The 72,089-nt window shown below is 36.3% G+C and overlaps 3 protein-coding genes, 1 non-coding gene and 1 pseudogene across 17 annotated transcripts in view; 3 read left to right on the top strand and 2 right to left on the bottom strand.

The window, feature by feature from the left end:
- The first annotated feature begins 33,028 nt into the window (after positions 1 to 33,028).
- Positions 33,029 to 33,135, top strand: LOC141688596 (small nucleolar RNA R71). Its single transcript, XR_012562030.1, has one exon. It is a non-coding gene; the product is annotated as a small nucleolar RNA R71 (small nucleolar RNA).
- An 8,840-nt stretch (positions 33,136 to 41,975) lies between these two features.
- LOC141683470 (protein NETWORKED 4A) lies at positions 41,976 to 46,939 on the top strand. Of its 6 annotated transcripts, none has more exons than XM_074488204.1 (5): positions 41,976 to 42,131; positions 42,775 to 42,884; positions 43,764 to 43,811; positions 44,540 to 44,648; positions 45,082 to 46,939. In XM_074488204.1, exons 3-5 carry the CDS (start codon positions 43,800 to 43,802, stop codon positions 46,773 to 46,775), a joined length of 1,815 nt encoding a protein of 604 aa, XP_074344305.1. In that variant the 5' UTR covers positions 41,976 to 42,131; positions 42,775 to 42,884; positions 43,764 to 43,799; the 3' UTR covers positions 46,776 to 46,939. The 6 variants fall into 6 exon arrangements, with proteins under 6 accessions (XP_074344305.1, XP_074344304.1, XP_074344303.1 ...); XM_074488203.1 differs by having other exon boundaries at positions 41,981 to 42,134; XM_074488202.1 differs by lacking the exon at positions 41,976 to 42,131 and having other exon boundaries at positions 42,211 to 42,884.
- A 456-nt stretch (positions 46,940 to 47,395) lies between these two features.
- LOC141684059 (UDP-glycosyltransferase 74G1-like) lies at positions 47,396 to 49,306 on the top strand (annotated as a pseudogene).
- Positions 49,307 to 49,429: 123 nt separating this feature from the next.
- LOC141684058 (uncharacterized) lies at positions 49,430 to 53,462 on the bottom strand. 4 transcript variants are annotated; one of them, XM_074488890.1, is made up of 9 exons: positions 53,006 to 53,461; positions 52,723 to 52,872; positions 52,399 to 52,613; positions 52,221 to 52,291; positions 51,381 to 51,543; positions 50,505 to 50,694; positions 50,114 to 50,272; positions 49,915 to 50,003; positions 49,430 to 49,763 (listed from the first exon to the last, which is right to left on the bottom strand). In XM_074488890.1, the coding sequence occupies exons 1-9, from the start codon at positions 53,337 to 53,339 to the stop codon at positions 49,677 to 49,679; spliced, it is 1,458 nt and encodes a 485-aa protein (XP_074344991.1). In that variant the 5' UTR covers positions 53,340 to 53,461; the 3' UTR covers positions 49,430 to 49,676. The 4 variants fall into 4 exon arrangements, with proteins under 4 accessions (XP_074344991.1, XP_074344993.1, XP_074344994.1 ...); XM_074488892.1 differs by having other exon boundaries at positions 52,723 to 52,867; positions 53,006 to 53,142; XM_074488893.1 differs by having other exon boundaries at positions 52,723 to 52,931; positions 53,006 to 53,123.
- A 15,097-nt stretch (positions 53,463 to 68,559) lies between these two features.
- The window catches only part of LOC141686900 (uncharacterized), a 6,201-nt gene continuing 2,671 nt past the window's right edge, over positions 68,560 to 72,089 (bottom strand). For 3 of the 6 annotated variants that reach the window (XM_074491993.1, XM_074491994.1, XM_074491995.1), the window contains exons 3-5: positions 70,743 to 70,895; positions 69,885 to 70,052; positions 68,560 to 69,225 (exon numbers count right to left, since the gene is read on the bottom strand). In XM_074491993.1, the coding sequence (XP_074348094.1) occupies positions 68,770 to 69,225; positions 69,885 to 70,052; positions 70,743 to 70,895 (777 nt within the window). In that variant the 3' untranslated portion in view covers positions 68,560 to 68,769. The remainder of the gene's footprint in view (positions 69,226 to 69,884; positions 70,053 to 70,742; positions 70,896 to 72,089) is intronic. The other 3 variants (XM_074491996.1, XM_074491997.1, XM_074492000.1) reach the window with 1 other exon arrangement.

Raw genomic sequence — 72,089 nt, 5'->3', positions numbered from 1 at the left:
TGGCTAGAAGAACAAAAAGGAAACTGGATGTTGTTGATAAGGAATTGGAAAATCAATTTCCTAAGGAATCCGCTCAAACTATAACTCAAGCATCAAAGCCCTCTGTGGTATTTGAAGACATAAGGGTGGTGGATCCCTACAGGAACATACATGGTGAACCTATTATGCCAAAGGATGAGCCAATAGAGTGGGATAAAATACCAATTCCTGACTTCAACTTACCAATCCTTAGCAAGCCAAGAAGGACAAAGTCAAGGGTAGTCAAGAAAGTGAAGCTGTCACCTCTCAAATCCAAGTCAGTAGTTAAAGCTCAACCCAAGGTCAACAGGGGAGACTACTTGTACTTGTATGACATCAAAGAATTTTTAGATCTAAATCTTTATCTGGATGAACTGGATGAAGTAAGGGCAATTGATGCATACAGAAACCTACCTGAAAGGTTGGTGTTCAAGTACAAAGGAGGAAGGGAGATTCAGTGGCCACTTCACAGGATTCTTCAAGAAAGCCAAGCTGTGCTGATTAAAGTCTATTCATCCTTCAAGAAAAACTTTGGGTTCAATGTATCTGCAAGAAGACTAGTATTGAAGAAGATTGAAGAGCTGAGGAGTGTTAGAGCTAAAGATGCACTCCCAAAGACACTAATCATCCCATATACAGGGAGAAGAGTGCATCTAAGGCCCTACTGGCTGATGGAATTCATGGATGATAAGGGTGTGAGAAGATTCTTCAGATTAGAAGACCAACTGAGTATCTCTAGCAATAAGACTCTCTTGGAAATGCAAGAAAAGCTAGATCTCTCAGAATCTGATGAACTGGAATTCCACAGGCAGCTCTAGAATCAAATTGAGGAAAATAACAGAAAGCTTGGAAGAAGATCCAGACCTTCAAGGAACTAGAAAAATCTGCTCAGGCTAGAGGAGCATCTTGAATTGACTGTGAGCCAAACCTTGTACATCTTGTTTAATTGAAGCACTTTCAGTTTATCTACTTATCTTTAAGATGTATGTTCAGGATGTTTTGTTATTATCAAGTATCTCTTAATTTATGGCTATAATTCCAGTAGACATAAATTGGGGGAGATTGTTGTGCATATGTTGTGTACTTGATGATTTCATAAACAAAACATCTAAGTAGATTTTACTTAGTGAAATTATGTAGCACTCGACGGATAAGAATTTTAGTCCCGACGGACAACTCATTATAGTCCCGACGGATGATTAACTTATTATCCATCGAGTGAGTAGCTTATGTAATAATAAGTTTGTAGCACAGTTATGTATGCACCTTTGTATAGAATCTGTAGTAGCATATAAGTCATGTTGACTTTAACTAGATATGCAGAATAGGTTGATTAATTGTACATAAATGACGTCTTGTAATTCTGCATAAGTGAAATAGAGTCAAGTGCCAAAATAGCTACCGACGGATGATTAACAAAGCCATCGACGGATGATCAAATGACTATCAACGGATGTTTAATATAGCAGTCGACAGATGATCAATTAAACCATCAACGGATGTTCTGAAAGTCGACGGGTGATCATATGAAGAATTCAAACAGCAGTTGAATAGTGAAAGCTGACACACAGCCGTCGAGATGTATACAAACACACTGTGGAAGCCCATTAACTGGGTAATAGAGGACAAAAAGCAGCAAAGCTTAAGACTGTTAGATTTTATATTTGTTCAGTCTTTTTGACTTTGTAATCTTGGTATTATATAAACCAAGAGAGTAGCAAATAGAAATATAACTGAAATAGCTGAGAAACACAAAAATAGAGAAATCTTTGTAAGCGGAATCTTTAGCATTTCCTGTATTCTCAGTAGTTCCATTTGTAAGCAGCTGTGAGCATTTCTGCACACAGAGTCCTCTCGATATATTATATATATCTCTGGTGGAATTGTTTAAATCCACCAGAAAGTTTTTAAAGACTCTTGTTTTTAATTACTTATGTTTTGATTCAATTAAGTTTACATTCCGCATTGTGCTAATCAAAACAAATATATCTATAATCGAGTTGAACATTTTTATTTCAAGAAAAAGGTTCAAGAATTCCATTCAACCCCCCTTCTGTAATTCTTGATACATTGTTAAGGGACTAACAATGTTATACTTTATGAAAGATGGGAGGGTATTCCAGATTAGGGAGAATGCAATTTCATTGAAGTATTTTGAAGAACTGGAACATGTTCTATTTCTGCTTCAATTTAAAAACAGATCAACAGATGGTGCTACAGGGTGTTTAAAGTCAAATATTCAGAAACATAAGAAGCTTTATTCTGTAAAGTTTGACAGCCCATACTGTCCCAAGTACAGATCTCACAGTGGAGAAATTGTTGAAATGAAGCCTAATACTGCTAAAATCATCACTACATTTTCTGGTATTAAGGGACTTGAATTCAATCTTGAGTCTGATAAAGCCTATATCATCAGACTAGATCAGGATATAAGGAAAGCTAAAATAAATGATCTCAGGGCTGCTATCTTTCAAACTGGTGAAGATACAGTTGAATTGAAGAATGCTAAAAGGAGGATGGTTAATGAACTTGAATATACTGAGAGATGTTTGTTAAAGAACTATCTCAGAACAACTCCTGATATCAAAGAGATCAGAAATTGAAGCCAAGTCAAAGATCTACAACTGCTTAAATTCTGAAGTGTATACAGACTGAAGCTGTTATCAGACCTTGAGGATAGTAAAGCTATAAGGACTGTAAGTTGTAGTTATCTAGTCAAATTCTCATGCATGTGTACTTAATGTTTTTGACATCATCAAATATCTGTGGAACTTGTATATTATGCTAATTTACAAGTTGGGGGAGATTGTTAGATATATTTGTGATGTCATGTCTAATATGATTTGTGTTTAGTTTTCAGATCTTACTTAACGGGACACATCAGTACTTAACTGGAAATCAGGACTTATACTGAAGTCAGGACTTAAGATATCAGAACTTAAGTTGTCAGAACTTAAGTTATCAGGAGATATTTATCAGGAGATAATATCAGGACTTAAGGAGATGTTCAGATAAGGAAGGCGGCTGATTGAAAGGAAAGAAGATCAAGACAAACATAAGAAGAGATATGCATGGAGAAGAATTCTATGAGAAATAGAATACTTGGAAGAAAAGATAACTGATTGATATATATTAGGAAGCAGAATTGTATTCGATATCAATTAGAAGATTATCTTGTAACTGTGTAGTATATAAACACAGACATAGGGTTTACACTATATGTGTTATCATAATTGAGATTATTATTCATTGTAACCCTAACAGCTCTCGTGATAATTTGTTCATCACTGAGAGAGGACAGTTCTTTGTAACAGAGTTTATTGTGTTGAATAAAATCTGTTTTCTGTTACTTGAATTCTTATATTCGATTTGATTGTAGTATACACTGTATTCAACCCCCTTCTATAGTGTGAGTGACAGAGAGAGTAAAAAACCATTTTCAAGTAAAAAATCAGAGAGAGTGTCATACCATGTCCTTGGAGCTTGCTTAAGACCATAGAGAGCTTTAAATAGAAGACTAATTTGCACTTTGCATCCCAAAACTTTGGCTGAAACTCACTTCAGATTTAATATTTTAAACTAAAACAGTTTGCACCCCCGAACTTTAGAAACGCCGTCAATAAGCATCCCTTTAACGTTTCTGACGTTAAGTCAGACGTTAACGTTATTGTCAGAGGGGTATTTCTGGTAATGTATATTTTCAAAAAAATTATGCAAACGTAAATTACAGTCTGCATCTCTTATTTTATCTTGAATCTCATTTTAAGTCTATAACTTTAAACTATTACAGTTTGCATCCCACAATTATTTTAAATAAATAAATAAATTTATCTAAAATAATTCAATTTTCTTTTTCATCCCACAATTATTTTAAATAAATAAATAAATTTATCTAAAATAATTCAATTTTCTTTTTCCAAATTTATATTATTTAAAATAAAATATAATAAGTCGAAGTATAATATTCTCTCTATCCCACTCAATTCTTTACATTGGAATATGAGGGCTCGACACGCATTTTAAAACTCTTATGAAATATAGTTGCCTCATTTTTTTTAAATCTTTTCTTCCAAATAAAAATTTAATGTTAAATTTTTTATACAAAAAAGAAAATTTTAAAAATCAATTATGGTTCTATAATTTGTAATAGCCTCAATTATGAGACATATGGAGTATTAAATTAAGAAAAAATAGTAAATAATCATTAGCTAAATAAAATAAGCGTAACTTAAATAAAATAGTAAATTAATTTAAACGGATAAGATTATATAATATTATATGATATCTACCTGTACAATACCTAAAATATATACTTAAATTCATAAATAACTTATGCTTTTATAATTTGTAAATTTTATAAATAAAGTAATATCGTATTATAAAATTCTTAATCATCTTTCTCTCTATTTTCTTTCTGATTTCAGTTATATTATAATTGTGAAAATAACACTGAATTAATTATTATTTTATGAGTTTTGTGTAAGTCATAAAATTTTATAAATTGACTTTTAGACCTTAATATACAACAAATATAGTAAAGATTCTGCATTAAACAATTATATAAACTAGACCAAATTAACTAATGGTACAGTTTTAAAATCCTAATGTGAACATAAAAAAAAATATAACTCGATTTATTTTTTGATAATTTGAAATTACCATTATTTTTTGATAACTGAATTACAAAACTCTAGGATGCAAAGTAAGATTTGAGGAAAATTCTAGGATGCAAACTGAAATATAAAAATATTACCAAAAATGCCCTTCTGACAATTAACGTTAACGTCTGACTTAACAGCAAAACTACCAAAGGGATGCAAAAAGTCACCGTTTTTTAAGTTTAGGATGCAAACTGTTAAGGTTAAAAGTAATAGTACCAAAGTGAGATTCAGCCAAAGTTTTGGGATTCAAAGTGCTAATTAGTCTAAATAGAAAGTATACAAAATTAGCCAGATTTGAATCTTCAAAACCTGGTGGTTGTTCCACATACACTTCTTCTTCTAGCTCCCCATTCAGGAATGCACTCTTCACATCCATTTGATAAACTTTGAATTCTGAATGTGTTGTGAATGCCAGAAACATCCTGATTGCCTCAAGTCTAGCCACTGGTGCATAGGTTTCATCATAATCTATACCCTCTTCTTGAAAGTAGCCTTTAGCTACCGGTCTGACTTTGTTTCTTGTTACAATGCCATCTTCATCTAGCTTGTTCCTGAATACCCATTTAGTGCCTATCACTGACTTGTCCTTTGGTCGGGGTACTAGCTTCCATACCTTCTGCCTCTCAAACTGATTGAGTTCTTCTTGCATAACAATAACCCACTCTGGATCTTCCAGTGCCTCATCCACTTTCTTAGGTTCCATTTCTGAAAGAAACCCTGAAAAGTGACATTCATTCTGATTGGCATGTCTAGTTAATACTCCTGTGTCAGGATCACCAATGATAAATTCAAAGGGATGGTCTCTGTTTCAAACTCTTTGATGAGGCAGATATGATCTTGATGTTTCCCCTTGTTCAGTCTGATGTTCAGTGTGAACTGTTGATCCTCTTCTTGCTCCCCCTGAGTTGTTGTCACCATGACTGGATGATTCTGATATGTTTGTAGTGGTTCTTGATGGGGTTCCTGAATGATTATCATGATCATTGTTTCCACCATTATCACCACTTGATCCTGAATCATGAACTACATGCACAGTTCTAGCAATCTCAGGTTCTATAATATCCAAAGGATCATCTGATAGATTTTCAAATTCCAGAGATTCTGAATCCTTTTCTCTCTGCAGGTTTGCCAATTTGGTGTCGTCGAATGTTACATTAAGGCTTTCAATCACCTTCTGATCAGCAATTATATAAACCCTGTAAGCTTTAGATTCCAGAGAATAGCCAAGAAATATGCCTTCTTCTGCTTTAGCATCAAATTTTTCTAGATGTTCATTTCCTTCCTTCAGCACAAAGCATTTAGCACCAAACACATGAAAGTATTTCAGTATTGGTTTCTTGTCAGCCATTATCTCATAAGGAGTCTTGTCATGATCTTTATTAATCAGGGTATAATTTTGAGTGTAACATGCTGTGTTGACAGCTTCAACCTAGAAGGAGGTAGGAAGTCTTGATTCACTTAACATAGTCCTTGCTGCTTCAACCAATGTACGATTCTTCCTTTCTACTACCCCGTTTTGTTGTGGAGTCCTTGGAGCTGAATACTGTCTCAAAATACCTTTCTCCGTACAAAATTCATTTAGAAATGCATTCTTGAATTCTGTACCATTATCTGATCTGATCTGATCTTTCTAACAGGTAATTTCGCTTCCAACTCAATCTTCTTTATATGATCCACTATCAGCTGAGGTGCTTCATCCTTGGATTGTAAATACAACACCCATGTGTACTTGGAAAAATCATCGACCATCACTAAAGCATATCTTTTCCTTGATAGTGACAATACGTTCACTAGACCAAATAAATCCATATGAATCAACTGAAGAGGTTCAGTTATACTTGTCATTTCCTTGCTTTTGTGTGATGCTTTCTTTGATTTCCCTTTTTCACATGCTTCACAGAGTCCTTCTTGACATAATTCCATCTGTGGTAGTCCTCTCACTAGTTCTCTCTTGATCAGAGAGTTCATTGTCTTGAAGTTCAAGTGCGAGAGCATCTTATGCCATAGCCAACTTAGTTCTGATGAAGCTTTGTTGTAGAAACATCTGCTTACTCCATCACAGGTAGACTTCAAGTCAGCTACGTACAGATTACCTTTCCTTACCCCATGTAAGGCAAGCTTCTCAACTTTCCTGTGAGAGATCAAACATCTTTCTGTTCTGAAATCAACATTGTATCCCCTGTCACAAAACTGACTTTTGCTCAGAAGATTATGCTTTAATCCTTCCACAAGAGAGATGTTTTCAATGATGACATTGCCAATTTTCAAATTGCCATATCCCTTAGTAAATCCTTTGCTGTCATCTCCAAAGGTAACTATAGGGCCGGCTTTCTCAACCACACTTGTGAGCAGGGACTTTTCTCCTGTCATGTGCCTAGAACACCCACTGTCCAGAATCCACATGATCTTTTCTTTTCTTACCTTACCCTGCAAACACAGATTGATTAAGAAGACTTTGGTACCCAAGCTTTCTTGGGTCTTGAAGGTTTAGGAGTACAAACAGAATCAACAATTGAAACCTTAACAGGCTTAGCTTTCACTTTGACTGGCACCTTCTTAGTGTTAGTCTCAACAGAGTTGTCAGACTTAGAAATAGGAGTAACAGTCTTATTTTGTGTGTGCTTATTACTCATGCTTGTCTTAGTGTTGATGCAAGTGCTAGTAGTTGCATGAAAAGCTTTAAAGTATTCAGACATGGTAACAAATGCACATGGCATACATCCAACTATACCACAAGGTTCATGAAAACTAGGCATGTTAAGCATGGCAGCATACTGGAAGTTGCAATAGATTCTACTTTACCTTTAGTACATGCATGTGTAAGATGTGCAGCAGAATTACAATTATTACAAAGCTTTCTAGATGCAGATGAGGAAGATGCAGAATCAGATTTCTTATTAACACTTACCTTTCCATTCCTATTCTTCTTAGTCTTAACCTTAGCACTCTCACCAGTCTTAGGGTTGACTATTGGTTCTGGTTTCTTAAGTGTTTCAGGTTCCTTTCTATCCACCTTAGTACCTAGGTCAGTTATGGGTTTGGATTTACTAACTGGAGCCTTAGGAGTCTTAGAGGATTCCTCTACCTTCTCTCTATCTTCAGCAATCGATTTCTCATTGATTAACAAACTTACTTCATCCAAAGGTTCTGAAACAGACTCATTGAATAACGGAGATACAGAATCCTTAATAACATATGGAACCTTTTTCTGAGACAAACATGTTTATCTCAGATGTACCACTATGTTTCTTACTGTTCAACTTAGAATAGTCAAGTCCTATTGAAGTCTTAGATTTAAATCTTTGACTATCTATTATCTCCTCCTGAGTCAAAGTTGCATTCTTAAACGCCCGTAACTTCTTCTCTAGGTCAGCAATTTGGGTTCTAAGAATGGCTTCTATGTCTGCATTGCACTTAACCTTATTCTCTAGATATTCATTCTTTTGTTTAAGGTCTTCTAGTCCAACTACCAGTAATTCTAGTTCTTCATTTCTAGAGGTTATACTCTCAGATTTAAGAACTAACTTATCATTTTCCATTTTATATGCAAGCATGCTAGTATGAACATTATACAATTCTAAAGTAAGTTCATGCACAATAGATTTGTATTCAGATACAGACATATCTATGGTGGTAAGTTCAGGAACCTGAGATGATTGCGGTGATTCCTCTGCAGAGTCTGCCATAAGAGCCAGATTTACATACTCTTCCTCTTCATCCGAATCAGTATCATCCCATCTTTTTCCTTCAGCAATGTACGCTCTTCCCTTTTCCTTTACCACATAAACATTCAGATTCTGTTTCAGCTTCTCATTCTTCCTTTTCAGATCTTCATAAGTTTCCTTCTTTTCATAAGAATCATTTGATTTAACTGCCTTGGGCTTTCTACAATCAGATGCAAAGTGCCCTAACTCATTGCAGTTGTAGCCTCTGGTTTTGCTCTTGTCTATCCAACTTGACTTTTAGCCTCCTCTGGAGCTTGACCCTGACGAGTAGCTTCCTTTTTGAAATCTCCTTGATGAATCCCTTGGTTTGTAGTTGGGCTTTCTTCTGAATCTAACATGACTAAATTTTGCAGCCATGTATGCCATATATTTATCCTCCAACTGTTCAAGTTCCTCTTGAGTATAAAACTCACTTTCATCTTCTGGCTCACCATGAACAATTTCAGCTACAATAATTTCTTTAATTGTTGAGGAGGGTGCAACCTTATTTTCTTGAGATTCAGGTTCACGAACTATAAGTGCAGTGGTTTTTGCAAGTGTCGTACTCTTACTATCAATAGAACCAGGTCCATAGATAATAGCTCTCTGCTCTTGCTCCAGCTCATGTGATCTTAACTTACCATAGATCACATCCAGGGACATAGTAATAAAATCTGCTATTTCCCTGATTGATCTGTTCTTTTGTTCCAGGTGAACTGGGAGCGTCAACATAAACTTTTTGTTAGACTCTCGTATAGGATAAACTTTCCCATGCAGCTTTAATTCACTTAACAGTCTTGTATATCTCTCAAAGAGTGAAGACAGTGCTTCTCCGGGTTAAAGTTTGAATGCCTCATACTGAGTCGTCAGAATATCCATCCTGTTTTCTTTGACTTCTTCTGTTCCTTCCATCAAAAGCTCAATGGTATCCCACATATCTTTTGCACTGTTATATCCTAGAAGTTGATGGCTCATATCATTATCAGTCGATTCCACAATTATGAGTTGAAGGCTTGTGTCCAGATTTATCAACTCCTTATCGGTTTCCGTATATTTAGACGGATCCCTGGGAGTGGATGAGGAAGGAATTCTCACACCAGTTGTGGTTTTGGATTTAGCAACTACTTCTATCGGAACATAGGGTCCATTCAGTAATATCCCAATGTAAAGTGAATTCGAAGCTTTCATAAACAACATCATATTTTTCTTCCATAGGTTATAATTATCTCTATCGAATGGGGGAACCTTTATACTTCCAATTCTTTGGTTGTTCATCATCTTGGCGGAATTATTATTTAAAGTTCGAAAATTTAAGAAATGAGAGTTTTTGAAAATTAAAAAATTCAAGAAATTTTTCAAGAACTTGTTTCTTTCTCTGGATCTTAATTTGTATGTCAATCAACAAGCTCTGATACCAATTGTTAGTCCCAAAGTATCATAGAAGGGGGGGTTGAATACGATACCTACAATCTTTTTCGATTAGTTTCAAGTTCTTCGTAAAAGTACGGAATCAAAAACAACACAAAATAATTCAAGGAATATATTGTTTTATTAATATAAACCTTGAGGTTGCTACAATCTAATCAATGTATTGATTAACTACAATAAATTCAGCAGCATAACAGTACGTTTACAAAGATAATAAATGTGAAGCTTTAATAGATCTCTTATAAACATTCTGTATTTGCTGAAGAAGATAACTAACTGAATGAAAATTCATTCAATTTTGCTTCTGTAGACTTTTCAAATTCAATGGACAGGTGGCCAATTCTTGTCCACTCATTTCATTAAATTTGCTGCACTTTAAATCAGTGAACAACACATCTATGGTGACAGCTCTATGGCGACAACATCCCCTGTGCCTTCTTTGTGGCGACAGCTCTTTGGCGACAGAGTTGTCTTGTGCATATCTCTGTGGTGACAGGTCTGTGGAGACAGCTCTATGGCGATAGAGTTGTGCATAACTCTGTGGTGACATCTCTGTGGCGACAGCTCTATGGCGATAGAGTTGTCTTGTGCATAACTTTGTGGTGACAGCTCTGTGGCGATAGCTCTATGGAGACAGTTATCTTGTGCATTTCTCTGATAACAGCTCTATGGCGACAAGTAAACATGTGGCGACTAGATAGAGAGAGCCGTTATGACTTAGAGTATTTTAGCTCTTTGTCAAACCATTCTTCAATGTATCAATCATTATTCTTCTATAATTGAATCAAAATACTTTCTTGAATACGGATGTTTGGTGCACTGGTCTGGTTCACAAATAACTAGCATTGAGAGTATCCTAATTCAATTTATCTTGTGTTTCTGAGTTGATACAGACTGATGTTTATCCATTGCTTCTATCACTGAACCCTTGATCTGTAACACTTGAAATCATTACATGCAACTGATGCTTAAAGTCCCTTGATGTCTTATTCTTCATGGCTGCTTGAACATGACAATGAACTTCTTCCCATGATCTGTTGGAGGACTTAATGAGTCAATAACATCATTTGGTTCTTTGTGTTTATCCTGTCTTCATCTATAGGGTTCATGTGCTTCACAGTTTAAAATTGTTTATCTATTTCTGTTTTCATGTTGCGTTATAAATCCTCGATTACATGTTACATTACATTATGCTTTACACCCTTGAAGGGCCAAATGACAATTTTCCTACAAAAGAACAGTGATGTGTTTGCTTGGACAGTAGCTGATATGTCTGGGATTGACCCGAACCTTATAACTCATAGGTTGAATGTTGACCAGACCCGAAAGGTTGTGAAGCAGAAGAAGAGAACATATGCCCCTGATAGGCTGGAAGCCATTAAACAGGAGGTCGAGAAGCTTTTTGAAGCTGGTTTCATTGAGGAAGTACCATTCCCTGAATGGTTGGCCAACCCCGTAATAGTGAAAAAGGCCAATGAGAAGTGGAGGATGTGCATTGACTTCACTGACTTGAATGATGCTTGTCCCAAGGACTATTACCCCTACCAAGGATTGATACCCTGATCGATGCCACTGCTGGACACGAGATGCTAAGCTTTATGGATGGCTTCAGTGGTTACAATCAGATTAGAATGCATAAAAAATAACACCCCCAAGGTATCTTTCATAACTGACTTTGGTGTATTTTGTTATCTTGTTATGGCTTTTGGACTTAAAAAATGCAGGAGCTACTTACCAAAGATTGGTAAATAAGATGTTTGCCCATCTAATTGGGAAGACCATGGAGGTTTATGTTGATGATATGTTAGTCAAAAGCCTAGGCAAGGCCGATCATATTAGTCACCTTAGAGAGACATTTGAAGTGCTGAGGCACCACAAGATGATGTTAAACCCATCCAAGTGTGCTTTTGGTGTTGGGTCTGGAATTTTTTTGGGTCACATGGTCTCAAAGAGGGGAATAGAGGCCAACCCCGACAAGATCAAATCCATCCTAGACATGGAGCTACCACGCTCCACTGAGGAAGATTGAGGCATCAAGAGTAGGGGAGAGAGGAAAGCTAGCCCCTAACTGGGAAGGACCTTATAAGGTCAGAAAGATATTGGGACGAGGATCCTCTAAGTTGGAAACCCTGAACGGTGATGAAGTGCCTCGCACTTAGCACGCTTCTAACCTGAAGGTTTATTATGTTTAGGAAATTTGAGATATGTTCCTAGAATTAGTATTGAGCTGATAAATAAGGTCGACGAAACCATCTTATGTAAGGGTTGAACCCATTTATTAGAGATATATCTATATATGCAAGTTTATTTCTATCATCTTATCTACCAATTTATTTAAGTACGAGCATCTTAAGATTGCAAGTCCCGAAGGACCAAATTCCGAAAATAAAAGACAAGTATTAAATGAAACTAAACGAATTGCATAGATAGGGATCCAGAAGGATTGTAAGTCATATGTCATAGTCTATTTGTATATTCGAGGATTCAACTCAACTCAAATAAGAATGTAATAAGTAAATAGTGGATCGACCGTCAGAGAGATCTCGCAAAGTAATATCTGTCAAAGGATTCAGAAACAAGGTTCATCTACAAACTTGAGGAGTTAATTCACTGGAAGAAGTTCAAGAAGTTGATCATGCCTCAGTGATATAAATCAAGATCGTGGATTTAATCAAGTGACAGAGATCTTGTCAGAGTATCATTAATAACAAGGATTTAATCTGAAGAAAATCAAAGTGTCAAAGTCAAGACATGAAGAAACGTCACGGAAGTTAGTCACTCATGAACCAGACAGTACATCGAGTGTCAATGTTGAAGTGGTGGAATTGATTCATAATTTTCAGTGATTTTCAGAAGATCTGCAGAAGGATGGGTGCTGTTGAAGACTAGAATTAATTCTCTATTAATTAATTAAGTCATCTAATTTAATTAAGAAAATAAATTATATCTGCGAAGAATAATTTATTTATTAATTAAATTAATTGATTAATTAATTCTGAATTAATTTTAGGAATTTTCAGAATTTAAATTGGATTAAAATCTGCATTAAATCAACAAGACAATTGAAAATGAACTAGCATGACAATCAGGATTGTCATACCGATTGTCATGCTAGGCCATTTTCAATAGTCTCACCGAAAGTTACACTAGGAGGAGGATTGTCTTGCTAGTTCATTCTGATTGTCATGCTAGTTCATTCTGATTGTCATGCTAGTTCATTCTGATTGTCATGCTAGTTCATTCAGATTGTCTTGCTAGTTCAATCCATTGTCCTACCGATTGTCTTGCTGAGCTCAGGATTGTCTTGCCAGTTCAATTCTATTCTGTTGATTAAAAAGAAGCAGACAAGCAGCAGTTCAAAAATCCAACACAGAACACAAAACAAGAACACAGAAAGCAAAAGCAGCCGCCTCTGAAACATTCCATTTTTCATCTGCTTAATTCAAGATCACATTTCTAGTTTGTAAAGTTAAATCCAAACCACTAGAATTATTTATCTTGTTCTTGTGTAACAATCTAGCGGATCAAAATCCCTAGAACTTAATCTCAAATTTCGTTTAGCATTTGAATCTTTTTATTACAAAAATAGAAAAAGTTCATGTCGAATTTATTCTAGATTTGTGATAATTAATTTGAGATTAATTCCTTGTAATCGATACAGTTGTTGTAACACCTTTCAAGTTTAATAATATTTTTATTTAACTTGAATTTTGTTTCACATTTTTTATTCCGCATTTAATTCGATTATTCGGTACTGTTTGTATTCAACCCCCCTTCTACAAACAAATTGGGACCTAACAATTGGTATCAGAGCCTTCTGATTAACGAACAAATCAAGATCCTAGACTTTTGTGATTTTTCAACTCCTTGAATTTTTATTTATTCAAAAATTCATAATGACTTTAAATAAAGTTGGAACCGTTAAAATTCCACAATTTGATAAAGAGAATTATATCATGTGGAAGAAGAAGATGCTATTATTTTTACAAGTTGCAAATCCCAAATATTCAAACTTGTTAAAGAAGGGTATAAAAACTCCGATGGTTATTGAACCGGAGGTAATAATAGATGGTGTGGTGACTACTGAAGCTAGAACCTATCCAAAAGAGCCTGAAGATTTTACTCCTGCTGAGAAGGAAGAAGCCTCCTTGGATGCCAGCCTTCAATTAATATTAATTGATTCCCTTGATCCCTTGATGAACAGACATGTGATGAACTGTAAAAATTCCAAACACATGTGGGAAACTATTGAGGTGATTAATGAAGGCACAGAGGAAGTTAGGGAGAACAAGTTGGAAATCCTAACCTCTGAATATGAACATTTCAAATCAAATCCAGGAGAAGGAATTACTGAAGTGTTTGAGAGGTACAATGCATTGATCAACAACCTGAATATCAATGGAAAGTATTATTCAATCAGGGAGGTCAACAAAAAGTTCCTTTTAACACTGCCAGCTCATCTAGAACATAGAATCACTGCCATTAGAGAAGCTAGAGATCTGAGTGAGATTTCTTTGGACAGGCTCTATGGAGTGTTAAAAACTTATGAGTTGGAGCAGATTCAACAGAAGGAAGTCTACGGGAAGGATAGAATGGTCAGCACATCTAATGCACTTGTAGCTGAAGGTCAACAACAACAACAATCTCAACAGTTAGAAAGAATGGTACAGTTTTCCAAGGGTGAGGAAAATGAGTTAGTAGCAGAATATGATCCTCCTACTACAAATCAATCAAGTGATGATTTTTATTCCTTGGAAGAGCTGGAGCAATTGGAAGATGAATCAATGGCCCAAATTGTCAAGAGATTCTCCCATGTCAGATTCAGGAGGAATCCCAAGCTTAAGTACAAGTCCAACTACAACAAATTCCAGAAAGGTGGATCTTAATCCTCTAACACCAGCAGTGGTGGGTACAAAACAGGGATGGTTGATCGAAGCACCATTAGATGCTATAACTGCAATGAGTTGGGACACTTTGCCACAGAATGTAGGAAGCCAAAGCAAGTAAGAAAGTACTCTGAAAGGGCTTATCTGGCAAAGGGAAGAAGCTGGGATGATACTGACAGTGAAGATGAAGATGAAGGAAATCTTGCTCTTATGGCTATTGATGGAAAAGCTTCATCATCAAGAATAGAGGTAAAACTTTCTGATGCTGAAATGGTTTATCATCTAAGAGGTAACTTAGATTGTGCACGTCGTGATAATGAACTGTTAAGTTTACAGATCACAGACCTTGAGAAAGAGGTCAATGAATTAAGACTTGTGCACATTAATCAAGACAAATTAAAAGAACAGGTATCTTTTCTAGAGAATAGAGTTGACTGTTATAGAAAACTCGAAACTATTCTCAAAGACAAGATCACCGGTCTTGAGACTAAGGTTAGAGCCTACTTCAATTCTTGTTCGAAGGCTAAAGAGTTCTACAGTAAGCAAGCTGTTAATCAAACATCTGGAATAGGTTATGATTACAATGCTGCTATTGGAGAATTAGGCATAAACTCCCCTCCTCATGTCTGTGCTAAAGGGAGGGAAGTACCACATGTGCTTAAGGGTGTTGATGAACCCCTCTATAAAGCATCAATTGCTGAACCATTTGATGCGACCTCTTCTGTTATTCAAGAAGAAATACGTGCTGAGGATCATGCTTATGAGAAGATCGTTTCCAAGTCAAGTGAGTCGAAAGTTCCAGTCAAAGTTGTGAAAGCAACTGAGACTAACTCAGACACACATGAGTTGGATAACAATAATGCCATGTCTACCATGCATAAATTGCCTGCTGTTAATCACTCTCATAAAGCATATGGTGTTGCTAATTGTATGTCTTGTGCTTTTAATATGATGTATACTTATTTTAATGGTAAGCATGTGTCTAATGATAAGACTACTCCTCGTCAGCATGTGAATAACAAGAAGCATGATAGGTCTAAGACTGCTAGTCCTTCTAAGGCTAGAAAGGAGACATTTGTGCCTAAGCTTAAACAGAAATTTATTAAGGCTGTTTACAAGGTCAAATGTTCAGTCATTGAGGATGTTGAGACCATTAAAATTAAAAATGTTGTTTTGTCTGACAAAGGACAGTTCTACAAGTATGCCGGGCCCAACCAAGTTTGGGTTCCGAAGAAGGTCTAATCCATTTGAAGTGCAGGGCAGTATACAGGTGTAACCGGTAGTGTGGATTCTTGACAAGTGGATCAGCAAGACATATGACCGGAGATAGAGCCCTGCTATCAAATGTGGTTGAGAAAGCTGGCCCCCTGGTTACCTTTGGAGATAACAGCAAAGGTTTATCTGAGGGATATGGCTGTTTACAAGCTGGGAATGTTATCATTGTAATTTTGTATATTGTGCTAGGTTATTATCAGGAAGCAGTATCTAACATATAGCACCAGTGACGAGACTTGAGAATATTACGACATATCAGACACCTGCTGCACATTACACTTGGAATTGTACTCTAGTAAGATGTGTACAAGTGTACTCCTGGTTGGTAAGTCAAAAGAGGAAGTCAATGCACCACAGTTCATGGACTTTGCAGCTGCAGATCTATTGGACTATGCAATTTCTTCTTCACAATCTCACTTCAGGTTGGTATGAACTAGTATACTGCTCAAGCAATCGTCAAGGACATGGTATGGCACTCTAACAGAAGTTATAATTTTATATGAATAAGTAGAGTCGTCATATTAATAACTATCTTATCACTAAGCACAATCATATTGTTTTATATGTGCAGTGGTATATTGATTATGCAACATAACAATTAGTATCTAAAGTACTTGACAAGTATCGGTCAATGATATCTTGTTAACATTATGTTGCAGATATTTGTAAGCTTTTGACATGAATGAGAATTACTTAGACTTTACCCTAAGTGATCAATGTTTTATCAAAAACTCATTCATATTGAAAAACAAAATCAAACTTCTTTCTACATTAGTGATTTCTTATTTCATGTAAAATCTTTTGAAATCACTATTGTAAATCATTTTCTCTCTATTACCATATATTCTGTGTTACAGGTTTAGTCTCCAATGACTTTCTTTCATTGACAGTCATGAGGTTGAAAACCCACAACGTCTATCCCAGACTGTAAAGACAAACACAAAAACAGAACCAACCAACACTCTCTTACCACTAAATGTAGTATGAATGAGTGTGAGGGAGATAGTGCCTAGTGCACCACATAAGGAAGGTTCTGTAGTCAACCCAGTAGCTCTGTCTCATACATAGATGAGTAGTATTTAAACCGAGACAATTGCTAGCCCCCAGACATCTTCTCAAAAAGATGTAATGGCTGAAAAGGCACAAAAACAGTTACTAGATTCATTCTCTCAACAGGGTGAGTCTATTGAATTTTGCCTGTCGGCCAAGGTATCCGATGTAGTGTCACCACTTCAAACATAATCAATTCTTGATGCACAAGGAGAGATTACACACACAAAGGATGAGTTGACAGAAACAAGAGTTTCGACCATTTTAAGGTCAGATTCGATTGTTCAAGGTTCGTTAATGGACCAATTGCCTTTACAGGTGTTAGGAGAGGATACTGATCCAAAAGCCATATGTCAGTGGTCAGTGTCTACCTCCCCAGGCTTAAATCCCCTGGATGCATCTGCGGATAGTGGATCTGACATAGGTGGAGATCGATAACTTGTTGACAATGATTCAGATATTACCTGATGAGTCACAAGGAAGTGTCTTCACAGACATTAGAAGGGAACTTTGATCTTTATGCTAAATTCTTTGGATCATTGTTTACCTTCCCAGAATTCAAATCTGGAACCCTAAAAGGGAAACTAGCAACTTGTAAATTATGACTCAGATTCATCTGACGAGTTTAACAAGGATGGGGATTTGTGAACTCCCATTGCACCACCTGTGACCTCCTTAAGGATGGCTAAGGTGATTTTCCTTGCAGGTACAGCTGGATTATGGAGCTATGAGAGAAGAGTGATACACTTGTGAGAATGAGTGTAAACACGAGTGGAGAGAAGAGTGAAACACATGTGAGGTACACTAAAACACAATCGCACACTCACAGTGAGGAAGAAAGAGAAACTACTTGTTATTTCTTTTCCAACCAAGTGAAATATGAGAACTCCTTCAGACGACGGCATACATTCCTTCTTTAAGGGGGAGATAAAAGCTTAAGTAATAGTTTGGAGGATTCCTCAACTAAGGGGGAGAAATAGCAGGGAGGAAGAAAAAGATCCTAAAAATGTACACTACACCACACCATTGTTGTTTGTAACTACGGATCCTATTGTACGGGAGAGGTGGTAAACACAAGGTGATTTCCTAGTAAGGGAAGTAGCTGTTAGGGGAGTACCATTGGTTTTTATCTGCGGATCCTATGGTATGGGAGAGGTGGTAAAACGAAGGTGATCTTCTTTAATCAGTTGATTCTCATAGGGGGAGAAGCAAGAGATGTGGTTGTACAAATGAAGATGGAACTACTTGAAGATATGTTCAGTCTAGAGGAACATCTACTTGGAATCTGGAAAATGTTAAATCTCATCCAGAACTTTTCTGCTATTTACTTTGTATGTATGTTTATATCTTTTTCTTATTTGTTAGTTGAGTTATCCTCTAGGTATTTGTGTGTTATTGTCTAACAAACAAATAGGGGGAGATTGTAAGTCATATGTCATAGTCTATTTGTATATTCGAGGATTCAACTCAACTCAAATAAGAATGTAATAAGTAAATAGTGGATCGACCGTCAGAGAGATCTCGCAAAGTAATATCTGTCAAAGGATTCAGAAACAAGGTTCATCTACAGACTTGAGGAGTTAATTCACTGGAAGAAGTTCAAGAAGTTGATCATGCCTCAGTGATATAAATCAAGATCGTGGATTTAATCAAGTGACAGAGATCTTGTCAGAGTATCATTAATAACAAGGATTTAATCTGAAGAAAATCAAAGTGTCAAAGTCAAGACATGAAGAAACGTCACGGAAGTTAGTCACTCATGAACCAGACAGTACATCGAGTGTCAACGTTGAAGTGGTGGAATTGATTCATAATTTTCAGTGATTTTCAGAAGATCTGCAGAAGGATGGGTGTTGTTGAAGACTAGAATTAATTCTCTATTAATTAATTAAGTCATCTAATTTAATTAAGAAAATAAATTATATCTGTGAAGAATAATTTATTTATTAATTAAATTAATTGATTAATTAATTCTGAATTAATTTTAGGAATTTTCAGAATTTAAATTGGATTAAAATCTGCATTAAATCAACAAGACAATTGAAAATGAACTAGCATGACAATCAGGATTGTCATACCGATTGTCATGCTAGGCCATTTTCAATAGTCTCACCGAAAGTTACACTAGGAGGAGGATTGTCTTGCTAGTTCATTCTGATTGTCATGCTAGTTCATTCTGATTGTCATGCTAGTTCATTCTGATTGTCATGCTAGTTCATTCAGATTGTCTTGCTAGTTCAATCCATTGTCCTACCGATTGTCTTGCTGAGCTCAGGATTGTCTTGCCAGTTCAATTCTATTCTGTTGATTAAAAAGAAGCAGACAAGCAGCAGTTCAAAAATCCAACACAGAACACAAAACAAGAACACAGAAAGCAAAAGCAGCCGCCTCTGAAACATTCCATTTTTCATCTGCTTAATTCAAGATCACATTTCTAGTTTGTAAAGTTAAATCCAAACCACTAGAATTATTTATCTTGTTCTTGTGTAACAATCTAGCGGATCAAAATCCCTAGAACTTAATCTCAAATTGCGTTTAGCATTTGAATCTTTTTATTACAAAAATAGAAAAAGTTCATGTCGAATTTATTCTAGATTTGTGATAATTAATTTGAGATTAATTCCTTGTAATCGATACAGTTGTTGTAACACCTTTCAAGTTTAATAATATTTTTATTTAACTTGAATTTTGTTTCACATTTTTTATTCCGCATTTAATTCGATTATTTGGTACTGTTTGTATTCAACCCCCCTTCTACAAACAAATTGGGACCTAACAAGGATCATAAGTTAAAGTCCCGAAGGACCAATAGTTTACAATCAATAAAGTCTGAATAAATAAGTTCTGAAAATATGGCCACAAGAGGCAACTAAGTCCATGCAAGGCCACACAAATCACTTGTCAGAAGAATCCTCCCCTTCACCATCCGAGCACTCCTCAGAAGAAGAACAGTTACTCCCTGGAATAGGTGTTAGTCGCTAAACACATGCTAATAATACACGCAAGTATACGAGTTCTCAAGTAGTATAGAATCTTTTCTAGTTCGTTCCCACAGAGACTGTATTGGTAAACTAATTAATTCACGCACATAAGCAATAATGTATGGTTATTATTCAATGCTAAGACGATAACAAATTGAGGTTGTTTATAAGTAAGAATTAACTACTAATTATAACTATGAGATTAATATTGACTGAATTAATATATATGACAAACATGGGATTCCAACTTCATTCAATAGCCTTATTGTCCTTAACCTTAGAATACAATGGTGATGACACTAACCAGACAACACGAAACTGATAAACGCCAACTTTCGTTGCACGAGTACCATACTACCAGACATCCACAAAAGAGATAGAAGCTTAATAGACACCAATTATATTGAGACCCTATATGTCTATAGAATTTGACAACATAACGGTTTAAGCACGAGTTATCTATCTTGATTACACAGGGCAAGTAAGATGGTTAAAATTACATACGAATCATGCATAACGAATACATGAACCTATGCTAGCATGGTAAGTTCTAAATCCTTAAATTCACTTTCGCTTCATTAAGAATTACCACACTAACTTACAAGTTCGCGACGCTCATAACGATTACGCACAACCAATACTAGGATATCATACAATCACCACATACTAAGGCATCGAAACAATTTAACTAAAGAAATCCATAAATAAATCTGTAGAACGCCACGATAACGATTAGCCCATAATCGGACTCATCCTCAACATGGGTTCCGATGAAAACATGATATAACAAACGTAGTCTTTATAACGAATAAATAACAGAGTATAACACAAGAGTATAGGTTCAACAAAATAAGAAATGAGCATCCAAAATTACAACTCAAAACAAAGATTCACAAGAATAAACTAGATCGTCTTAGCCTTTGTTGATTCGTGCTATAGGTCTCTTGCTGTCTTCTCCTTAGCTCTGAAGTGTCTCTTCTCTTCTTTATTAAAAATGACCTAGAGTTGTTTATATAGTAGCCTTGATCAGCATAGAACCCCAGAAAATCAGTCTTCTATTCAAAACAGGAATTTTGCATCCCGACCTGGCAGGGCCGCGCCCTTGATCAGCGCGGGCGCGCTGGCTCTCTGAAGTTCTGACGCGGCCGCGCACTTGATCAGCGCGGGCGCGCCGGGCTTCTGTGTGACAACCCGGGTCAAATCTTGAGTCTTTTTTCGAAAACCGGGTTAAGTCAAAAGATCATGATTTGTTGGTGCACATAGTAGTAGTACTTTGCCTTATAAACTGAATAGAAGTCCCAAATCTCCTCGATGTGGGACTGGGGTGTTACAAACTCCCTCACTTAAACTCCTGACATCCTCGTTAGGCCCGAACAGACAGCCCATAGGACCAAGATCGTACCTCTCTAGCCATTGTGGGATAATACCGGCTGGCTTCGTGTCCCCACCTCTGGACCTCTTGCCATTGTGGGATAATACCACCAGCCTTCGTGTCCCCACCTCCGGCAACTTGACGCATCAAGCTTTCGAGAGTCGGCTCTGATACCATATGTGACAACCCGGGTCAAATCCCGAGTCTTTTTTTGAAAACCAGGTCAAGTCCTGATTACGAGTCTGAAATAAGCCGAAGCATACTGTCCCAAGTGCAACCAACTTGGTTACAACAAGCCCACCACAGGCCCCCAAAAGATCATGATTTGTTGATGCACATAGTAGTAGTACTTTGCCTTATAAACTGAACAGAAGTCCCAAATCTCCTCGATGTGGGACTGGGGTGTTACATTATGCCAAAAATTATTTCTTTTCTTTTTCCTTTTCTTGTAACCTCGAGCCGGACTTTGCGAGCTTTTATTCCAACACCACCTAGACACTATATTAGCACCAAAATAATGCTAATTCACCTGATTCACATATTAATGCCTGAAATGCAAAAACACTAGAAAACACGTTAAAACACTTAACAACTTGAGTACAAATACATCAATTCAAAGCTTATTAGAGCATTATAAAGTGTCATAAATGCCACTCAATATACCCCCCAAACTTGAATCGATGCTTGTCCTCAAGCATAAACAGACACAAAGAGCAAGAAATAAAAATGCATAAATGCAACTAATATGAATGTAACAATCCCCATAGAATAACTAAACCAATCAACAAGCAACATCTCAGAAAATGCAATTATTCGCATAAAGAGCAATCAAATCTCACAAATCAACCTACAAACCAGAGACGTGCGTGTGTGCAAATGCTTACAGATATACTATCGCAACTAGATCGACAATCATGACTCACTACTTATCAAAACAATCGCAAGCTTATAAATAGAATAAAAGTTAGACTCAAAATAACTTATAACACTTCCATTCTCATATCGAAGCTTAACATGGATTCATGCTTTTATTCACAATAAAATAACACAAGTATGCTTATTTGTTCGTGCAACGAGTGAGGTTCATAAAAGACTTATACAATAGTACCCATGTAGTGAGCGTTAGGTTAGTGGATCCCAAACTATAAAAGCCTTAGGTCACTAGGCACAATGTCCCCTAAGAACTTAATAACTCGTGTACTAAAGAGCCCACTCGTGATCAATTATACATAACACTTATTCTTTTTTTTCTTTTTTTTTTCTTTTTTTTTTCTTTTTTTTTCTTTTTAATGAATTTCTGAACGAGTGCGTTTCGCTCCATCTCGCTCAACCCTAGAATACTCATAAAAATATGAGTCGGCTACTAGCCATTTGACACCTAGCCACACAACTAGCAATGAAATCCAATTTTCTCCAATTTTTAAATATCCATGTATTTTATTATTAAGAGAATATCCTAAATTCTAAGTATAAGCAAGCGATTAAACCTCGACAAACAAACAAACCATGACCATGATCTAGCACTCGAGCGACCTATAAGACTTAGTGAAATACAAGTGTCTCTAGCATGCAAATCAATCCAATAAGACTCCTCATCACTAAATATGACATCACTACACTAGCATCAATATCACTAATCAATCGGAAAAATTATCTAAGGGATTATGTCATAATGCAAATGCATGAAACTACATGAACAAAATATCATAAAACTACCAAAAATAATAAAATAAAATAAAAACTACATAAAAAATATGCAAACTATATGAACTAAAATATCATGAACATGCAACTATATGAGACTCACACACAAACATATTCCTTCAACTATTACCCCCAAACTTAAAATATTCACTGTCCTCACTGAAGGTAATAGTAAGGAATCAGGCATACCTACTGCGAATCAGAATCCTCACCCTCAACGGGTGGAGTGTCAGGCATGTCCGGAGGCGGATACATAGAATCCTCACCAAATAATGGCCACTAGATGTCAACACCAGTGGCTCTGAAAGCTGTCCCAAGTGCCTGTGTGAGATCATGTGCAAACCGACTATGGATGTCGTGTATCGCATTCATCCTCCTCACGAGATGCCTATACAGCATCGAATTCAAACCTGCTCCCATCTCTGCTCCAGCTACCTCCTGCTACTGCTGCTGCTGTGATGAACCAGCCTCCTCTCCATACTGAGCTCTCCAAGCTGCTCGACGGGCATGCTGAGAACCTCCCTACCGTAGCTGCTTCCATAGGCACACCACCTGGCAGATAATCATATGAATACCCAAGCCCCTTAGGATCGGGCTTCCCTTCATACCACTCATGCATGCTCTGCAGCGTAGAACTGTTAATAGGAGCACCGGAAAGCTGCAGCTGCTCATGTACTAGCCAATGAACACCAACCTCCATGCACAACTTCGTCACAACGGACGTATATAGAATAGCACCTGTAATACCTCCTCTCAAAAATCTCAAAATCCCCTGATATATCACCATCCCCAAATCAATATAATCACCCTGAAGAATACCCCATATCAGATGAGCACGCTCCACAATAATCTCATGCACATGCGAAGATGGCATGATATTAGCACAAATAAACGAGTTCCAAGCCCGTGCAAACCTGTTCATGCATGAAGCAGGGAATGTGGAGTAATCAGTAGTGTCCCTCTTGAACTTCTAATGAGTATCAGGCACATAGAGAGTAGCAACGATGAGATCCAAATCAAAGTCCTCTGGAGTCTTATCGTTCCAAGTAACCTTACCCATCTTCCTCACGGGCTGCTCAATCACCGTCCTGATAGCTTCAGTACTATACTCTACAGTTCTCCCTCTCACCACCGTGAAATCATTCTTCTCCGCCTTGGCGTTCGCATAGAACTCCCGCACAACACTCATGGGCACAGCAGCGGGAGCCTCACAGAAAGGTACCCAGCCCATCTCGAGAATCATCTCTAACAGCTTACCATCCTTCCCTGATGGCAGAAAACCTCTCTCTTTAGCAATAGGCTTCGAGAGAAGCCTTGTGTACTCCTCCTCAGCCTCAGCAGTAGAATCGGAGATGCTGCTTCCAACTTGTGTTCTTTGTCTCTTGGGTGCCATCGGGATTGCAGAAGAGAGAATAAAAGCTTAAGCGTTTAGAAAGAATTTTTATTTGAGAGTTTGTGATGTGGTGGAGAAGTTGTGTATAAGTGTATGTATTTATAGGTGGGGAGGTGTGAACTCTATAAGGAATAGAAGTGGGAATTGATTGTGGGAATCGTGGGAATAATGGAATTGATTAGGTGAGGGAATTATGGGATGTGGATGAGTAAAAATCGGATTGAAATTGATTTTGGAGTAAAAGTCCCGATTTTAACTTATAAAACCGCTGAAATAAATTTTTTTTGAACAGGACCCGGCGCGGGCATGTGCTAGGACAACACGGGCGCGCTAGGACAGCGCGGGCGTGCTAGGACAGCGCGGGCGTGCTTGGTACTAGAAAAACGGCGCGGCCGCGCGTTTGGTCAGCGCGGGCACGCCCAGCTTCTGTAGTTGGCCCTGAATTTTTTTCTTTTTCTGATTTTTTTTCTCCTTTCTTCTTGCTTCTTCTCCCTACTAATGTACAACAAGCTTGGGTTGCTTGGTTTTGATTATGAAGGGCCCTGACCATCTTGACTTCAATTTTCCAGGAAAAAGACGGAGACGAGAGTTGAACAAAAGAACTTGTTGTCCCGGCACAAATGATTTGAGCACTAGACCCCTATCGTGCCACCTCTTGACTTTATCCTTGTACATTTTGTTGTTCTCATAAGCTTGAAGTCGAAATTCGCCGAGTTCATTCAATTGAAGCATCCTCTTCTTTCCAGCCGCATCCAAGTCAAGATTCAATTTCTTCAAAGCCCAATATGCTTTATGCTCGAGCTCCACAGGCAAATGACACCCCTTACCATAAACCAACTGAAACGGCGACATTTTCAATGGAGTCTTATATACTGTTTTATACGCTCAAACAGCTTTATCAAGCTTCAAAGACCAATCTTTCCTCGGTGGACATACCACTTTTTCTAAAATACACTTGATCTCTCTATTAGATACCTCAGCTTGACCATTTGTCTGAGGATGATAAGCCGTAGCAATGCGATGATTCATATTATACCTTTTCATCATAGCAGTGAACTTGCGATTGCAAAAATGCGACCCCTCATCACTGATTATGACTCTTGGAGTTCCAAACCTTGTGAATATCTGCTTGTAAAGAAAATTAAGCACTACTTTCGCATCGTTCATTGGCAACGCCTTAATTTCAACCCATTTTGACACGTAATCAATCGCAAACAAGATATACTGATTGTTACAAGATAAGACAAATGGCCCCATGAAGTGAATTCCCCAAACATCGAAGACCTCAACCTCGAGAAGCACATTAAAAGGCATCTCATCCCTTTTGGACATATTACCCACACATTGACATCGATCACATTTCAAAATAAACTGATGAGCATCTTTAAACAAGGTTGGCCAAAAGAAACCTGCTTGAAGAACAAGAGCTGCTGTCTTTTCTCCACCATAATGTCCTCCATAAGCCGTTGAGTGGAAATCTCGCAAGATCCCCCCCCCCCGTTTCGCTATAAGGAATACATCTCCTAATGATTTGGCCAGCTCATTGGCGAAAAAGAAACGGCTCATCCCACATACACCACTTTACTTCATACAGAAACTTCTTCCTTTGAGCATAAGATAAGTCGGGAGGCATGATATTACTCACAAGGTAGTTCATAATGTCTGTAAACCACGGTTCTTCTTCTTGCACTCCAAACAGTTGCTCGTCGGGAAAAGATTCATTTATCAATGTCTTATCCAATGAAGTAGCATTAGGATTCTCTAAACACGAGAGATGATCATCGACTTGATTTTCCGTTCCCTTTATGTCCTTGATCTCTAGTTCAAATTCTTGAAGTAAAAGAACCCATCTAATCAATCTAGGCTTTGAGTCCTTCTTTGAGACGAGATATCGAATTGCCGCGTGATCAGTGAAAACTGTCACCTTAGTCCCAAGTAGATAAGAACGAAATTTCTCAAAACCATAGACAATAGCCAAAAGTTCTTTCTCCATAGTAGTATAATTCAGTTGAGCACCATTTAGGGTCTTTGTGGCGCCCTCCAAACCCGGGTCAGAAGTTTGGGGTCCACACACACACCTTAATTATAACCTGCTTATAACAATAATAAAGATAATAATAATTATATGCAGTGACCCTACTTATCCACCACCACGGACCGCGACAGGTTAAAGTATGCACACAAGCCAACACACTAATATATTACAAACCGTTCAAATCCCAACTATTTCAACTCACACTGAGTATCAAACATTATTACAAACTTTTACAAACATAAATTATCCCAAAAGAAGTCTACTAGTTCAGCTTTCTCAACCTGAACCCCTAGCTCTCGCGCTGGACTGGGGATCCTCTTTACCAACTGGTTCCTTTTTAACTGGAAAGAATATAAACAACATCGCACAAATGAGCTAACTAGCTCAGCAAGTCACAATAACAAAACTGAGAATAATGATCATCAGGTGAATATATTTATGATATCAAGTGAACAATGGATTATGATTTAGAATTGGATAATATACTTTTAATTTAAAAACCAAGGTTAGGCTGCTGATCAGTCACGCACTAACCCCGAGCAAGGCACACAGCATTGCTCTAACTATTGGATCCAAGGCACACATTCGCCTAACTTGACCATTATATGGTCTGACCACGAATCTGGTCCACAATTTTATAAAAAAAAACAATCCAATTCTAACATAATAACATAATATGCAATAATAAACAATAACCAGAATCATTAACAACAATGACTGTTTAACAATGAAAGGGTTTCAATCTTTGTAAGGATCAAAAAAATAGTTTACAAGCTTGAATGCTGGGATCTGAAAGAATTGGATAACAAAAGAATCAATATTTCAGGGTTTCAAAGATTTGAGCTCTCAAAGCATAGGATACAATGGTTGAATGTATAAGTAATTCAGTTCAGTGTTTGGGATTTTGTTTGCATGTATTTATGGAATAGTATCGTATACTTGAGGTTCAAGTTTGGGTTTATAATAATCAATGGCTTAGAAAGAATATGGTTCATATCTCAAGAACAATAACTGAAATCAGGGTTTAGGTTTCTGTGCTTCAAAGCACTTGCAATGTCAACAAGACTATCAAGAATTTCAATATCTCGAGAAAGTTCAGAACACTTGCCTGGAATTAGCTTACTACTCTGTACTCGCTTCCAATCACAATCGGCTTACTCCTCAACTATCTGTTTCCCTTTTCTATGCCTTGCCTCTTCTGCTCACATATCATAAGCATCTATCAATCATCAACTCACAAGATTCTATTCAACGCACTCTTTTATCTACCCTTCGTTTTACCCAAATCCGATTAACGGATTGAAATCTACGCAATAACGAAGTATACACCGCCTATATAGACCGATAGTCAAACCACATGTCACATATAACACATAATACATCACGTAATCAAGGACATATCATTTATAAAGAAGTCTTAGGTCATAAATGTGCTTTCGGGTATTTAAAATAATTTTTAAAACATTTTTCGGAATTAAAACGGGTCGTTGGATCAAATTTCAAGTTAATAAACAGGGTTCGGCTGACCAATTCTGGCTCCGAAACAATTTTAGAATAATTATCGAGCCTTGAAAATAATTTAGAATAATATTTTAAAGCTCTAAACTATTTTTCAGAATTTTTAAATCATTTTTAATAATTAAATCTAATTAAATAATTAATTAAAAATCAATTAATAATTAATTAAATCAATTAATCAATTAAGTTTTGAATTAATTGACTAATTAATCAATTAAAAATTAACTGAAATTAATTAAATAATTAATTCAGATTTATTTGTGAATTAAAAATAATTTTCGGAATTAAAATAATAATTTTTAGAATTTTCAGAAATTAAAAACGAATTTTTATAATAAAAATAAATGGGAAATATGATTTTTAAACATTTTTAAAACAGGAATCCTATTTTTGCAAAGTCTGAAAACTACAGGGACCAAACTGCATCGTCCCCAAAACTTCAGGGACCAAACTGCAATTTTTACAGTCCAGTCGCCGGAAAACACAGGGGTGACCGGAGAACACGATTCCGGCCTCCTCACCTTGCCACAAGCTCCAGATCACTTCTACACAACACCAGGAACACAACCATGCAATCAAAACAACCTAACAATCCCTGATTTGGCCGGAATTTGGCCGTGAAATTTCCCAGTTTCCGGCGAACATCGGAAAACTTCAAAACACAACTCCCTTCTCTACAGACTTCGTTGGTTCATGAAACTTATACGACTGGATTGCTAATTTCACAGAGAACACAATCCACTATATCACAACATCAATCTATCACAGAATAAGAAACCCCCAAATTTCAATTAAGAACATTCATACGGGTTATAAACCCTAATTTTAAAATTCGAAAATCAAACTCAAATTTGAACATGTTATTGAACTCCAAATCAGACGTATGACATATGAAAATCATTAGGAAAACAAGCTCTACAACATACAATCATCAAATCATACAAACAATCATCCGAACAAAAATTCATATTTTTAATAAAATAAATTCGAAAATAATTAAATTTTTAGAAATTCAACCTTTGATTCTGCAGGTGTATGGATTACAGATTCTGATAGAGCTTCTCAAGACCTTCAAATCCAGTACTCGAGCTTTTCAAACAAAGATCACTAACACCTTCAAAAGTTGGTTTGATTCTCAGAAAGGTTTATGAATATATGATTTTTCTCTGTAAAATTATATATTTATCTGTCTGCAAATGATTTTGATACGAAATAAAATACGGTAAAAGGCTATTTATAATTACGGAAAATTAGTATCCCGTTGGATCATTCCGGATATAAAATGGTACGTTTATTTATAAAAACTGATCCAAACGGTATCGGTTTTCGGGATAGTTATCCCAATCAGTACAATTTATACTGCGGTCTTGGTCTCAGCACCCAGTTACACGTACTACGAAGTGATAATTGGGATAGTTTAATAAAAAGCTCCCGTTTATCGAAAATACGGGTTTTATTAATTTACCGAAACGAATATTGTATCGAAAATGTTGTGCCGGGACCCGCGCAGGACAAACCGTACGCCGGATCGAAAAAGTCGAAACATGGAAAATGCTCGGAATATTACAATTAGGTTAGAAAGGAGTTCTCGATAGAGTTTTGGGTTCCAAAAACGTAACAACGGTTGACGTCGGTTGGTTCCCGTTTTTATAAAATAGATTTTAATTACCCGGAAAAAGATTTTAAAAATTTCATATGATTCTTATAAATCTATAATCAACACAAAAATAATTAGGAAGATATAACAATTATCTATATTTTATTTGGGACATATAAAAATAAAATACTCAATTAATATTATTTTTGAATATTCAAGTACATATATCACTTAACAATTAACTCACAGAATAGATACTGAACACACATATTAATTATTTAATAGTAAAAATAATTACACGTTATATCCCGGATATTACAGTCTTACTAGCATAGTAGACCACATGAAATATGTTGTTCTTCCTCTGCAAGAACTGCTCCAACTGCGTAGTCACTTACATCGCGCATCATCTCAAAAGGTTCATTCCAATCAGGTGTAGTTATAACTGGTGCCGTGATTAAACTCTTGTTCAATGTCTCAAAAGATGCAAGGCACTCGTCATCAAATTTGAAAGGAACATCTTTCTTTAACAGACTACACAATGGCTTTGAAATTTTTGAGAAGTCTTTGATGAAACGCCTGTAGAAACCTGCATGTCCAAGAAAACTGTGAATTCCCTTAACAGAAATGGGTGGAGGGAGATTCTCAATGACCCCCATCTTGGCCTTATCCACCTCAAGACCCTTACTAAAAACTTCGTGCCCGAGAATAATGCCCTGACGCACCATAAAGTGACATTTCTCCCAATTGAGAACCAAATTGGTCTCAACATACCTCTTGAGAACATGTCCAAGATTTTGCAAGCATTCATCAAAAGAATCGCCAAAGACTGAGAAGTCGTCCATGAACACCTCCACATTCTGGCCAATCATGTCAGAAAAGATGGCCATCATACATCTCTGAATGTGGCTGGTGCACCACACAGACCAAAAGAAACTCGTCTGAAGGCGAAAGTACCAAATGGACAAGTGAAGATAATTTTCTCCTGATCTTCTGGAGCGATACAAATCTGATTGTAACCTGAATAACCATCCAGAAGGTAATAGTACTCATGATCGGCCAACCTGTCAAGCATCTGATCAATGAAGAGCAAAGGGAAGTGATCCTTTCTAGTGACTTTGTTCAGCTTCCTGTAGTACATGCAAACTCTCCACCCCGTGACTGTTCTAGTAGGAATAAGCTCATTCTTCTCATTTGCTATCACGGTAATACCACCTTTCTTTGGCACACATTGAACCGGGCTTACCCATGAACTATCAGATATAGGGTAGATGATCCCTGCATCTAGCCACTTAAGAATTTCCTTCTTCACTACTTCCTTCATGATTGGATTAAGTCTTCTTTGCTGCTCGACCGTAGGCTTGCTACCTTTATCTAGAAGAATTTTATGCATGCAGTACGAAGGGCTGATTCCCTTGATATCTGCTATAGTCCAACCAATTGCCGATTTGAACTCTCTCAAAATCCTCAAAAGTTTTTCCTCATCACTACCTGAAAGGTCAGATGCAATAATAACATGCAGAGTAGATGCATCACCTAAAAACGCATACCTCAAATGCTCAGGTAAAGGCTTAAGCTCAAGAGTAGGAGCTTCCTCAATAGATGGCTTGAGGCATTTAGGAGCTTTGTTCAATTTCTCCATTCCAAGAGATTCAAAAGGCATATCTATCTTCCTTTTCCAGGGAGAATCATTTAAATATTGCAATTATTCTTCACCTTCATCATTTTCACTATCTGAATTCCCCAACAAGGATTTCTCTAAGGCATTAGACCTTAGCAATTGATCAAGTTCCGATATGACCACCGAATCGACCAACTCCACTTTTAAGCATTCCTCATTATTAGTAAGGAATTTCATAGCATTGAACACATTAAAAGTAACATCCTGATCCAAAACTCGCATTGTAAGCTCACCCTTCTACACATCGATCAAGATTCGACTAGTCGCCAAGAAAGGTCTCCCCAAGATTATGGGAATCTTCTTGTCCTCCTCGAAATCAAGAATGACGAAATCGGCAGGGAAGATAAGTTTATCAACCTTGACCAAGACATCCTCCATAATACCTCATGGATATGTAATAGAACGGTCGGCCAACTGCAAGGTCATATAAGTTGGTTTGGGATCAAGTAAGTCCAACTGTTTGAAGATTGACAAAGGCATCATATTGATGCTCGCTCCCAAGTAACATAAGAATCTATAAAAAGATACTTTTCCAATAGTACATGGAATAGTGAAGCTTCCAGGGTCCTTAAGTTTTAGAGGTAATTTATGTTGCAGTACAACACTGCATTCCTCTGTAAGAGCGACAGTCTCTAAATCATCTAGCTTCACTTTCCGAGAGAGAATTCCTTTCATAAACTTTGCATAACTAGGCATCTGCTCAAGAGTCTCAGCGAAAGGTATGTTGATATGAAGTTTCTTGAACACCTCCAGAAACTTCTCAAATTGCTTATCCAGCTTTTTCTTTTATAGTCGCTTAGGAAAAGGCAGTGGAGGATAGATCTGTTTCTCCCCTGTATTACCCTCAGGCGGAGTGTGCTCAACAGTAGTCTTCCTTGGTTCCACTTCTTCATCCTGCTGCTCTACTTCTTTCTCAGCCCCAACTTCTTCAATCAACTCTTGAGTTTGTTCGGGATTCGTAACCTTTCCATACCTTAAAGTGATTGCCTTTACCTGCTCCTTAGCTTCCCTCTTTCCAGGCACTTCAGTGTCACCAGGTAGTGTACCAGGCTGACGATTTAATAAGGCATTGGAAATTTGCCCAATTTAATTTTCCAAGGTCTTGATAGAAACAACTTGACTCTTGCACATAAGCTTCAACTCCTCTAATTCAGATTTTTCATTGGCTTGTTGAAGCTGGAGTTGCTGTCTAGGTGCATATTGTGGGTACTGAAAACCAGGGGGTTGTACTGTTTAGCTGGATATTGCTAATAAGGCTGTTGAACCGCATTCTGGGTGTTGCTTCAACTGAAATTAGGATGATTGCGGTTGTTGGGATGATAGGTGGCTGGCACTGGTTGCTGCGATCGCTGGAAGTTGCTCACAAACTGAGCTGATTCACTAGAAATTGCGCACTGATCAGTCTCATGGGCACCAACACAAAGCTCGCAGACACTAGCGATTTGAATAACTCCATTATTAGCCAAAGTATCCACCTTCATCGTCAAATCCTTAAGTTGGGCAGCGATAGCAGTTGCTGCGTCCAACTCTAGAATTCCTGTGACTTTCCCTTGAGTCGGTCTCTGGGAAGGATTCTGGTACTCATTAGCAGCCATCAGTTCAATAAGTTCATAAGCTTCATCTTAGCTCTTAGCCCACAAGGCTCCTCCTGATGCTGCATCAAGCATGGGTCTAGAAGTAGCACCCAATCCATTATAGAAGCAGTTAATAATCATCCAATCAAGCATGCCATGGTGTGGGCACTTTCTTAGCATCTCCTTATATCGATCCCAAGCCTCACACAGAGATGCTCCTGTTTGCTGAGCAAACTGGGTAAGAGCATTCCTGATTGCAGCAGTCTTCACCATGGGGAAGAACTTAGTGAGAAACTTTTGCGGAAGATCCTCCCAAGTGGTGATAGACCCTGTTGGTAGAGAATGTAACCAACACTTAGCCTTGCCCCTCAGAGAGAATGGAAAGAGGTGTAGCTTGATAGCATCTTCAGTCACATCATTGAACTTGAAAGTGTCGCAGATCTCGATGAAATCCCTGATGTGCATGTTAGGATCTTCAAGAGGAGAACCCCCAAACTGAACTGAGTTATGTATCATCTGAATTGTGCTGTACTTGATCTCAAAAGTGTTAGCCCAGATGGCTGGTCTGATGATACTTGATTGAATGTGATTAATCTTAGGTTGAGAATAGTCCATCAAATCCTTCAGATTTTCTGCTTGATCTCCCATCGCTACTACAACTGGTTCTTCAACTTTCTCTTCTTCTTCTTCTACTGTCTTTTCTTCCTCGAAAACTTCCTTATGAACTACCACAACTTCTTCCTCGGCTTTATCCAGTGTTCTCTTACGAGTACGCGAACGCGTATGCATACACCCTCGCTAAAATACCTGAAATAAGACAAGAAAACAGATAAGTAACAATGTCCGAGTCAATGAACTTTAACGACCACTGATGGAAAGCACATAAACTATAAATTAACACTGCAGTCCCCGGCAGCGGCGCCAAAAACTTGTTAGTCGCTAAACACGCATTAATAATACACGCAAGTATACGAGTTCGTAAGTAGTATAGAATCTTTTCTAGTCCGTTCCCACAGAGACTGTATCGGTTAACTAATTAATTCACGCACTTAAGCAACAATGTATGGTTATTATTCAATGCTAAGACGATAACAAATTGAGGTTATTTATAACTAAGAATTAACTAATAATTATAACTACGAGATTAATATTGACTGAATTAATTTATATGACAAATATGGGATTCTAACTCCATTAAATACTTCATTCAATAGCCTTAATATCCTTAACCTTAGCATGCAATAGTGATGACACTAATCAGACAACACGAAACTGATAAATTTAAACTTTCGTTGCACGAGTACCATTCTACCAGACATCCACAAAAGAGATAGAAGCTGATTAGACACCAATTATATTGAGACCCTATATGTCTATAGAATTTGACAACATAACGGTTTAAGCACAAGTTATCTATCTTGATTACACAGGGCAAGTAAGATGGTTAAAATTACCTACGAATCATGCATAACGAATACTTGAACCTATGCTAGCATGGCAAGTTCTAAATCCCTAAATTCATTTTCGCTTCATTAAGAATTAACACACTATCTTATAAGTTTACGACGCTCATAAGACGAATACGCACAACCAATACTAGGATATCATACAATCACCACATACTAAGGCATCGAAACAATTTAACTAAAGAAATCCATAAATAAATCTGCTAGAACCCCACGATAACGATTAGCCCATAATCAGACTCATCATCAATGTGGGTTCTGATGAAAACATGATATAACAAACGTAGTCTTTATAAAGAATAAATAACAGAGTATAACACAAGAGTATAGGTTCAAAAAAACAAGAAACGGGCATCCAAAATTACAACTCAAAATAAAGATTCACAAGAATGAACTAGATCGTCTTCGCCTTTGTTGATCCATGCTATAGGTCTCTTGTCGTCTTCTCCTTAGCTTTGAAGTGTCTCTTCTCTTTTTTATTAAAACGACCTAGAGTTGTTTATATATTAGCCCTGATCAGCATAGAATCCCAGAAAATCAGTCTTCTATTCAAAACAGGAATTCTGCATCCCGACCTGGCGCGGGCGCGCACTTGATTAGCGCGGGCGCGCTAGCTCTCTGAAGTTCTGGCACGGCCGCGCGTGATCAGCGCGGCCGCGCTGGGCTTCTGCCAAAAATATTTCTTTTCTTTTTCCTTTTCTTGCAGCCTCGAGCCGGACTTTACGAGCTTTTATTCGAACACCACCTAGACATTATATTAGCACCAAAACAATACTAATTCACCTGATTCACAGATTAATGCCTGAAATACAAAAACACTAGAAAACACGTTAAAACACTTAACAACTTGAGTACAAATGTATCAATTCAAAGCTTATTAGAGCATTATAAAGTGTCATAAATGCCACTCAACAATAGGCTCCCTAATTTTCCCACGAAGGGCTGCTCTGGAGTTAGGGCTACCCGAGGGGGCCTTACCCTTGGAACCGGAACCACTATGGCTAGAGCATGATTGAGACCTCATACAAGGAGTCTCGGGCACAGATCCGGAAGCTTTCCCGGATAGGTCCGTGACGGGTAGCTGCCAAGTGCAAGATAGATTACTCAGGTCGACCACGTTCGAACATACGCCTTGAACATCTTTGATTCCCCTCTTCCAACCTATGGCCATGTTAACAAGGCGCATCTCAGCATCATGCTCGTCCATCATTTTGGTGAACATCGAGGATTTGTGGTACGCTCCTATGAAGTCTTTCCATTCCCTCTTCCTCTTCTCCTCTGAACTGGCATATTTCCTCTCCATGACAGCAAGCTTACCCTCTGCTTCATGAGATTTGGACTCCCACTCCTCCTAGGAGGTAGTCATTTTGTTCATAGAAGTCTGTAGTGCAGTATAGTCGCCTCTCATCTTGACAACCTGGGTGAAAGGCTCCGCGAAGTAGGCGTTGGCCTGACAAATAAAACATGAATAGAGTTATAAAATTTTAAGTAAGAAGGGTCGAGTCCCCGAGGAGTGATTCCTATAACATTTTTCAAGTTCTAAGAAAAAGTACACTTAAACGAAATTTATACAAGGAGAAGTGTACCTAGTACAGGGCTTGAGCCCCTAGCATCTCGGCCTCGAGAAGCTTCTCACCGGAAGAGATAAACATGAGGTCAGGAGGAATGATACAGTTCTTCGACCACTCAAGGGCAAGGCCCGGACTGCTGAGCACAGAGTTATTGGTAGAGATACCCCATCCTGGTTCAAAAGGGGTCCTGGCATTCCCATCAAAGTCTTTAGTCCTTTTCTGATCGGATCCCGACGCCTTAAGGAAGGCAAGGATCTTAGGAACACGGTTGGCCTTCTTAGCTGCATCTCTGGCCATTCTATCTGTAACAGCATCGCTCATGTTGACATTAGCATCGAGAGCCTCAACAGCTGAAACAAGAAGAAAAAAAACAGATATAAGAATAAACTTGCACAAAGTTAAGGAAAAACAAAAATAAATACCCTATATAGAGAGGCTTCTAAGTCCAGCTTCGATGAGTTTGGTTTCTGTTACAAAATCCCAATAAGGGGTTCTCCCATCGTCATCAATGAGGAGATCTCGGGCTAGAAGCTCGGCATCCGAAAGATTAAGAATGAAATGAGAATTATAAACTGGGATGCTAAAGTCACGTCTGAAGTACGTCCCCGGTCTCCACCCTTCCATTTAACGACCACGAATTTCTTGCTCCAATTGTGGTTTGAGTCATGGAGAGAGCTAGTGTTCACCATATGAGGAACATGAGCTCTGAGTTGTATCACTACCCAACCAGGTTGACTCAGAAGAGAAGCTTTCATCATGAAGATGCTATGAAACATCATCACACTCAAGGGGATGCCCAAGTCATGACATCTCACTATGAACTGAATAATGAAAGACCACGCATTAGGGTAAAGTTGGCATAGATGAATCTTGAGCTCAGCTAGAAGCCTTGGAATGAAAGGGTGTAGGGGAACCGTATCCCGGACTTAAGGGCTGCTTTGTACACGAATAGCCTTTGGTGGAAGAGGTTGCAAGCCCTCTCACTAGGCTTAGCTTTACGAATCTTTAAGCAGTTGGGCCAGAAGTAAGTCGACTGAATCTCTTCGACATCCTTCTCGCGGAGCATTCTCCTGTAATGAAACGCATCGAAATGGACGGTACTTGGGTACTCGTCCGCCCTCTCGTCTAATATACTCTTTAGGCTGTTGGAACAACGGTTAATGAAGAACATAGATACGGGAGATATACCTTGAAGGGAGAGAAAAGTAGCCATCTTGTGCAGAGCTTCCTTCTGGGAGAAAGAGGACTTGCTAGGACCTTGTCCGCTAGACATTCTTAAAGAGCTTGAAGAAAGATAGAAATTTGAGAGAGTTTGAGAATCTTAGAAGTTGAGAAATGAAAGTGTGAATGAAAATGAGCATTTCTCATATTCTTTTATAGGAAAAGGGTCACCTGCTACAACAGGTCGTAAGTCTGTCTGGTTCGCGATAGCAGGTACCTCTCTAAAAGAACACCGGAAATGCTGGAGAAGAACGATCAAAAAATAAGAAAGAACGAAATAATAAATGAAAAAAGTGGTGCAGGACACCGCTTATCGTATTAGTCCTCCGAGAAAAGCATGTCAGGGACTAAATACAAGTCATTAGTCTTAACTAAGGGACGATTACGTTAATCACTATGATTAGCAAAACTTGTAAAGATTAAGATAAAATTAGCTTTTTAACTGAACTCACGAGTACGAGAACAGATAGTTCTCCTCTTAACAGATCAGACTACCCTGCAGAAGGCCCCCAAGGTCTATCCGGAGTAGCACCGGCCGACCAGCCAACAATTAGAGGGCATATGGCCAACCAGGAGCCTCCGTAGCAGAGTCAAGATGGCCACAACTTGCCTCCGTAGTGGCCCTGGCCGACAGCCTATAATTGGAGGGCATATGGCCGACCAAGAGCCTCCGTAGAAGAGCTAAGACGGCCACAATTTGCTTCTGTAGTGCACCCGATCGACCAGCCCACAAATTGAGGCCTTTTGGCCAACCAAGAGCCTCCGTAGCAGAGCCAAGATGACCATAATTTGCCCCCGCAGTGCTCCCGACCAACAAGCCCACAAATTGAGGCCTTTTGCCTAACCAGGAGCCTTCGTAGCAGAGCCAAGACGGCCACAATTTGCTTCTGTAATGCTCTCCACCGACCAACCCACAAATTAAGGCCTTTTGGCCAACCAGGAGCCTCCGTAGTAGAGCTAAGACGACCACAATTTGCCTCCGTAGTGGACCTGGACGACCAACCCACAATTTGAGGCCTTTTGGCAAACCAGGAGTCTCCGTAGAAGAGCCAAGGAAGCCAAAATTTGCTTCCGTAGTGCTCCCGGCCGACCAGCCCACAAATTTAGGCCTTTTGGCCAAACATAGCCTCCGTAGCAGAGCCAAGACGACCATAATTTGCTTCCGTAGTGCTTCCGGCCGACCGGCCCACAAATTGAGGCATTTTGGCCAACCGGGGAGCCTCCTTATCGGAGCCAAGACGGCCACAATTCACTTCCGTAGTGCTCCCGGCCGACCAACCCACAAATTGAGGCATGTTGGCCAACCAGGAGCCTCCGTAGCAGAGTCAAGACGACCACAATTTTCCTCTGTAGTGGCCCTGGACGATCAGCCAACAAATTGAGGCCTTTTGGCCGACCAGAGGCTCATGTAGGATAGCCGTGAGGCCTTCAAGTGTTGCTCCGGAGGCCCTATGGAGAGGTCCTTTGGAGATTTCTCGAAAAGGATAACTCTCAGCAAAACCAAGTTTCGTGAAGATTAGAACGTCCACGAGAACGAAGTTCGTTGGAGTACAGAACATCCTACAAAGGAAGTTTGGACAAGTTCAATGAAGCATAAGACTTCCTATAAGAACAAGTTCAATAGAACACATAGCGTTTAGCAAGAACGAATACAAAACGTCCGCTAGGATGAGTACCACACGTCCGCTAGGATGAGTACAGAACGTTCACTGAAACATCCGTAGCAGAGCCATGAGGAACTCAAATGCAACCATAAAATTAATTCCATGGACAACCAAGAGCAAGAAGGGCATGGCAAAGTATGTAGAAGACTTTACTCTGAGTAAGCGGTTCAAAAAAATAGAGCAGGCACCCCCGGACAGCACGGAGCAGGAGGACCTGCTCCAGGCCGACCTCTACAGAACGAGCAGCCCACATGCAAGGGCATGTGGCTGAGCAGAGCCTTCTACAGCAAAAGGTTCTACTCGGCCCCGATGACCCCCTGCGAAAATTTTCAAAAATTTTGAAAAAAATGGAAAAAATAAGAAAAAATTTGAAAATTTTAAATTTTCAGGATTTTAAGATTAAGCCCAGATAAGGCCTATTAGTGAAATTAAGCCCAGATTAGGGCCGATTAGTGTATATTAAGCGTAATTAACCCGAATTAGGGGGAATTAGTGATTCGTATGATGAAATTAGCGCCGATTAGGGCCGTTTAACCTATTCACTCTTGTAATTAGTGTGAATTAGGGATAATTAGCATCTTATGCATGTTGATTAGTCCTGATTAGCCCCGATTAGGGCAGATTAGCCTCGATTAAGGCCAATTAGTGTGGTCTAGCTTAAAATTAGGTTCTTTTAAGCCTAGTTGGTAGCTTGTACATGGAAATTAACCCCGATTATGGCTAATTAGCCCCGATTAGGGCCAGTTATCAGCTTTCACCCTATAATTAACCTTGACGAAGGTTAAGGGGTGATAAATGCTCACTTTTTAGTCCCGATTAGGACCGTTTAGTGTTGAATATTATCCAGATAGCATGTGCAAAGGCCTTAAGTGTGCATACTCACACTAATAAGTCGTAAATGTGTAGGTCGTTCCACACTTTACGATGAAGGGTCGATACTAATGAAGGGCCGATACCCATGAAGGGTCGATACCTATGAAGGTCCGATACCCATGAAGGGCCGATACCCGAGAAGGGAAAAATACCCCGAATTACGAAAATACCATTATAACTTCCCCGAAAACTCGAGTAGTATTCACGGAAGTTGGGGGAAAATAATATGGATAGAAAATACATTCTAAAGATACATTAAATGTCGCATTAATTAAACTTAGGTTTCTTGTCTAAAGTCCAGTATAAACCTGTCTGGTCCGAACTCGTAGCAGACTCAAGACGGTCCATATAGACAAGGCCCACCAGTTGAGGTCGTCAAGGTCTACGAACACAAGTTGTTCACGAACTATGCCCAATACGGCTGGAAGAGTAGAGACATGTGTCCTGAATGGACTCAAAGTCCTACAAAGAAGGTTCTGAAGTTCCTTCCCTTATAGGACTCCTAATTACCATCTAAGTTGGAGACTTGTCCACCAAGTCTCCCAACAAAAGTCTAACCTTAGACTCACCTCTATATAAAGGGCTCTATCCCTCAACCTAGAACTAGGTTTTTGGTTTGATTCCCAACCACACAGAGATACATAGGCATCTTATAAGGACCGATAGTCCCGAACGCAAGAGCATCCATTAAAGGTCGAAACTCACAAACCCTAGTATTAAATAGTAACGCACTCTAGTTTTTATTCCAAAACACAGTCTATATGTCATTTCGCTATAGAAAGTTGGGAGTCTCGAATAGGAGTGGTGCATGTGGATGATTTGGTATTGTTTTTTTAATTATTTCTTGATTTATTAATTATTTTGTTATATTATAATTTGAATTACTAAAATTAATTTTCAAATTGTCTGGCTCCCTACAAAAGATGTAAGAAATAAATTGAATGCGATTAGATATTAAGTTAGATAATAATTTATAAAGTTGTAGTTATATTAATTACATGATTCAATTGTTTTAATTTAAATTATATTTTTTTAAACTTTGTTCTCGAAGGTTTTAACGTACTTTTAGGAAAGTGTTAACCAACCGATCAAAAGAAACCATATTTCGTTTATAATAATATAGTATAGATAGATATGTAAAATTTTATTATTCAAACTCCATTATATTACAATATAGCCTCAATAATTGAATGTTTGATAAATGAATAATCTTAACAAATAAATAATTTTTTTTCGGTCCTTACTTGGACAAATAAGCTTAATGAATAATCTCGATAAATGCATTAATGAATAAAAAAATAAATCTCTGTAGGCTCTATTTAAATATAAACGAATAATCACAAGAGTTCCAATAATATAGTTATATTTATATATGAATGTATCTAATTAAATAAATACTTTTTATTTGATTGATCAGTATTAATTTATGATTATGATGTTAAAATAAAATCAATTATAGGTGACTTTATAAATATCATATCTTTCAATGTTTTACACACACTGTAGGTATGGGTGTGTATGTATTTCAGGCATACATGCATCTAAAACTTTTAGTATGTTAAAAAATATGAATGTAATTGAATATCACATAAATATTATAATAATAATAAATTATAGGTACATTTGAATATAAAATGTAGTACATAAATTATAAAAAATCTGAAAATAATATTTAAGTGAAAAAATATTCATTTATCGATAAATAAATAAAAAATTTATTAATCGATTAATATATAATCCCTCTAAATGAATATATAATTTTAGTGACAAGGGTAATCATTTTTCGAGATTTTATTGTATGTATATTTATGTAATTTTTATGTCAAATTGGAGCTTATAATTGAAATTTATTCAACAATTTTTTAAAATTATATTTTTGTTTTTGTATTTCAAATAATGGCACGTAACAAATGATTGTATACATGACAATACAATAAATCTAATAATAACTTAAAAACTTTTTTAGTCCAGGATTAATTAACATAATATATTAAAAATATGATGATTTTAGTAAACATGCCTAGGGTTAAAAAGAAAATCTATATCTATACTATACTATAATAACCGGAATAGAGATAATTTGGTTCAATAGTTTGGTTCAACGATAATTCCCTAATTTTGATTATTACAAAAATAGGTAAATAATATTATATATCTAATAAACTACTAAATTATTAAACTACTACATACTTATAAAAAACAGTAAAGTGGATGTGTAATGAATTTGAAATTTGCCAGCAAAATGAGTTGCTAAAGATTAACGAGAGAGAGAAGGAAGATCTACGGAACGTGGTATGGTGTGAATTAATAAGGGGTTTAATAGGGTGGATACATTGACTTTCATTTATGTTTTATGTACACCGAGAGAGAGAGATTAGTACTACTATTAGTCCTTCTACCTATATGATACAGACAGACTTGTGTTAGAAATTATTCAAATTTCAAGCAAGAGAGAGACGGTAGTAAGCTCTCTCTCTCTCTCCCTCCCCCCCCCCTCCCCTCCCCTCTCTCTCTCGCGCTCTCTCCCTCCCTTTCTCCCTCTCTCCCTCTCTCCCTCCCTCTCTCTCTCTCCCTATATCCTTCTAGTTTAAATCATAGTATTGTTTGTTTCTGTCTGTTTGCTTATATGAAATCAAAGCCCTTTTGATCATTTTTCATTTCCACATAGACGACTATAGCCTATCTATCTATCTATATCTATTAGAAGGAGAATTAAGAAACAAAGCAAAAAAATATTCCATACATTTCTTTAGCTTTCACCTTGTTTCTTTAATTTTTGCATATATTACATTTACATATTCTTGAATAATAATTCTTCAAGATTTCCCCCCAATGACTTGATAATTCTATAATTTGATAGTTGATCTTGATAGAAACAACCAAACAAACTCAATTATTGCTACTACCATCTTTTCTGGCAGGCCCCCTTTTCATATCTTTGTTTGTTTCGATTCATAGACAAAATTATATGATCGACATCCCCCACCCCCTTTGTTGTTGATGTTATAATAATATTCACTATTAAGGCACTAGCAGTGGATCATGTGGTAGTCTTGTAGAAATTTATATAATTTAATTATATTGTTTGTTGTTGTGTGTCAGGTGATGAAATGCATTGCACATGCGGACAAGTTAGAGTTGTCATACAGTAACTGAACCTGAACTTATCTCTTCAACAGTTTGTTGGATAAACTCACAGTCCATGTCTTCAGGTCTCATTGCACCTTCCTCTCTCACCTTATTTTTGTCTTTCCTCCCTTTTATCAATTATATATACTACAAAAAATGTATTCCTTATTGCTTTAATCGATTAAAATAGTGTTATTACCGAAACCGATTCTTGTAATATATTTAGTTTTTTATTGGGTTTTTTTTACACAAGAGAAAGCAAGTAAGGGTTTAAAAATTTTAAGATCTTCTACTATTATACATATTCCACACTATTCTTGCTGCCTGTTTGGTTAAAGCTACCCAACTCACTTTTATGTTCTGGGCAAGTATGCACCTGATGTTTCTTAGTGACAGCCCGCGGTGATTCCAGTACAATTCAGCTTTACTAATGTCTGTGATAATTAAGTGAAAATATGTATGAGAATAAAGCTTTTATTTTCGCTCAACTTTACAAATTTTTAGTCAGGGAGGAAGCATTTCTAACATCTCTCTTTTTCGCTCTCAATTTCTATTTCTCACAAATGTTTTTGCTATCAAAAGATGACTAATATCATATATGCTGGTTTACCTGTTAACTCATTTATTTGTGCACAATAAGGGGCTATTTGTTTGCCAGAATATAACTTCATTAGAGTAAACAGGGAAATAATCTCTGAGAAATTTTTCAATGAATTTTTTTTTCCGAATATTATCTAATTTCATCTATACTAAACAATCACATGAAAATGAGGAAACTATTTTTCTGCAATCGTAGAAGGGCTACCTGTCATGGTATTTACTCATTTCAAATTAATTTCTTCCTTGGGTAAATGTGTTTGGACAATGAACCCTAATGTTTATGTAATTTGATATATGGCCCAGAATTAAGTAAAATTTTAACTTTAGTTTAACTTTTGTGTCTGACATGCATTTTTTTTCAGGTGTATTTATCCGATCCCTACTCGGAACTCAATAAAATGACATCATCGGTAAGAAAGTGCACTTATGATCATTGAATTAGTAATAGCTACAAATCAAAATGAAAGCAAAATTATCGTTGTATACTTGGCTGGAGAAACATGTACCACCTGATTTTCATAGACGCATATATGTACATTATACGTATTTATAAGCAGATACAGATATGAGAATGTTCATATTTCATATCTGTAGTTGGTTTCTGAATTTTTTTGTCTTTATCGTCAATTGGTTATGAGTCCATCTTGTACCTTCCATTTGGCTCGTTAAGACTCAATTGATATGGTGTAATTTCATTACAAACACAAGAAAGTAAAGGAAATATTTTCCTTAAAAGTAAACAAACACCAAAAAATTAGGATATACATTCCTTAAACTAAATAAACACCAGAAAATCAGGAAAATGTTCCCTATACTTAACAAACGTCAAGAGAATACTGAACTAAACAAACACCATTTTGCAATTTGGTAGATGGAGATCTGGGATAAATTAAGAAAATCTTATAAGCCATTAAGTCTTTACGTCATCATGCACAGAGTTTGCTTTTACAGTCTAACCATACTCTATGTAATGAAGAGTTAGATTGTAAGCATTGGATTTCAATTTGGACAATAAAAGAGAGTTTGACCAGGGTCGATACTCAGTTGTGTTTATACATTGTTCATAGCTTAACATGGGTCACAGTATCATACTGGAGCCAATTTTGTTGGCACATAAGTAATTGGTTTATCTATTCAGGTTAAGCCAAATAGGATGAGCAGGACACTAACAAAAAAGTCGCATTCCTGGTGGTGGGATAGCCACATCAGCCCTAAAAATTCAAAATGGCTTGCAGAAAATCTCGAGGGTAAGAAACTAAGTTTTCATTTTGTATATATTTTGCATACTTTAAATGTTAAAGTGTTCTTGCAAACAAAATTAAAGACTGTATGTATGATTCTTAATCATTTATCTTGATCGCTGGAAGATATTTGATATTGATAAATCTTGATCACTCCTTGTATCTACCTGATGTCAATTTTCAAATAGCAAAGAATCTTGAAGTAATGAACACGAAACAGTACTGGGTCATATATTCATGCATTCTAGCTTTGCCACTGTTTCTATATCCTTCCTTCCAGTCGACTTCCCTCATAAGTGAATATGAGTTGATGTTCTTTCATTTTGAAGTTGACCAATTAATATGAAGGCGCTGCAATTATCATAAATATTGTTGCATATCATATATCTATTTGTTGGAATATTTCATAGTATACTGACAAAGGTGTCAATTTACACAGAGATGGACCAGAGTGTCAAGCAAATGTTGAAGCTCATTGAAAACGACGGAGATTCATTTGCTAAAAAAGCAGAGATGTATTACCAGAAGAGGCCACAACTGATTGCTCATGTTGAGGAACTTTACAGAATGTATCGTGCATTGGCTGAGCGATATGATCATGTGACAGGAGAATTGCGAAAGAGCATGCCTTCAGATCTCCAGTCGCAAGGCTCGGGTGTCTCTGATTCTGGTTTTGAACCTCCTTTAACATTGTCATCTTCGGATCAGGGGTTGACTCGCCGTAAATCGGGTTCTCGAGCTGCTGGTTTTGAATATTTTCTTGGTACGGGTGGAAGTAGTTCAGATTTGTGTGACAAAGATGAATCATCAACACTGGATTCTGAGTCAGAATCAGACAATTCTTCCGTTAATAATTACTCAGGACAATCAACTAATGGTGATGACCAGGGCCTACGTAAGAAGGTTAATGAATTGGAAGCTGAGCTTCGTGAACTGAAACAGAGGCTTCGAGGACAACAAGAAGAAAATTTTGATGGCTCTTCTAGAGTTACCAGAACTGGGAATTCTGAAGGTGTGTTTGCTCAAACTGCTGGACATGAAGATGAATTGAGTGCGGCAAAAGAAAAGATCCAGCTCGCTGATGAAGAGATTGCTAGGTTGCAGAATTTGCTGGCTGAACCTGACAAGATGCAAAAAGTTGCCGAAATTAATAGAGCAGGAACTGAAATCGAGGGAACACAAGAGGCAGAACCTCAGCTTATCAGTTTGCAAGGAGGTGCTTCAGACCCAGAAGACAAGATCAGAATACTTGTGAAAGAGTTGGGAATTACAAAGGAAAAGGTTCATGGTTCTGAGAAAGAAGTTGCATATCTAAAGCATCAACTTGAGACTACTACATCCTCGGCCCAGCAATTGCACGATCAGCTTGGATCCGCTAAGAAAGATGCGTTAATGTGGAAATCTAAGCTCGATAAGGAGAAGCGAGAGATTTCTAAGCTACAGGACAGGATTGTTAGGTACAAAGCTAACTTGTCAGAACGTGAACAGGAAATTAGAGCACTTAAAGAGACAGTTAACAATGCAAACAAGAGCTTATCGGAAGAGAACCTGCACCTTCAAGCACAGTTGACTAAACTATTAAAGGAACACACTTATCTAGAGGATAATCTGAAAGAGTGGGATCTACGTTGCCAGTCTGCAGAGGAGGAGCTTAAACGATTGAAGGCTGGAAAAGCAGAAATGGAAATTCTGTTTAGAGTTGAAGTTGACCAACTGAAAGCAATAATTTCTGAAAGAGAAGACTGTATAGAAGAATTGAACAAAAGTGTGGAGGTTCTTACATCAAAATACAACATGGTGATGACAGAGATGGCCGAAGCAAATGCTAAGTTATCAAATCTCACTGCAAGTGTAAGTTCCAAGGATGATCAAATCGATCAAATGAGCAAGCATTTAGATGATTTACACATTGAACATGTTGAGCTGATTGCTGAGACAGAGAGGACACTTTCAAGAGTTACAGCGCTGAAGCAGGAGCTTGACAAAAAAGAAGTTGTCATCATGCAAGGAGCAGAAGAGAAGCGAGAGGTTATACGGCAGCTGTGTTTCTCACTTGAGCATTACAGAGATGGATATCAACAGCTTCGCCGAGCTTTTGTAAGACACAAGAGGCATCCAGTTGTAGCTTCATAGATTGTTTGTTTATACGCGTACTTATATATGCATGTTGCTTTGTCGTTAAAAAATGTTGGAGGTTCCAAGTTTTAAGTATGGTCTTTTGTATTTTTACTACTACAACAGCATATAACTCGGGATGAAAAGCTTTAAAATTTTAAAAAATGTTGGAGGTTCTAACTTCTCCGTATGGTGTGTTGTATTTTTTACAACCACAACAGTATGTATCTCGGATGAAAAGCAATTGAATTTTGTTAATTTATATGTTGATCTTTAACCTAAATCAGCAGGGTGTTACATATAACTTGTGAGAGAGCGCCCTTTATTCGGAGGGTTTGCTATTGAAAATTTAAATTTCATTTCAAATGATAGGATTTGAGTTGTCATTTCAAATTCTCATATTTATATTAAATTCTCATGTTTCTACTAATATTTGAATATTTTAGATTTTAAATGAAATCTAAATTCAAATTTCGAAACATTTGTTTCAAATGAAATCCAAGTTTTCAAACGGGATAAAAGACAAGGAAGAAAAGTTAAATCAACGAAGCTTAGATGAAACTGTGTACGTGGTTGGTGAAAGTGAGGAACTCAATTAACACCATGTGCAAATAAAATATATCAAATTATAGGGACAATTCATCCAGATTCCAGGTATATTTAACCCCAGATTCCTAATTACTAGTAATGACTACTGGATAACATGGATGTTTAAAGCATCTTAGGCATCAAATAGACAGGTAGAAGCAAAGGCTATTTTAATGGAGAAGAACAAAAAAAGTCCTCATGCGCTGGTTCTTCCTTATCCTGCCCAAGGCCATATAAACCCCATGCTCCAGTTCTGCAAACGCTTGGTCTCAAAGGGCATCAAAGTTTCACTTGCTAACACTATCTACATCTCCAAATCCATGCTTGCTGACCCCCTAAGCTTCATCTCTTTCGAAACTTATTCAGATGGATTCGATGAAGGTGGCTATGCCCAAGCAGGAAACTCTATTATCTACCTCTCCACTCTACGCACTGTGGGCTCTCAAACACTTGAAAATCTCCTCAAGAAACTCGATGAGTCTGGCAACCCTGTGAATGTGCTCATTTATGACGGTTTCTTGCCTTGGGCTCTTGATGTTGCTAACAACTTTGGACTTGTTAAAGCTGTGTTTTTCACTCAGTCATGTGCTATCAACAATATATATTATCATGTATACAAGGGTCTTATCTCCCTCCCACAGCGAGACGATGAATCATCAGTCATTTCAGTTCCTGGATTGCCCCTGTTTAGATCATGGGAAGCACCAGCTCCTTTACATTACACGGATGTTTTAGTTGATCAGTTCTCCAATGTTGATGATGCAGATTGGGTCTTTTTCAACACTTTCCACAAACTAGAGGAAGAGGTATGTATATGTATCTATTTACTATACAGTTTTGTCAGAGTTAGAATTACAAAATATTAGATTAAATGCTTCTATTTGTGTGAACTTGAATCTCCTGGCTTCTTTGTGTTCGGATTAGGGTTAGAATTGGTTGCTAATATTTGTTTGTTCTGGACTATTACTAAATATAACTAGGTGATTGCCATCTATGTACCTAGACAAGAGACTTGAAGATGATAAAGATTACGGTATTAATCTTTTCAAACCAGATTATGGGGCTTGTATGAAGTGGCTAGAAGATAAACCTAATGGCTCAGTTATATATGTTTCATTTGGAAGCGCTGCACGACTTGAAGTAGAACAAATAAGAGAAATAGCACGAGGGCTCGAGCAAAGCAACTTCAACTTTTTGTGGGTTGTAAGGGAATCAGAACAGACAAAGCTTCCAAGTAACTTCATCAATGAAATTTCAGGAAAGGGTTTGGTTGTGATATGGAGTCCACAGCTGGAGATATTAAAACACGAGTCAATAGGTTGTTTCGTGACACTGTGGATTCAATTCAGTTTTGGAAGCCATAAGTCTGGGAGTGCCTATAGTGGGGATGCCACAGTGGACCGATCAACCTGCTAATGCCAAATATGTGGAGGATATTTGGGGTATTGGGGTCAGAACTAGGCCATATGAGAAGGGAATTGTGAAACGAAAAGTTTTAGAATCATTGATAAGAGATGTCATGAAGGGAGAGAAAGGGAAAACAATAAAGAAAAGGGTGGCCAACTGGAAAATATTGGCCAAAGAAGCTGTGGATGAAGGTGGAACCTCTGATAGAAATATCACTGAATTTGCTGCTGAATTGTTGCACTGTTAGCTACTAGTTTGCAGTGGCTTTGCAATATCAGTTTTACTCAAAGACTTTGCCAAGAGTTTTAAATTATCATGCTACCTCCACAGTTGTATGAATTATACTTTCAGGATCTGATCAATTCACATGTGTGAAATGCCTGCATGAGTGCAACAGTCAATTGGAAAATGCCCATTTTTGTATTCTGTCTGCAGTTTTTACAGCATAAGCACATTACTTCATATCTTCTCTTCTATCGTGTTCATATGTTCAATAAAAAAATTATGTAACTGCAAAGAAGATCTGGATGGATATTCAATTATGCGTGTAAACAAATTGGCAAATAACCTCAACACTTTTAAAAACAGTATCACAGCTTAAAGGTTAATTAAGTACTGGTATTAAACTTTCAACACTACTAATATATTACTATCAAATACTACTAATTGTTGAAAGATTAATGACAAAATTTATAATATTTAAATGACTATTAAATGACGAGAGAAACAATTGAGAAAATCGAAAATAGGGTTTGAAGGATTATTTGATTAATCCCAGGTTCCTTGTTCTCAAAAATATACCCAAACTGGAGTACTTACTATTTTACTGACGTGGTAATGTCTCTCTATAAGAGGAGAATCTTGAAAAAACATCTGAAGCTCACCCTGAGCCATGTTCATTCCGCATATACGCAATTAACAATTTCAACTTTGAAGAACATAAGGTTTATGATCAACTTTCAGACAATTCCCCAGCACCATATCAGTTATCATTTCAGCAGTTCCCAGCGCCTAACAAAAAGATTGTAAAGATGTAATATTAAAAGTGAGCCGGTTCATATGTTGGTCTGAGATGCGACATCATAACTGTAAAAAAATACTAAGATCACACATTATTCTTAAAGGCTCAACTACAGTAGCATAAAAAAAGGCGAGCTATTACCAAAGTAAGCCCCTCTCCTTCATGTCCTGCAGCAACAAATACATTCGACAACCCAGGAACCGGGCCTATTACTGGCTTCCCATCAGGCACTGTAATGTTAAACAGAATGTCAAGTAATGAAACATGACCTTGAGCTATACTGATATTCTATATCCACTGTAACAAATGATAATATTTCTTATTTTCCTCGCAAACTTACTGTAAGGTCGTAATCCAACTCTTACGTTCCGTCTTTCACTAAGACTTTTAAGAGAAAGTTCTCGTAAACAAGGAAAAAACAACCCTGCTCGCTCCCATATGCAATTGATGATGGACTCGTCTACTTCTGTGTTGAACCCAAGTAGTTGCCGGCTACTTCCTGTATAGACATCAACCAATGGGAAGCATATCAGTTTCACAACCTCAATCATTAAAGCCAGTGCATGAGTCCGAAAATAAGAGATTTGTTATATCAAAAGTGTAATTTAGTTTCTGATATAGTGTACTATGAAGAAAGTACAATAAGGATCTAAAAATAGGCAAAAAAACGGATAGAGATGAATATACCAGAGAGAACAAAGAAAGGCAAACTTTAACTACGAGATAATTACCAAGTATAAGATTTCCCATTGTATCCATTGTGGCTGTCATAGAAATGGACGTGGATTCTGCATGGTCCACATATTTTGGATCAGAAACAATGGATTCTAGGGTCGCATTTTGGTGACCGACGTAACCAGCCTCCATAAGACCGTGGTTCAGCTTGAAGGAATTAAAATTTTCTATCACAAGCAAGTGCCCCTATAACATAGATCATATGCCAGAGGATTTGAAATATACAGCAACATGACAATTGACTACAAAATATTGAAAAGCAGGTAGGGTAAGAACATTAGGATTACCAAGTAACTATAATCACATACTTATTTCTACTTCATTTCTCAAGAGACGTGCCTATAAAAAATATGAAAGCCTGATAGAAGGGCTTAAAATTAGGTGAACATAACACTGATAAAAACACACATATGTACATAAAGATATTTTGTGTTCCTAAATAAGCTCGTTGCAATGACCTAAAGTCATAATATATGAAGTTCTAATCTTCAAAAGTTTCCATGCTCTCTCATGGGGATCACTGAGACCATAAATTTCAGATATGGTATGTTAGGCATATCCGCTAAACATAAGTTTGATGGAATTCTGATGCTTCAGTGCAGTACAATTACCAAAAGACTTAACATCACCATCTCTAGGACCCTTTCACCTTGCACATTCTCTACTGCTTCGTGTAACATTGCTGTATTGGTTTAGGAGGAAACATGCTATAGTTTGAGGCTTGTCTTATATAGTTATGTACAATAACTTTCAACAACTATATATATGTATATACACACACACACACCATTGATTTCAACAAGGGCATAACCATGTCTATGTGGTGTTACAGTGTCAAGGAAAAGAACATGAAAAAGGCACAAGATTTTGACCTTTCGCGGCTTAACAGGAAAAGACAATTCCAATGCGGAGTCACAAATCAGATTAGGCATCAAAGACCCTGTCCAGCAACCAGTTGCAATCACAACAGCCTTCTTACTGAACAAAGTATTCTTAGAAGTCTGTACAGCTCTAATCTCTCCACTGCTACCGGATCTGACAAAAATGTCAACAATTTCATCAATCTTTTTTACCCTCAAAACTAGACCTGGCAGTTCGTGTCGTATACTTTCGTGTCGTGTATTTTCGTGTTTCGTGTACTTGAATGCGAAACACAAAACCAACATATTTAGCGTTCGTGTACTTTCATTTCGTGTCGTGTATGTTGTGTAAATTGAATATTAATATATATTAAATTTAATATATATTAAATTTAATATTAATATAAATTAAAATATAGTATTTTTAGGTAAAAATTTTATAAAATATATGAAATATATATATTTAGATCTCAATTCTATACAATATAATGAAATTAAATAATATTTTAAAAATAAATATGCATATATTTATTATAATTCTATATATATATTTATAAAAAATATTAAAATTTAATTATAACATTTATTTATATCGTATACTTCGTGTCGTGTCGTGTACTCGAAGGTTAAACATAAAACCGACACTAAATCTCGACCGTATACTTTCGTGTTCGTGTACTTTCGTGTCGTGTACTAAAAATGGAAACACAAACACTAAATTTTCGTGTCGTTTCGTGTCGTGTAAGTCGTGTCGTGTCCAAAATTGCCGGGTCTACTCAAAACCTCTTTCCCAATACATTTCTTAATTTTGCGTTTGATTCCTAACAAAGACACTGTAAAGTAACAATTTACCTTAGCAAACCCTCCACTGGCTCATGATAATACTCTTTGTATCTCCCTGCAGTTTCATACTGCCTGTTAACCTAAATTGCCAAGTAATTGTATACAATATCAGTAGATACATGACAGCAATTTGAATCACATTGATAAAAATAAACGTGTACCATTGTAGCACATAATTTTAAATAACCTTCTCGATATAAGCAACTGTTTGTCGAGCATCCAATTGGTAATCATCGGGTAGAAAAGCCGCCCCACCTTCTTTGTGAAGCTCAAGCGCAGGTTCCTGTAGTAGCAGATCAGTACTTGACAAGAACTCGGCCTTGAACCCAGCCTTAGACAGCTGATCCACCCTCTGTTTTAATACGACAGATTCCTCAGCAGTTTTACCAACTAACAAACTCCCTGTTGATGGAAAAGTCACTTGCTTAAAGTGAAAACTAATGTAGAGGATAATTAATTAAACTAAGGTGAATTACATTTGTGTAAGGAAAATAGTGATATGGAAACTGACCGGTCTTTTTCCAGCCAAGTAAATGTAGAGGATCAAGGCCTTGGTGAGTAACAGTGTTTGCAAACTCCTCCCAGAGATGCCGGCTTCGAGTAGCTAGCTCCCACTTAGGCGTACCCGGCGTCTTGTGTACCATCCATATGTACCCCTGTCCTACAACAACAAACTTCAAATGTCAGAGTTTACTAATCCACATTTGTTAATGTATTTACCTGCGCAAATAAATAAATATTCAGGTACCATTTTAGATCAAGGGATTTCAACCCACATTTGTTAATGTATTTACCTGCGCCCGTGGCGCCAGCGCAAGGAACAGCAGCGTCCACAACAGCAACAGAGAGATCAGAGTCTAAAAGGAACTTGTGAGCAATAGTCAACCCGATGATACCAGCGCCAACTACAACGACGTCGTATGAGTGGGTCGAACAACAAGAGTTAAGAGCCGAAGCAACAGAAAATGATGAGGATTGTCGTGTAGATTTAAAACAACAAGGTTGGTGTTTATGAAGAGTGTAGCTCAACAGCCTGTTGCTTGAGGAGGATCCAAATCGATTATCAATAATATTATAATTTTGATTGTTAAAATTTATTAGAGTCGGAGAAATCATTGCAGCAGCCATTTCTACTTGATTAGGAGATTCTCGAATCTTTTGGGTTAAGCTAATTCTAATCTTTCATCTCTCCGCCGCCCACCCCCTCTTTTCTAGATTCCATGTTCATGTTCTCTAGTATCCTCAACGTTAATGGTTTGGATTTTCTAGTTAAAATAAGTTACTTATTATTTTAAATTAATAATTTTTAATAACTTAATAAATATTTATAAGTTATATAAGTATTTGGATAATTTTATTTATAAATATATATTTTATAATAAAAAATAATAAAAAATGAATAAATCAAAATAAGTTGAGAAAAAATACGTCATTATCAACATTTCACTTATCTTATAAGTTATTTATTTGACTTATAAATTGGGTAGACAAACACTCTTCGATAAGTTACGAGCTTATAAGCTGTTCGCCAAACTTTTCAATTTAATTAATTATTTACTTTTCAATAATACTTACTCGTAGTAATATTTTTTAGTTAATACAGTAAATTAAATTTATTACTTATATATGATTTTTTGTATATAACATCTATAAAAACTACAGCAATATATTATTCAGTTTTATAAATTAAAATAACTAAATTAAATCAATACAAAATTTATTCCTTTAAATTTGACTCTTTTGATACAACTTACTTTTTGGTATATAAATTATATCTAAATATAATTTTAAAAACCAAAGCTTCTTTAGTTTAAAATTTTGATCATATAAATAATGGCAATGTATATTTTAAAAAAAATAATAAATGATTATATAAAAGATAGCCATAGTGTTTTTGAGACTAAACGACTAGGATTTCCCTTATTGAGGAAAGGTGTATCTGATACTCAATATCTTCTTTCCTGAATCTATACTATACCAGTTTAAAGAAGAGAGGTTGAAAGGTGTAGAACCTGGTTGGTGAATCTATACTAGCAAGTTTCGTGATAATAATAATTGACAACATGGAGACATTTGGGGCCATCCAATTTTTCCATCTGCATCAATAGCCAGTGGTTGAGAATATTATCCAATTTGGCTGTGCAGTTTTTGATTTGTGTTTTCAGAAGAAATCGTATGGCTGAACACTTGTCATTCTTGGAGTACACAACTCTTTTGAGCCGATTGGTCGCATAACACACTGCTCATAGTCATAGTCATATGAGCATGTCCAACATCCCAGCTATCCAAATCTTAAAGTTGAATTTTAAAAAATGAGTTCAAAATTAATGTTCCAATAATCTCCTAATCATTCCCTAAATCGCTAATTACTTCATTTCACTACTTATTTCTAAGTAACATCGTCTTCTTTTCCAGATTTTCTTAACTAATATTATATAATAAAATATGACAGACTTTGCATCTTTCTTCCTCTTACTTTAATTAAAAAAATATAAATTTATTATTAATATATTAGATAATCAATAATGAATAAATATAAGAAATACTAATGTTGAAAATTGTTACAGATATAAGTCTCATATCAAAGGATAAGGAAGAAAAGGAAATGACACTCTAGCAGCCACATCAACAAGATTTCATATCTCATCTCACTCATATAACAGAATCAGTTAGAAAATATAAATACACAGACATTGTATAGCTGAATCTAGACTAGTGTAAATACACCATCTCTATGCCAAGTAAGCTAAGCTGGATTATTATTTTGTTCATTACTTTGTTGTTCATCTTCAACTTTAATTCTGCAACTTCAACATTTCTGATATGGTATCAGAGCCTGATCTATACACACACAATTATAACTCTATATGTGATGCGATCTTACGCTACTGCTTTACATACTAACACCTCTGAATCAGCTTCCACATCTTCCATGGTGACTGTAATCGACATAAATCATCCATATTATCTGAGTTCATCGGATCATCCACGTATCTCTCTCGTCGGTGAAGTTCTCACATACTTCAATTATCATCAATGGAGCCGATCTGTTAAAATTGCACTTTTCGCAAAGCTTAAGCTTGGATTTATCGATGAAACTCAACAGCAACCAGCTACTACATCTCCACAGTTTGCATTATGGAAACGAAGCAACGATCTGGTAATTTCATGGATTCTTAAATCTGTTTCAAATGAAATTAGGAAAAGTATTGTTTATATGCATACTGCTCGTCAAATCTGGGAAGATCTTGCTATTAGATATTCACAAAACAACGTACCTCGATTCTTCAATATACGCAAAGAACTAGCATCTCTCACACAAGGCACACAATCAATTACTAGTTATTTCACATATTTTAGAGGTTTAATGGATGAACTGGAAAATCTAGCTCCTATACCTCGATGTTCTTGTTGTACACCTACTACGACATGTACTTGTGATCTGACTGTGAAGATTGTGAATTATGAGAAATAAATGAAACTAAGTCAGTTTTTGATGGGATTAAATGAGCAATTTACTGTTATGCGAGGTCAAACCCTGTTGATGTCTCCGTTACCTGATCTCAATCAAGCATATGCTATGATTTTGCAAGACGAGAATCAACGTAGTCATGTGCAACCGATCTCTTTGATACCTGAACACTCATCTATGAATGCAAGATTTATACATAACAATAATAAGAGGAAATCAGGTTCATTTAGACGTGATGATAGGAGGAATTTTGATATTGCTATTGAATGTGACTACTGTCACTTGTCTGGACACAATCGAGACAAATACTTTGTCCGGAGTGGCATCGTCTTCATGGCAAACCAAAGCCTAAGATTCGTGCACCTTCTACTAAGCAAAGTGCTGCTACTGTCACAATTGAATATGCTAAAACAGATATGGTGCCTTCCTCTACTAATGTGTCTGATGAACTTTCCGAGTCACATTGTCACCAATTGATTCAGATGTTGTAGTCTAAAATGAAAGCATCTCACTCAGTTCCCTCTTTTTCAGCTCTTTGGCTACATAACAGTACAAATCATGTGGCATGTACTATATATCTCTCTACTAATTTTGGCATATTTGCATCTCCTGTTCAAATCATCAATTCTGATTGTACCTGTATATTAGATTCAGGAGCTACACATCACATTACACCATTTCTTCATCTAGTCAGTAATATCAGACCTATGCAATCTGAACTTCACTTACCCAATGGAGAGGTGTCTTCAGTTACTCACATAGGCACTATATGTTTGTCCAAACACATTACTCTACAAGATGTTCTCGTTGTCCCCAAATTATGGAGTTAGGCACTATGGATATTTATATATGTTATAAACTATTAAGACTTAATATTATATATTTGAAATAAGGTTATACAAGAGTTTATATTAAAAAAAGAAAGAAACAACTGGAATACAGAGATTCTGAGAGCTATGTCACTAAGCAAAAACAAGTATTTTAAAAAGGATATTATATAACCACAACAAAATCAAATTTTTAGCATTGATCTTTATATTTTAAGTTAAGATCCCATCTGAATAACTTGTTGGAGATGATCCAAGTACATATTTTTTAGAGAGTACAGTTCACTTTTTTTAACAACACTCCAACTTCCAATTATCTCAATATCACTTACACATTGCAGTATCTGCCTCAACATCCAGGACATACTTATCGGGCAATGAAAAGTACTCAGATTTCTTCTCTTTAGATAATAATTATCTACCTATAGCACCCAAAACCTATATTTTTTATGAAAAAAAATCCCATAATAACTTGGCAATTACGGCTTTATTCCAAATTGTCATATCTTTTATGTTTCAACCACCAGCATGAAACAACAGCCTTTTTAGAATCATTAGTAGATCTTAGGGGGAGAGAAAACCTCGGATTGGTTCGGTTTTTAGATAAAACCGGAACCGGAATCGAAAGTCTTCAATTTTTAAAATTAAAAATCGCAACCGCAACTGATCCATCGGATCGGTTTCGGCTTTAAAAACTCCGGATCGGTTTATATCGGTTCGATTTCAGTTGCAAAACCGGTTAAAAAAATATTGCATAATAAAAAACAAAAACATTCACGCAAAATAAAATTTCCAAGCATTCTGTGAATGTGATACTATTATTCTCTAATAGCAAAATAAAATTTTCAAGCATACTTTATAGCAACTAGATTCAACTATTCATAGGATTCTAGCAACTATGCATGCCTACACCCTTGAATAATATGTTTTCTGTGAATCATTTTGCATTAATATGTAGCTGGGTAAATCATAGATGCAAATGCAATCATGCAGAGTTTAAAACAAAGTGCCAAAAATGAGGGAAAATTACAATCTGATGAGATTTATTAGTTCAAGATAGACGGTATCTTCTGCAAACATAACTTACAATCCATGTTTTCTACAATGGAAAGTCAAGAAATTAATCTGCATCTAAACTTATTAGAATTGACACTTATACATGTCAAAAGGTCTAATTCAATTACAAACTGTAGCCTACTGCTTGTCTGCTGCTACTGTCAGCCAGAATGTTAATTATTTGATGTTTTATATATATACATACATTTGTTTATCCTAAATATTTTTATATACATATATATATATTTATATTTATATAATCGGTTCGGTTCGGTTTTTCTCGGATCGGTTTAGACCTAAAACTGGAACCGAAAAATTATTATCGGATCGGTTTTTAAATTTTTCGGTTTCAGATCGGTTCGGGTTTTTGCGAATCGCTTTTTTACGGATTTTATCGGTTTCAGATCGGTTCCGGTTTTTGTTCATTTTTTTGCTCAGCCCTGGTAGATCCAGCCCAGAGAATGTTGAGTATACAACACCGAAAGCAAAACCAAAGCGAATAAACAAGAACAAGAAAATAAACGAAAATCACACAAGACAAAGATTTACGTGGTTCGGAAATTCCTATTCCACAAGCCGCACTAATTTTGTATTGATCTCTCACAATTTGTTATGTTATGATTTTACAATTACATGAGTATTTATAAGAGAAGAAACTAGGCCTAAATCAAACTATAGTCCAAATTTGAAAAGTAGACTAATCCATAAACTAATCTGAATCTAAATAGTCTATTTTCATGGGCTTAACTAATAGACTCCACAAACCCAACAATCTCCCACTTGGAGTCTGGCCAATCTTCACTTCACTCTTGTAAGTCTAGTAAAATCAATTCTTCAATCAATAACTCTAACTAGTGTAGCGCCTTCTCATCAATCAATTCTGAAGGCTAGTTGAAGCTACGCAAAACTTCAACTTTTCATTCGTAACCACCTTAGTCAACATATCTGCATGATTTTTGATCCAAGGATTTTCTTCAAGGACAAAGTACTATTGCTTATCAATTCTCTTTTAAAGTGATATATCAGTTGAATATGCTTCGTTCTAGCATAAAACACGGGATTCTTCGCAAGATGAATAACACTCTAACTGTCGCTATACAAAGCATTGTCCGCCTGTTTCTTGCCCAACTCCTCAAGAAAATTCTTCAACCAAATCATCTCCTTGCTAGCTTTAGAGATAACCATATATTCTGCTTCTGTGGTTGAAAGAGCAACACTCTTTTGAAGTCGAGACATCCAACTAAATGCGGTGCCACCCAAAGTGAAAATATACCCCGTTGTACTTTTTCTTGTATCCAAACATCCACCCAAATCTGCATCAGAGAACCCTTCCAAGATAACATCTTTCTTACTGAAATATAGTGCAAACTTGGATGTGCCTTTCAAGTAGCGTAACAACCACTTGACTGCTTCCCAATGCTCTCTTCCGGGATTAGACATAAATCTGCTAACAACTCCAACTGCATGAGAAATGTCTGGCCTTGTACACACCATATCATACACTAAACTGCCAACTGCAGATGCATAAGGAACTTTAGCCATATCTTTCTTGCCTTCATCCATTTTAGGTGAATGCTTCTTTGTGAGATTAAAGTGACTCACCAACGGTGTACTTATGGTCTTCGCATCCTGAACACTGAATTTCTGTAACATTTTCTCAACATACTTCTCTTGAGATAATTTTAAAGTACCTTCAACTCTATCCCTTATGATGCTCATACCAAGTATTTTTTTGCTGCACCCATATCCTTCATCTCAAACTCCTCAGGCATCTATCTCTTTAACCTGTTGATTTCCCTCATGTTTGATCCCGCTATCAACATGTCATCAACATACAACAACAATATGATATAAGATGAATCAAACTGTTTTAAGTAACAACAATGATCCATAGCACTCCTCGTGTACCCATTCTTCATCATAAAGCTGTCAAACTTCAAGTACCATTGTCTCAGTGCTTGTTTTAAACCATACAAGCTTTTTATAAGCTTGCAAACAAGGCTCTCTTTCCCAGCTACCTGAAATCCCTCTAGCTGAACCATGTAGATGTTTTCCTCAAAATCACCATGTAAGAACGCGGTCTTAACATTTAGTTACTCTAGGTGTAAATCCTCTGCAACCACAATAATTAGCACAATTCTAACTGTAGACATCTTAACAACAGGAGAAAATATATCGGTATAGTGAATACCCTTTTTCTGTTGATAACCCTTGACTACTAACCTTGCCTTGTATCTCTTGCTGCCATCATGTTCTTCTTTGATCCTGAACTCCCACTTATTTTGTAAAGCCTTCTTTCCTGATGGTAACTCTGTTAAAGACCAAGTCTCATTCTTCTCAATAGAACTCATCTTCTCATCCATGGCTGATTTCCACTGAACTGAATCATCCACTTATATTGCCTCTGAATAACACTGAGGCTCCCCGTCATCGGTCAATAACATATAATATGTTGAAGGAGAATATCTTTGTGGTGGCCTCACACTTCTGTTAGATTTTCTTACCTTAGTCTGTGGACTTACTGAAACCCTGTCATCAACATTCTCCGAACTCCCACTATTCCCTGCAAGATCTGTTTCTGTAATATCTTCAAGCACTGCTTCCTCTTTCTCAGGTTGTTCTTTTGTAAACTCAGAATCGACTACAAGTTTATCCTTATACACTTCATTCTCATTAAAAGTAACATCTCTACTTCTAATGACCTTCTTAGTCAGTTCATCCCAGAAATGATAACCCATATCATTTGAGCCATAACCAATGAAGATACACTTCTTTGCTTTCGGATCAAGCTTGTCCCTGTCGGAATTTAACACGCACATAAGAAACACAACCAAAGACTCGCAAGTGTGAAAGATTTACCTCTTTTTCCTGCCACTCTTTTTCAGGAATCTTGAACCCCAAAGGACTTGAAGGTCCTCTATTTACGAGATACGCTGATGTGCTAACTGCATCTGCCCAAAACATCTTTGGAAACCCTGCATGTAATCTCATACTCTTGGCCCTCTCATTCAAGGTTTTATTCATGCGCTCTACAACACCATTCTGCTGTAGTGTCTCTGGAATAGTTTTAATCATTCTAATCCAAATTCTGTGCAATAACTTTTAAACTCATCACTACTGTATTCACCACCATTATCTGATATCAAACTCTTCACCTTCAAACCGGTCTGATTTTTAACTTCAGTCTTCCACTTCTTGAAAGTAGAAAACACATTTGATTTATTCTTCAAAAAATAAACCCATACCTTTCTAGTGAAATCATCAATGAAAGTGATATAGTAGTGAGATCCGCCCAATGACGCAACTGTTGTTGGACCATATACATCTTTATGAACTAACTCTAACTTCTTAGCCTTGGGGGTCCTCCCTGATTTTGCAAAAGAAACACGTTTCTGCTTTCCAAGAACACATGGCTCACAGAATCCAACTTCCATATTTTCAACTCTGGAATCTTCCCCTTCGAAGTTAACAGATTCATACCTTTTTCACTCATATGACCCAGCCTTTGGTGCCACAAAGTTGGAGACTCAATCGCATCAGCAACTTCATTTTCTTCATAGCTAAATTGTTCAACAATGTATATAAAGTCCCCTTTTTCTCTCCCCGAGCAATAACTAGATTCCCATTTATAACCTTCCATTGTCCGTCTCTGAAAGTAACTCAATACCCTTCCTTATCTAACTGACCCACATATAACAACATCTTCTTCAGTCCGGGAATGTACCTTACATCTTTCAACATCCAGCTACTTCACAAAGAGGTTCTAAGATTAATATCTCCCATGCCCGCAATATCCAAAGTCTCATCATCAGCAAGACGGATTTTACCAAAATTTCCAACTCTGAAATTTAACATTAAATCCTTACAAGGGGTAGCATGGAATGATGCACCAAAATCCATAACCCATGATTCAACTGAACATTCAACACAACAAATCAAAGCATCGTCATTAAATCCTGAGTTTCTCCTATGAATATCTTCTCCAAGAATAGAATCTCGAACTCCATCAAAAGTCATCTTACCGGTCCCAGATGAATTACTTATAGCAGTAACAAATCCCGACCAACTGTATGGTAATAAGGATGCCAACAATAAGGCTTGTACTTCATCTTCAATTTTAATATCCATATATGTAAATCTTGCTAGGATATAATTAAATTCGTTCACATGATCAGCAACACAATCGCCTTCATTCAATCTAGTGGCAACTAACAAGCGAATCAAATACACCTTATTTGAAGCAGACGGCTTCTCATACATGTTTGACAAAGCCTTGATCAAACCATAAGTTGTCGTTTTCTTGACGATATTGTAAGCAACATTCTTCGCCAAAGTCAACCTGAAAACCCCCGAGCTTGCCTGTCCAAAAGCTTCCAGTCTTCATCCTTTATTGAAATTGGTTTCTTCTCTTCCAGCGGTTCATGTAGTTTTTTCTGATACAAATATTCCTCAATTTGTATTTTCCAAAAACCATAATCTTTGCCATCAAATTTGTCGATCTTTACCTTCCCGTCTTCTGTCATCACTCCCACTCGCCTGAAAACCTAAGCTCTGATACCAGTTGTTGAGTATACAACAACGAAAGTAAAACCAAAGTGAATAAACAAGACCAAGAAAATAAACGACAATCACACAAGACAAAGATTTACGTGGTTCGGAAATTCTTACTCTACAAGCCACACTAATTTTGTATTAATCTCTCACAATTTATTGTGTTATGATTTTACAATTACATGAGTATTTATAAGAGAAGAAACTAGGCCTAAATCAAAATTATAGTCCAAATCTGAAAAATAGACTAATTCATAAACTAATCTGAATGTCAATAGTATATTTTCATAGATTTAATTAATATACTCCACAAACCCAACACAGAACAACCCTATAAACTCTTTGATTTTCTTTAATCACCTTTTTATGGGACATTAAAGATTTGACACCAGTAAGTTTGCAAACTCAAAAGAACTGTTTTAACAAGCTGCAATCTCCCTGCATACGAAAGATATCTAGTTGCCCAAGATTTAACTCTATTCAATACTGTATCAATTAGAGGCTTGCATTGAACATAACCAAGTTTTTTTAATTGACAACGGAACAATAAAGTATCGAAATGAAAAATCACATAAAGGCATCTTAATATTCCCCCTAATCTTTCTTTAACTTCACAATTAACTCCTCCAATATAAACACTATATTTGTCTAAATTAGCTTCTAGCCCAGAAACTCGAGAAAACCTCATAAATGCTCTAAAAATCATGGACAGAAATATCATCATCTCTCACAAACATAAGGAGATCATCCACAAACATCAATTGAGTAATATCCAGCTTCTCACGCCTCTGATGAAAATTAAAGTGAGGATCTTTCTTCGATTCGCATAAACATCTTGAAAGATATTCCATTCCATTCCAATTGCAAATAAATAAGGAGACACTGGATCTCCTTTTCTGAGACATTTCATAGCAGACAATGGAACACTAAGTTTCCCATTAAAAATCACACTATAACTAACAAAAGACACCCAAGAAAACACCCATTCCACAAAAAAGATCAGGATACCCAAGTGCAATCATAACACCTCTTAAAAAAGACCATTAAATAGAATCATATGCCTTTTTTAGATCTACTTTTATCATACACCTTGGAGAAACATGAGCCCTGCCATGACCTTTAATTATTAACTCACTTGGTAAAATTATACTATCAGAAATCAACCTCCCGGGAATGAAACCAGATTGACATTCACTAACAACACTTACAATCACACCTTGCATTCTTTTGGTTTAAATTATAGGCACAATTTTATAAATAACATTACAACATGCTATTGGTCTAAAGTCCTTAACCTTTGTAGGATTAGTTACTTTGGGAGTAATTGCAGTACAATTTACATGTTATAAATGTTTTTTGGTGCTAAAGAACTCCAAAATTGTAGCATAGATATCTTCCTTGATAAAACCCCAACTTGAAAGGCCCTTCCTCCACCAACATCACCAGGAACACAATTTAGATAATCAGCAATAACATCATTGAATTCTAACATCCATGCTTGATTACCTAAAGACCAATCAATTCTTCTTTAGAACCTTTGCGCCATGAGTAATAACGTCCCATACTTTTTATTTTCTTCAATAAATTGATTGGAATATTTTTATTTATCTCATAGAAATAGAATTTTCGTTAAGTATATTATTATTTTCATTTATAAATTGGATATACAGTCGAATGTCATGTTAATAATAAGTCAAAATCGGATGAAAAGTATGTAGAAAAATAGTAATACATTTAAAAAATATAAAATTTTATAAAATTGTTATTCCTGTATACGTAATTATCATTATTATTCTAAATGGTAAATCATAAATTTTATCAATTTTTATCTTAAAGAGTAAATTGCACTTTGGTTCTGGTTACCAAAATGTTTGGGTTTACATTTGCATGGATGACTAAATGATTTTAAATCATAAAAAAGTTTTGCCTGGACACCGTTATTTGCATGAAATTGCAGTTTTTTGAGGGTGGATTGGCCGTAACACATGCATTTTCTTGATCATTGTTCACTGTACATTCCATCTCGTCAATTCCCCCGAGTTTGTGCACACCGTAAAGCCCAAACCCTAATTTACTAATTAGTGAGAGAAATCGTGAAAAATGGCTTAGTGTAGAAGGCTTAAAGAAGGTAGTAAGTAACGTGTATAGTTCTCGTTAATGCCCCTCTGAGGTATACTTCATTCTTATAGTTGCATGCCAATTACTACATGTTTGTTGTTTACTTTACAGGGGTAAAACGAGTTACATACTGGGCATTGGATGTAATGTGTCATTGAATGCTTCTTTATTTGTATTACTTGTGAACTCTAATTATAAATTAGGAGTTTTTCTGATTTCAAGATATAGGGTAAATTGTTTAGTTAAGAAAAGATTGTGATATGTATTGGAACAGTAATTGCTTTTGAATATATCAAATGTTACCATTTATAATCACATAATTGAAGCTATTGTGGGTTCTGAGTTTTGGAAAGAGATTCCAGAAATTTTGCCTCTACCACCTATGACGAGACCTCAACCTGGTGGGCCAAAAAAGAGAAGAAACAATGCTAATGATATTACAAAAGATAGATACTACAAGACTGCCTAGGGTGGGAACCAAGATTTTCTACAAAATTACAAGGCAAAGAGTCAAAACTCACAACATCAGGACTTGTGAAGCAAAGATATGACTTGTCCCTTACTGCATATTTGTAGGCTATTATATGCTAGACTTGGTGTGGCTTACTGTATGGTGGACTTATTTAGAAAAATGATGAAAACAAAAAAAGCCTTCTGAAAAAGGAAGAGAGCCAAACATATTTCAAGGCCACTTGGAGAGGACGACAACAAGTTAAATAAAGGATTTGATTATTCAAGTTGACCTGAATCATGTGGCCGAAATTGGAAATTGGCTTTGATTATTTGGTTTTGTTTTCCTATTTGAATGCCTATATATTTGATGTGCTGAATGCTTGGGAATGCCCATTTGATGTTAAAATTATGATTTGTCCTCTTATATTCTTTGTTCTTTAATATATTTAAATTTAAATTAATACTTTGCACATACTACTTTGATTCTCATGTAAATCGTTATATTTTTGCAGTTTATATAGTCTCAAATACAGAGAGTGAAATCCTATAAGATGGTTGAACCAAACATGGATTACTGAACGTTACACTTTTGAAAGTTGATGGTTAATGTCTATTTTTACCAAGTCATCTAGGGTAAAAGTATAGTTAAACCTATAAATTAAGACAATATTTGCAGTACACAAAATCTACAGTGCCTTACCTTACTACAAAGTCGCCTTTGTCCAGGAACTCGCAAATTGGAAGCCTTTCCATGTTTAACCTTGTTTTCTGTTCACTTTCCCAAACTAACCTATTTTGTTCAATTCTTCCCAAAATTACCTACTTTTTTCAACTCTTCCCAAACTAACCTACTTTTTATATTTTCTAACTTTTAGTTATAATTATAAATTATACATTATTATTAAATTATATATATGCTGAATTAATTTTTTAATATAACATTTTCAATAAAAAATAAAAAAATATTAAAATACAATAATTCATTAATACTTGGTTAAATATAATGCATATTTTAATTTTTTTTTCTATTTTGTTTCACATATTTCTTGTTTCAGCAATTAAAAAAAAAGTTGTTGGGACAACCACACTACATTATTGATATCAGATATGATCAAATATGAAATCTGGACAACCAATAGAAATGAAAATATTGAGATAATGTTTTATCTTTAAAATTTAATAAAATATCTAAAAGTTGTGGTTGATATCAATGTAATCTTGACAACCAATCAAAACACAAAACAAAATTACTCTTATTCTATCTCTAAAATGCCTATATATACAAACCAATCTACAACAAATAAATCATAGAAAAATAAAGCAAATTAATTTACAGATGGATAATGAGAGTTTTCTAGATATGATGGAAAGAGCAAATGCAGTATTCAATTTAAGTGAAACTGATCATTTAATCTCTCCACACGAGTCCGAAACTGATGAAACTGATGTAGACAATCCCAATTCAGATTCAGCAAGTACTGATGGTGAAGAAGGAGACAATCCAAGTACAGCAGTCGGAACACAGGTACCTACTGCCCCATGGTTTACCAAACTACCTGCTGAGCATACTTGTCTTTTAAGGACAAAGACCTTAGTTCGAGTGCTGAAGAATGGCTACGAGACATTCCACTAGAGATGTGAACTATGTCTCATGATGAAGGATATCGATATGGTCAAGCAACAACAAATATGGTTGAAACATATAATGGTCAATTACGATCCGCTCGTCATCTCCCAGTCACTTCAATGGTTGAGTACATATATTATCGGAGTGTCAAACTTGTTGCTGAAAGACAAACTCAAACACTGAACGATCTTCATAATGGTTATGTATATTGCAAGAATTCGAGAGAGCTCTTTCAAAAGATTGAAGAAAAGGCATCGGCACATAAGATTATTCCATACAATCAAGAAAGAGGGGTATTTGAGGTGACTACTGCAAGATACAAAACAGTTAAGGGATTTTGGAAAGGTGACAACAAGCATCATATAGATCTCTCTAAAGGATACTATTCTTGTGGAAAATGGCACAAGTATCACTCTCCTTGTTCTCATATGGTTGCTGCTTGTATGACATGTAACCTAGATTGGAAGCAATACATTAAACCATATCATACTCTACCAAAATTATATGAGATGTGGCAATATGAATTTTCCCCAATACCGCATCAATCATATTGGACATTCCCAATAGCAAATAATTGGGAGGGATATGGAAAGCTCGTACCTAATGAGGATTGAAGGAAGAAAAAGAAGAAAAAGCACAGCAAAGGTCAAAGTCAAAGAATTCGCACAGAAATGGATAACTCGCAGACTGGTAAAATTTGTGGAAAATGTGGACAACAAGGTCACACGAGACGCAGTGCACGTTGTCCTCAAAAAGAACTTTAATGTAATATTTTTAATTTAATTTTAAGTTGTTAGTTTATTAAGTTGAAATGTTTTCGGTTTATATAAAAATGTCCTGTCTATGTGTTTTAGTTTATTAAGTTGTTTAATTCAGCATATATATAATTTAATAATAATGTATAATTTATAATTATAACTAAAAGTTAGAATATATAAAAAGTAGGTTAGTTTGAGAAGAGTTGAAAAAAGTAGGTCATTTTGGGAAGAATTGAACAAAGTAGGTTAGTTTGGGAAAGTGAACGGAAAACAAGGTTAAACAGGGAAATGCTTCGGCAAATTGTAATTACAGCATCTCCAACAGTTTCTTAGTTCATAACCTAAATTTAATGATCCCTCAGTCCCTCTCAATTTTTATCATTTCTAAGAGAGTGTCCGACACGTATTTTAAGATAAATAAAAAGTATAGTTTTATAACTTTTTTTTAAAATTTTCTTTTTTTGAATAAAAGTTCAAACATTCTATTTTTATTCAGAAAAAAAATTCAAAAAAAGTTATAGGACTATATATTATATTCATCTTAAAATACGTGTCGGATATTCTCTCAGAAATGATAACTAGATGGGACTAAAGGAGTATAAAATATTGAATTTTAGTAATTTAAGACATCAATAACTATTAATATTTTATCATTAAAAAATATCATTATTACATAAAGTAAAGAAAGAGAAAGTGCTTCTTTCAAATATATATTATAAAATAAGTTAGAAGAAGAGAGAAGCTAGTTAAAAATAAAGAACCGGAAGAAGATTTTAGTGATTTAGAAAATCAATAGAATATTGTTGGAGTAGTTTTTTTCTTCATATTTCTTATATTGGACTTTAAGACTCCAAATAGCTAAACTCTTGGAGTTGCTCTTAATAGATTAATTAAGGTCTATAAAAAAAAGGATCCTGGTGAAAGGAAAGTGGGATACTATATGGTAGTAATAGAAAGCTGTCTCCACATCCTTGAGATCAAGATTCTATTACCCTTCAAAGTCTTACCCTTGTAAGGTGCAGTTGTCAATATTACCCTGAAATTTCACTTATTCAAAACTAACACCCTGTTCCCCAGAAAACCATGTGGTCAAAAAAGATTTTAGGGTGCATGAAAGATTACCTTAATCTGTCATGTCTTGCTATATGTTTCTACAATTTCTTATGAAGGTCTTTTCATTTTAAACCCGTTTCTTGCTCAGATCATCTACTGAGCAGAAAAAAAGTCCTCAGCAGACGGCCAATTAACACGCTTCTTGTTCTAAGGAATTGCACAAGTGTTGGCAAAATGGGTAAAAGCAACACAAATGTCCAGATACATTACTCACTTACTCTATGCCTGATGATGTTCCCAGCCCCCACACAAATATAATCTGCCTGCAATCAAACTATTGTTACCTTTACTCTGACATAATTATGTGGTAAATATGTATAGTTTACCAAAAAGTGGTGCTAAATTTAGCATCGACTGTTAAACTGCATAGAAATAACAAGAAGTCCCATCATGTCTTTTTACTTATTTATTAAATAAAAACCAATTAAAAATCCAATACTCAGGAACACAACTAGTCTCAGTGATAACCATCACCAAATGTCAGATAATTTCAAGAAACAAGCATGATACCTTAAAATTGCATCAAAATTACGAAAATAGATACTCTCCAATCTTCCTAACAGCAAGTTCAATATCCACTGTGCTAGACAATGTCCGTCTTGGTATCATCATTCTTTTCCACAAGCGAGTCAACCTCATCAAGATCATGCAGTAGGGACTTTGAAATCCCATGCTCAATACAATTCAGATGACTCTCAAGCCAGTTTACTCTGAATCCTAGCTTTTGCAAATCAGCAAATAGTACTTTGTGCTCAGTCACCATCTTATCATCGACCTCAGTTGTAGATATTTTCGAAAGAGCATCTACTGAGGTGCACAACATATTCAGTTTCATTGTGCAGAACAACTTGCTTTCAGTGTTGGTGGTGAAGTGCTCAAAGGTTTCTGGGTATTGCTTCATAATGAGATTGAGAAGGCCAATAAACTCCGACTTAACTTCGTGGCCATTCCATAATCCGGTATCAACAGCTCTCCTAGAAGATCTCACTTGGTCATCGCCATCCCCACCAACTGCAGCACTGAGGGCCACTTCAGCTACCTAAAATCAACATGCGCATATTAAGTACGAACCGAATTTAAAAATTCTTTAAACAACCGTTGTTCCCGTATCATTAACACTTCAAATTATAATTTTACTATACAAATTTTATCTATATAATATTATATATGTGTGTGTGTGACAACACTATTACTTTAAAAACTTTAACTTTATAGATTGAAATATTGTATATTTTGAAAAAATTACAATGATAAATTAAAATATTTGAAAATACCCGAGATACAAAATATTTCATTAATCTAGGTTAATTATGTTGTTAGGTACTTAGTCCTAGATATACTTTTGTAGATTATTCCTAGCGTATATAGTCTTTATCTTTTATCATCTAAACCTCTTCTCTAAAAAATTTACATCACATTTGGATAAAGTATTAGATCCTAATATTAATTATTCAATAAATTTTGCTTGAACAAATAAGTAAATATGATTGTAAATCAACAGAAGTGTAAGGCCCTTAAAAAAAGCTATTGATAAATATCCTAGAGACCCCAATTAAAACCTTTTATTTCCACATACATGACGAAAGAAAACAATAAAAAAAGGCAACCATGCAAATAAGCGCTGCACAAATTTTGTCGGCCTACAATAGTAAGACAGAATGGACCAACTTATAGTGGAGTACAGTTTTCATCAAGTACCTGAGGTATTTTTGTGACAATTGTGACTCTTGGAGAGCCATCAAGCAAGTAGCTTTTGATAGAACCACATATGCTTGATTCATTACATCCCTGTGGTAGCTTCAGATACTTCAAGTTATAGAATGGAGATCCAACCTGTGCAACAATGTCTGGAATTGCAGAAAGTGCCTAGTAAAAAAATATGATTAATCTACGGGATACCCCAAATGACATGTAATTTGGTTGCGGTAACACTCAAGATTCAAGAATCTAAAAGGAAGTGAAGTTATCCTTTGATAATGGAATTCATAATGTGCAACCCACAGTCCACCAAAAGATAAATGTAAGGACAAATAGAAGGCAATATTATTAACACAACTTTGATAGTGAACTTTGGGATGGAATATCAGAGTTTCACTGTTGAAAAAAAGGCCACAGATGTTTAGTACTAAATCGGACAAACAGTTATATTTCCCAGTTTGGAGCATGGGGAACTAATTTGTCTGAAAGTCTATTTAAATTTTATTTATCCCTGACAAAAGAGACTGGTTACGGACTTGCAACAACTTCAAGGGAAGCATACCCTGATGATAAGGTTTTTGGATGAGGAATATCCTCAACTAATCTGGTGCACAATCTATAAACGTGCACTGGAGGCCAGATGTAATTGAACTTCTTAAATAGTACAAGTGATGCCCATAAAAGGCTTATAACGATGTTTAACTGGCACTATTTAATATCAGACAATATTTTTACTCAAAAAAGGAAATACAATGGTAGCAGTTATATCATCAAATAAATTAGATATAGAGTTACCTTAATGGTCTCAAAAAAGGAAATACACTGTTAACAGTTATATCATCAAATAGATAGAGTTACCTTAATGGTCTCCAAATCAAGGCTAAGAATCTTGGCACTACCAAATGCTGGAAACATAAAAAGAAACCGGCGATAATATTGTTTCAGCTTTGTTGATGGTGACAAAGCCTTACATCTCATGCGCTCCCATAATTTAACATAGACATTCTCCAACTGAGAGACTCCAAATGCAATTGAAAATATTCCAACAGAAGTGAAATTACAGATTCTTGGAGATAAAAGCATTATATTACCACAAGGACGAGAAGTAGCATTGATTATCTTAAGATTCATCAATTGAGGACAATTTATAAAAAAATCTTTTATAATAACTTTCTTGAAATATAGTGTAAGATTCTGCAAACTGACAAGTTCAGAGAAGAACTTGGTCATATTAGCAGGATACACTACATCATGCAGTTCAAGAGTTATTAATGCTGGAAATTTGCAAGGGCCTTGGGGTAAATTGCACCTTCCCAGACAGAGAGTTGTCAACAAAAGCAAACTGAAAGATTCCGGCAAATCAAAACCATCAAGGCGGAGAGTTTGTAATGAAGACAAACAGACAAGACAGGATAATGGCAACTTGTTGTCTTCCAGGGAAGTTAGGCACATCAAGTCTAAAGTTGTTAAAGCAGGAAAAGACCACATATCTGGTTGTAAAGGGGCGACAAATTCAAGACCCATTGCCAACTTTAATTGCTTTAGGGATCGAGAGCAGTATGAGGATAATTTATGTGGATACTGACAATAAAAAGAATCAATTTGCAGGCTCTCGACATTATGGGAAATTGCATAATCACGAAATGATTCGGTTATTACCCGAGAATCAAAATATACAACAAACAAATTCAACTTCTCTATCTGGGATTGACCGTTCCGATTGAATAAAACCTTATTAATAAAGTTCAATTCATCAGCGGAATTCCTAGGGATCGTTTTACTGTACCTTCCAAAATTTAGATAAGGGAGAGTGGTCCATATAAGTTTCCATCTCCTGGAGAGAACACTGCTTTGAACGGCTAACCTTGCATCCGAGAATGAAAGAATTTTGTGAATCATTTCATCAGGTAACTGGCTGATTATGTCTCGACCATTATCTTCTCTTCGGATTTTCACTTTCTTTTTACGGTCCATTTACTCGATTTGCCTGTAGCGGTTATTAAGTTTGTGCAGATCTTACTCTTCTCTCCCTCGTCAAGATTTCATCTTTCTACTTTGGTGTCTAGAAAACGGCTGGTAATGCAATTTAGCGTTTTAAGGGTTTGTGTCTGCTATATGCTTAATCCCCTTTTCAAGGTAATTATAAATATTTAATTTAATACATAATCTTTTAGTTTATAAAATAAAAAAACGCATAGATATTAC

The sequence above is a fragment of the Apium graveolens genome, chromosome 9, assembly GCF_009905375.1.
Source record: "Apium graveolens cultivar Ventura chromosome 9, ASM990537v1, whole genome shotgun sequence".
Taxonomy (NCBI): Eukaryota; Viridiplantae; Streptophyta; class Magnoliopsida; order Apiales; family Apiaceae; genus Apium; species Apium graveolens.
The sequence above is the reverse complement of the archived record's forward strand: the minus strand, read 5'-3'. Positions and strand labels throughout refer to the sequence as shown.

Bases quoted from the DNA above. Each gene is read 5' to 3' on its own strand.
- LOC141684058 (XM_074488890.1), bottom strand. From the start codon at position 53,339: ATGGCTGCTGCAATGATTTCTCCGACTCTAATAAATTTTAACAATCAA. The intron at 52,873-53,005 runs GTAAATACATTA...TTGTTGTTGTAG, and splicing joins CGCTGGCGCCACGGGCGCAG to GACAGGGGTACATATGGATG. The intron at 49,764-49,914 runs GTAATAGCTCGC...TCTTTTTGTTAG, and splicing joins AAGGAGAGGGGCTTACTTTG to GCGCTGGGAACTGCTGAAAT.
- LOC141683470 (XM_074488201.1), top strand. The intron at 43,812-44,539 runs GTAAGAAAGTGC...TTATCTATTCAG, and splicing joins TCAATAAAATGACATCATCG to GTTAAGCCAAATAGGATGAG. The intron at 44,649-45,081 runs GTAAGAAACTAA...CAATTTACACAG, and splicing joins GCTTGCAGAAAATCTCGAGG to AGATGGACCAGAGTGTCAAG.